Consider the following 72,089-nt stretch of genomic DNA (forward strand, 5'->3'; position numbering starts at 1 on the left):
TTCATCTAGAGTGAATTGGCGGGGTTCACTACTTTCTTCCGCTCTCATTTCGGAGCACAGATAGGTGTTCGCCTGATTTTCGTATTGGGCTTTATATATATTGCTTGTTCCTCGTACGCATTCATCTAGACTGAATTGGCGGGGTTCGCTACTTTCTTCCGCTCCCATTTCGGAGCACAGATAGGCGTTCGCCTGATTTTCGTATAGGGCGTTAAATATATTGCTTGTTCCTCATACTCATTCATCTAGACTGAATTGGCGGGGTTCGCTAATTTCTTGCGCTCCCATTTCAGAGCACAGATAGGTGTTCGCCTGATTTTCGTATTGGGCTTTATATATATTGCTTGTTCCTCGTACGCATTCATCTAGACTGAATTGGCGGGGTTCACTACTTTCTTCCGCTCTCATTTCGGAGCACAAATAGGTGTTCGCCTGATTTTCGTATTGGGCTTTATATATATTGCTTCTTCCTCGTACGCATTCATCTAGACTGAATTGGCGGGGTTCACTACTTTCTTCCGCTCTCATTTCGGAGCACAGATAGGCGTTCGCCTGATTTTCGTATCGGGGGTTAAATATATTGCTTGTTCCTCATACTCATTCATCTAGACTGAATTGGCGGGGTTCGCTAATTTCTTGCGCTCCCATTTCGGAGCACAGATAGGTGTTCGCCTGATTTTCGTATTGGGCTTTATATATATTGCTTGTTCCTCGTACGCATTCATCTAGACTGAATTGGCGGGGTTCGCTAGTTTCTTCCGGTCCCATTTCGGAGCACAGATAGGCGTTCGCCTGATTTTCGTATTGGGCGTTAAATATATTGCTTGTTCCTTATACTCATTCATCTAGACTGAATTGGCGGGGTTCGCTAATTTCTTGCGCTCCCATTTCGGAGCACAGATAGGTGTTCGCCTGATTTTCGTATTGGACTTTATATATATTGCTTGTTCCTCGTACGCATTCATCTAGACTGAATTGGCGGTGTTCGCTACTTTCTTCCGCTCTCATTTCGGAGCACAGATAGGTGTTCGCCTGATTTTCGTATCGGACTTTATATATATTGCTTGTTCCTCGTACGCATTCATCTAGACTGAATTGGCGGGGTTCACTACTTTTTTCCGCTCTCATTTCGGAGCACAGATAGGTGTTCGCCTGATTTTCGTATTGGACTTTATATATATTGCTTGTTCCTCGTACGCATTCATCTAGACTGAATTGGCGGGGTTCGCTACTTTCTTCCGCTCCCATTTCGGAGCACAGATACGCGTTCGCCTGATTTTCGTATTGGGCGTTAAATATATTGCTTGTTCCTCGTACGCATTCATCTAGACTGAATTGGCGCGGTTCACTACTTTTTTCCGCTCTCATTTCGGAGCACAGATAGGTGTTCGCCCGATTTTCGTATTGGGCTTTATATATATTGCTTGTTCCTCGTACGCATTCATCTAGACTGAATTGGCGGGGTTCGCTACTTTCTTCCGCTCTCATTTCGGAGCACAGATAGGTGTTCGCCTGATTTTCGTATCGGACTTTATATATTGTTCCTCGTACGCATTCATCTAGACTGAATTGGTGGGGTTCACTACTTTTTTCCGCTCTCATTTCGGAGCACAGATAGGTGTTCGCCTGATTTTCGTATTGGGCTTTATATATATTGCTTGTTCCTCGTACGCATTCATCTAGACTGAATTGGCGGGGTTCGCTACTTTCTTCAGCTCTCATTTCGGAGCACAGATAGGTGTTCGCCTGATTTTCGTATTGGACTTTATATATATTGCTTGTTCCTCGTACGCATTCATCTAGACTGAATTGGCGGGGTTCACTACTTTTTTCCGCTCTCATTTCGGAGCACAGATAGGTGTTCGCCTGATTTTCGTATTGAGCTTTATATAGATTGCTTGTTCCTCGTACGCATTCACCTAGACTGAATTGGCGGGGTTCGCTACTTTCTTCCGCTCCCATTTCGGAGCACAGATAGGCGTTCGCCTGATTTTCGTATTGGGCGTTAAATATATTGCTTGTTCCTCATACTCATTCATCTAGACTGAATTGGTGGGGTTCGCTACTTTCTTCCGCTCTCATTTCGGAGCACAGATAGGTGTTCGCCTGATTTTCGTATTGGGCTTTATATATCTTGCTAGTTCCTCATACTCATTCATCTACACTGAATTGGCGGGGTTCGCTACTTTATTGCGCTCCCATTTCGGAGCACAAATGGGTCTTCGCCTGATTTTCGTATTGGGCTTTAAATATATTGCTGGTTCTTCATACTCATTCATCTACACTGAATTGGCCGGGTTCGCTCCTTTATTGCGCTCCCATTTCGGAGTACAGATAGGTGTTCGCTTGATTTTCGAATTGGGCTTTAAATATAGTGCTAGTTCTTCATAATTATTCATCTACACTGAATCGGCGGGGTTCGCTACTTTCTTGCGCTCCCATTTCGGAGCACAAATGGGTGTTCGCCTGATTTTCGTATTGGGCTTTAAATATATTGCTAGTTCTTCATACTCATTCATCTATACTCAATTGGCGGGGTTCGCTACTTTCTTCCGCTCTCATTTCGGAGCACAGATAGGTGTTCGCCTGATTTTCGTATTGGACTTTATATATATTACTTGTTCCTCGTACGCATTCATCTAGACTGAATTGGCGGGGTTCACTACTTTTTTCCGCTCTCATTTCGGAGCACAGATAGGTGTTCGCCTGATTTTCGTATTGGGCTTTATATATATTGCTTGTTCCTCGTACGCATTCATCTAGAGTGAATTGGCGGGGTTCGCTACTTTCTTCCGCTCCCATTTCGGAGCACAGATAGGCGTTCGCCTGATTTTCGTATTGGGCGTTGAATATATTGCTTGTTCCTCATACTCATTCATATAGACTGAATTGGCGGGGTTCGCTACTTTCTTCCGCTCTCATTTCGGAGCACAGAGAGGTGTTCGCCTGATTTTCGTATTGGGCTTTATATATATTGCTTGTTCCTCGTACGCATTCATCTAGACTGAATTGGCGGGGTTCGCTACTTTCTTCAGCTCTCATTTCGGAGCACAGTAGGTTTTCGCCTGATTTTCGTATTGGACTTTATATATATTGCTTGTTCCTCGTACGCATTCATCTAGACTGAATTGGCGGGGTTCGCTACTTTCTTCCGCTCCCATTTCGGAGCACAGATAGGCGTTCGCCTGATTTTCGTATTGGGCGGTAAATATATTGCTTGTTCCTCATACTCATTCATCTAGACTGAATTGGCGGGGTTCGCTAATTTCTTGCGCTCCCATTTCGGAGCACAGATAGGTGTTCGCCTGATTTTCGTATTGTGCTTTATATATATTGCTTGTTCCTCGTACGCATTCATCTAGACTGAATTGGCGGGGTTCACTACTTTTTTCCGCTCTCATTTCGGAGCACAGATAGGTGTTCGCCTGATTTTCGTATCGGACTTTATATATATTGCTTGTTCCTCGTACGCATTCATCTAGACTGAATTGGCGGGGTTCACTACTTTTTTCCGCTCTCATTTCGGAGCACAGATAGGTAATCGCCTGATTTTCGTATTGGACTTTATATATATTGCATGTTCCTCGTACGCATTCATCTAGACTGAATTGGCGGGGTTCGCTACTTTCTTCCGCTCCCATTTCGGAGCACAGATAGGCGTTCGCCTGATTTTCGTATTGGGCGTTAAATATATTGCTTGTTCCTCGTACGCATTCATCTAGACTGAATTGGCGCGGTTCACTACTTTTTTCCGCTCTCATTTCGGAGCACAGATAGGTGTTCGCCCGATTTTCATATTGGGCTTTATATATATTGCTTGTTCCTCGTACGCATTCATCTAGACTGAATTGGCGGGGTTCGCTACTTTCTTCCGCTCTCATTTCGGAGCACAGATAGGTGTTCGCCTGATTTTCGTATCGGACTTTATATATTGTTCCTCGTACGCATTCATCTAGACTGAATTGGCGGGGTTCACTACTTTTTTCCGCTCTCATTTCGGAGCACAGATAGGTGTTCGCCTGATTTTTGTATTGGACTTTATATATATTGCTTGTTCCTCGTACGCATTCATCTAGACTGAATTGGCGGGGTTCACTACTTTTTTCCGCTCTCATTTTGGAGCACAGATAGGTGTTCGCCTGATTTTCGTATTGAGCTTTATATATATTGCTTGTTCCTCGTACGCATTCATCTAGACTGAATTGGCGGGGTTCGCTACTTTCTTCCGCTCCCATTTCGGAGCACAGATAGGCGTTCGCCTGATTTTCGTATTGGGCGTTAAATATATTGCTTGTTCCTCATACTCATTCATCTAGACTGAATTGGTGGGGTTCGCTACTTTCTTCCGCTCTCATTTCGGAGCACAGATAGGTGTTCGCCTGATTTTCGTATTGGGCTTTATATATATTGCTTGTGCCTCGTACGCATTCATCTAGACTGAATTGGCGGGGTTCGCTACTTTCTTCCGCTCTCATTTCGGAGCACAGATAGGTGTTCGCCTGATTTTCGTATTGGGCTTTATATATATTGCTAGTTCCTCATACTCATTCATCTACACTGAATTGGCGGGGTTCGCTACTTTATTGCGCTCCCATTTCGGAGCACAGATAGGTGTTCGCCTGATTTTCGTATTGGGCTTTAAATATAGTGCTAGTTCTTCATACTTATTCATCCATACTGAATTGGCGGGGTTCGCTACTTTCTTGCGCTCCCATTTCGGAGCACAAATGGGTCTTCGCCTGATTTTCGTATTGGGCTTTAAATATATTGCTGGTTCTTCATACTCATTCATCTACACTGAATTGGCCGGGTTCGCTCCTTTATTGCGCTCCCATTTCGGAGTACAGATAGGTGTTCGCTTGATTTTCGAATTGGGCTTTAAATACAGTGCTAGTTCTTCATAATTATTCATCTACACTGAATCGGCGGGGTTCTCTACTTTCTTGCGCTCCCATTTCGGAGCACAAATGGGTGTTCGCCTGATTTTCGTATTGGGCTTTAAATATATTGCTAGTTCTTCATACTCATTCATCTACACTGAATTGGCGGGGTTGGCTACTTTCTTGCGCTCCCATTTCGGAGCACAGATAGGTGTTCGCCTGATTTTCGTATTGGGCTTTAAATATATTGCTAGTTCTTCATACTCATTCATCTATACTCAATTGGCGGGGTTCGCTACTTTCTTGCGCTCCCATTTCGGTGCACAGATAGGTGTTCGCCTGATTTTCGTATTGGGCTTTAAATATATTGCTACTTCTTCATACTCATTTCTCTACACTGAATTGGCGGGGTTCGCTACTTTCTTACGCTCCCATTTCGGAGCACAGATAGGTGTTCGCCTGATTTTCGTATTAGGCTCTAAATATATTGCTAGTTCCTCATACTCATTCATCTACACTGAATTGGTGGGGTTCGCTACTTTCTTCCGCTCTCGTTTCGGAGCACAGATAGGTGTTCGCCTGATTTTCGTATTGGGCTTTATATATATTGCTTGTGCCTCGTACGCATTCATCTAGACTGAATTGGCGGGGTTCGCTACATTCTTCCGCTCTCATTTCGGAGCACAGATAGGTGTTCGCCTGATTTTCGTATTGGGCTTTATATATATTGCTAGTTCCTCATACTCATTCATCTACACTGAATTGGCGGGGTTCGCTACTTTATTGCGCTCCCATTTCGGAGCACAGATAGGTGTTCGCCTGATTTTCGTATTGGGCTTTAAATATAGTGCTAGTTCTTCATACTTATTCATCCATACTGAATTGGCGGGGTTCGCTACTTTCTTGCGCTCCCATTTCGGAGCACAAATGGGTCTTCGCCTGATTTTCGTATTGGGCTTTAAATATATTGCTGGTTCTTCATACTCATTCATCTACACTGAATTGGCCGGGTTCGCTCCTTTATTGCGCTCCCATTTCGGAGTACAGACAGGTGTTCGCTTGATTTTCGAATTCGGCTTTAAATATAGTGCTAGTTCTTCATAATTATTCATCTACACTGAATCGGCGGGGTTCGCTACTTTCTTGCGCTCCCATTTCGGAGCACAAATGGGTGTTCGCCTGATTTTCGTATTGGGCTTTAAATATATTGCTAGTTCCTCATACTTATTCATCTATACTGAATTGGCGGGGTTCGCTACTTTCTTGCGCTCCCATTTCTGAGCACAAATGGGTGTTCGCCTGATTTTCGAATTGTGCTTTAAATATATTGCTAGTTCCTCATACTTATTCATCTATACTGAATTGGCGGGGTTCGCTACTTTCTTGCGCTCCCATTTCGGAGCACAAATGGGTCTTCGCCTGATTTTCGTATTGGGCTTTATATATATTGCTAGTTCCTCATACTCATTCATCTAGACAGAATTGGCGGATCCGCTAATTTCTTGCACTCCCATTTCGGAGCACAGATAGGTGTTCGCCTGATTTTCGTATTGGGCTTTATATATATTGCTAGTTCCTCATACTCATTCATCTAGACAGAATTGGCGGGGTTCGCTAATTTCTTGCGCTCCCATTTCGGAGCACAAATGGGTGTTCGCCTGATTTTCGTATTCGGCTTTATATATATTGCTAGTTCCTCATACTCATTCATCAAGACTGAATTGGCGGGGTTCGCTAATTTTTTGCGCTCCCATTTCGGAGCACACATGGTTGTTCGCCTGATTTTCGTATTGGGCGGTAAATATATTGTTAGTTCCTCGTACGCATTGATCTACACTGAATTGGCGGGGTTCGCTACTTTCTTGCGCTCCCGATTCGGAGCACAAATGGGTGTTCGCCTGATTTTCGTATTGGGCGGTAAATATATTGCTAGTTGCTCATACTCATTCATCTAGACTGAATTGGCGGGGTTCGCTACTTTCTTGCGCTCCCGATTCGGAGCACAAATGGGTGTTCGCCTGATTTTCGTATTGGGCTTAAAATATATTGGTAGTTCCTCGTACGCATTCATCTATACTGAATTGGCGGGGTTCGCAAATTTCTTGCGCTCCCATTTCAGAGCACAAATGGGTGTTCGCCAGATTTTCGTATTGGGCTTTATATATATTGCTAGTTTCTCATACTCATTCATCTATACTGAATTGACGGGGTTCGCTAATTTCTTGCACTCCCATTTCGGAGCACAGACAGGTGTTTGCCTGATTTTCGTATTCGGCTTTATATATATTGCTAGTTCCTCATACTCATTCATCAAGACTGAATTGGCGGGGTTCGCTAATTTCTTGCGCTCCCATTTCGGAGCACACATGGTTGTTCGCCTGATTTTCGTATTGGGCGGTAAATATATTGTTAGTTCCTCGTACGCATTGATCTACACTGAATTGGCGGGGTTCGCTACTTTCTTGCGCTCCCGATTCGGAGCACAAATGGGTGTTCGCCTGATTTTCGTATTGGGCGGTAAATATATTGCTAGTTGCTCATACTCATTCATCTAGACTGAATTGGCGGGGTTCGCTACTTTCTTGCGCTCCCGATTCGGAGCACAAATGGGTGTTCGCCTGATTTTCGTATTGGGCTTAAAATATATTGTTAGTTCCTCGTACGCGTTCATCTAGACTGAATTGGCGGGGTTCGCTATTTTCTTGCGCTCCCATTTCGGAGCACAAATGGGTGTTCGCCTGATTTTCGTATTGGGCTTTATATATATTGCTAGTTCCTCATACTCATTCATCTACACTGAATTGGCGGGGTTCGCTACTTTATTGCGCTCCCATTTCGGAGCACAGATAGGTGTTCGCCTGATTTTCGTATTGGGCTTTAAATATAGTGCTAGTTCTTCATACTTATTCATCCATACTGAATTGGCGGGGTTCGCTACTTTCTTGCGCTCCCATTTCGGAGCACAAATGGGTCTTCGCCTGATTTTCGTATTGGGCTTTAAATATATTGCTGGTTCTTCATACTCATTCATCTACACTGAATTGGCCGGGTTCGCTCCTTTATTGCGCTCCCATTTCGGAGTACAGATAGGTGTTCGCTTGATTTTCGAATTGGGCTTTAAATATAGTGCTAGTTCTTCATAATTATTCATCTACACTGAATCGGCGGGGTTCGCTACTTTCTTGCGCTCCTATTTCGGAGCACAAATGGGTGTTCGCCTGATTTTCGTATTGGGCTTTAAATATATTGCTAGTTCTTCATACTCATTCATCTATACTCAATTGGCGGGGTTCGCTACTTTCTTGCGCTCCCATTTCGGAGCACAGATAGGTGTTCGCCTGATTTTCGTATTGGGCTTTAAATGTATTGCTACTTCTTCATACTCATTCATCTACACTGAATTGGCGGGGTTCGCTACTTTCTTACGCTCCCATTTCGGAGCACAGATAGGTGTTCGCCTGATTTTCGTATTAGGCTCTAAATATATTGCTAGTTCCTCATACTCATTCATCTAAACTGAATTGGCGGGGTTAGCTAATTTCTTGCGCTCTCATTTCGGAACACAGATAGGTGTTTGCCTGATTTTCGTATTGGGCTTTTATATATTGCTAGTTCCTCATACTCATTCATCTATACTGAATTGGCGGGGTTCGCAAATTTCTTGCGCTCCCATTTCGGAGCACAGATAGGTGTTCGCGTGATTTTCGTATTAGGCTTTTAATATATTGGTAGTTCCTCGTACGCATTCATCTAGACTGAATTGGCGGGGTTCGGTACTTTCTTCCGCTCTCATTTCGGAGCACAAATGGGTGTTCGCCTGATTTCCGTATTGGGCTTTATATATATTGCTAGTTCCTCATACTCATTCATCTAGACTGAATTGGAGGGGTTCGCTAATTTCTAGCGCTCTCATTTCGGAGCACAGACAGGTGTTCGCCTGATTTTCGTATTGGGCGTTAAATATATTGTTAGTTCCTCGTACGCATTCATCTAGACTGAATTGGCGGGGTTCGCTAATTTCTTGCGCTCCCATTTCGGAGCACAGATACTCAGGCGGCACGTCAGGTTGGGCCAACGTTGGGAACATATTGGCACTTCTTGGCCCAATAACGGCCTAAGACTAACAGCGTGGTTCCAATATTGGCATTGCCATTCTGATTCTTGGCCCAATGATGGCCTAAGGTTAACAGCGTGACGCCAATATTTGCTGTGCCATTCTGATAGAGATCCAATCTTGGCCCAGTTTACACAGTCAGTAAACAATATTGGCTGTGCCATTCTGATAGAGATCCAATGTTGGCCCAGTTTACACAGTTAGTAAACAATATTGGCTGTGCCATTCTGATAGAGATCCAATGTTGGCCCAGTTTACACAGTCAGTAAACAATATTGGCACTGCCGCTCAACAAGGCGGGAATTATTGGACCGACTTTCGTATTGATTTGCCAATATGGGTTACTAGTTGGCTTTCTCTGGAGGACATTGGCCCGTAATATGCCATTTTTCGCCTTGTCGGCTTTTAGTGCTCTACGACTTGCTGAGATTGAACAACGTGTTTTGAAAACTAACGCACTGATCACAGGCACACTGCACAGGAACCAGAAATATGTTCTCCCATGTCAACTCCATGAATGGAACACCGCCATTATTGCACTTCTAATTTACCGAAATGCGTCCCTTAAAGAGAGAAGCCAGTGTACCACGTAGCAAGCAGGGGAAGTCGCATAAATTTAGCCGCTGCTTTATTGATCGTGAATAAGAACTTGAGCTTTCCATAAGAAGCAACGGTATTGAGAATTTGCCTGCGCATTGTATATTTCGCATGTACGCTCGTCGGCTTTAGTGGGTCAGGATTCTGAGGAGAATCGAGAATTACAGTGCCTCAGAGCTGATGGAACCATTTTATATTGCATCGAGATGGAGCGCATATGTATTAGTGAAACTATTGTTTGTTTGTTTAGCATGCATGGCATGTTGCGGCGACCTAATGATCATGCTCCTATTATAATATATTTGTTTGTTCGTGCATGTGTAGTAAGCTCCTTGTATGAATGCCCCTGACAGAAAAAAAAATTAATAGCATGTTTTGGCATTTACGTGTCAACAACCTCTTGTCTTTGCCTTTAGTAGGCACGACGCATTCCGAATTTCTTTTTTCGGCCTAGCTTTCCGTCCTTCAGCCCCCCCTTGCCTCTCCCCCACGCACCCGGGTGAGCCTGGTCAATGCTATGAGTCAAGCGTTCAGACAGCCATAAGCTGCTGTGTCGAATTGGGCGCTCTCTCTCGGAAGCATGGGGTAAAGCGGCGGGGTCACTATTGTCCTCCTTGTCGCCCTCCATCGCTGTCACCCCAAAATGCGGTCGGGCTAGGTCCAGCGGAGGAAAGTGGCGTTTACGCCGTATTCTTCGTTCACCCTTTCCTTTCACTCTTTCCTTCTATGCGTCGCTAGCACGCCGACTGGGTGCAACACCGCCTGAGTGCTTGCCGTCTTGTCCGTTCTTGCCAGCGCACTCCTCTCGTGAAAAATGCTCGCTTCCGGTCGTCATTCCTACTGAGAAGCCTACATCTTGAAATACGCAGCAATGTGGCAACGAATTTTTGTGAGTGTTAGAATTAATATAGGCGAAACAACAATTAGAAAAAAAGTCGGCGCCCGTGGCCACCGTCTTCGATGTGGGATGAACTCGGATACAAAGAAGCATGGATCTTACAATGGTGAGTGCATTTCTTTTGCGCATGTTATAAGTTTTATAAGGAGCAATATCGCCCAAGCTATATCACCCAAGCAATATCACGCGTTATATATATTACTGACACAGGCCTGGCTAATGTAGAGTGCCTGTAATTAAATAGCTCTTTTTATTTGCAGCCTTTGAATAGTGCCTGGAGTAGTACCACGTGTAAATCTCTGTGAATTTCACCCAAATTCCAGGACTATGATTTTATCAAGCCACGCGCGTGGCCTGATCCTGCTAGTGATACCGAGGAACCACGCTGCTTCTCACTGTTATAGGTCAAGCATCATTTCCAGCTGACAGTATTTCTTTCTTTTCGTATAATAAATGCCTCTTTTACTAGTGTTTCCTGACGGAACTTCTCGGTTTCCACAATAAAAATTTCGCACGAAGGCCGCATTGTTTCTACACAGTCTGAAACTAGGCTTTTTGTGCTGCAGCTGGTTTTGCTGCGATATTTAATTATAAAGTGCTACGCTGACTAGGTGTGGGCTGTAAACAAAGCGGACGGATACTGCGCATTTTATGTCTGTTCTAAATATTACGTTACACCTTGTACAAGCTATGCCATATATGCCGAAATATTAAGAAGTGTTACTTGACAAATCTCTTGCAAGAAAGTTTCTTGATTCACCCCTTCGAACTCTCTGCTCAGACTTATAATATTGTTGCAGTATGGCGATTTTTCAAATGAAAACGCTCCCACATACATTTGTCATACCAACATCTCTGATAATGTTTCTTTTTATTTTACAGTGCAAGCATTTCCTCCAACTAATGGTGAAGTCGCTATGGGATATGGCAGCAATATCAACGAAACCACCACGCTATCCTGGTCCTCGGGGGCCTGATAAGCCCGCTGTCATCCAAGCACTGACAAACCTGCCTACCGACCTCAGCTTCCTGACCTGAAACCCCTGGCCAGCCCACTGTCCTCGGCACCTTGCCCAATTTCTATCCTGAGGGCAGTGCCTGTAAATAAACTTTTTGAAGATAACCGAGCGTCACCCATCTAGGTCCACTGAAAATGCCTATTTGTGAAACTTTATTCGCAAATAAACTGTCATAAACGTCAATTTCAGTATTCTTTTATATTATTTGCAAGCATATATGACTTCTGCTTCTTGACATCTTTTTGTCGAGCTTTCCTAGCTACTATTGAGGAAGACGGTAAGGGGACAATTGCTACAAAAAATCCCGCTAGCAAAAGGTTTGCGGTAAGAATGTGTGCGTGCTCTAAAGTCAGCATAGCTAGAATATTCGTCATGCAAAGGCCATTGTCTAAGGGCTGGCATTAATAATGGCAAGGATATGGCTCAACACTGGTTCTACGCTGGCAGCACGATGGCTGCTGCATTGGCATAACATTGGTCCAATCTTGGCTTTAACGCTGGTCCTACGATGGCTGCTGCATTGGCATAACATTGGTCCAATCTTGGCTTTACCGCTGGTTCTACGCTGGCAGCACAATGGCTGCTGCATTGGCATAACATTGGTCCAATCTTGGCTTTAACGCTGGGCCAGCATTGGATTGGGTTCCACTTTGCCAATATGCCAACAATGGTCCAACATTGGTACCAATTTCTGCCAGCATTGGGCCATGGTTGGACCAATGCTGGTGTGCTGGCTGTGTAGGTGTTCGCCTGATTTTCGTATTGGGCTTTATATATATTGCTTGTTCCTCATACTCATTCATCTAGACTGAATTGGCGGGGTTCGCTACTTTCTTGCGCTCCCATTTCGGAGCACAGATAGGTGTTCGCCTGATTTTCGTATTGGGCTTAAAATATATTGGTAGTTCCTCGTACGCATTCATCTAGACTGAATTGGCGGGGTTCGCTACTTTCTTCCGCTCTCATTTCGGAGCACAGATAGGTGTTCGCCTGATTTTCGTATTGGACTTTATATATATTGCTTGTTCCTCGTACGCATTCATCTAGACTGAATTGGCGGGGTTCACTACTTTCTTCCGCTCTCATTTCGGAGCACAAATAGGTGTTCGCCTGATTTTCGTATTGGGCTTTATATATATTGCTTGTTCCTCGTACGCATTCATCTAGAGTGAATTGGCGGGGTTCACTACTTTCTTCCGCTCTCATTTCGGAGCACAGATAGGTGTTCGCCTGATTTTCGTATTGGGCTTTATATATATTGCTTTTTCCTCGTACGCATTCATCTAGACTGAATTGGCGGGGTTCGCTACTTTCTTCCGCTCTCATTTCGGAGCACAGATAGGTGTTCGCCTGATTTTCGTATTAGGCTCTAAATATATTTAGTTCTTCATACTCATTCATCTAGACTGAATTGGCGGGGTTCGCTACTTTCTTCCGCTCCCATTTCGGAGCACAGATGGGTGTTCGCCTGATTTTCGTATTGGGCTTTATATATATTGCTTGTTCCTCGTACGCATTCATCTAGAGTGAATTGGCGGGGTTCACTACTTTCTTCCGCTCTCATTTCGGAGCACAGATAGGTGTTCGCCTGATTTTCGTATTGGGCTTTATATATATTGCTTGTTCCTCGTACGCATTCATCTAGACTGAATTGGCGGGGTTCGCTACTTTCTTCCGCTCCCATTTCGGAGCACAGATAGGCGTTCGCCTGATTTTCGTATAGGGCGTTAAATATATTGCTTGTTCCTCATACTCATTCATCTAGACTGAATTGGCGGGGTTCGCTAATTTCTTGCGCTCCCATTTCAGAGCACAGATAGGTGTTCGCCTGATTTTCGTATTGGGCTTTATATATATTGCTTGTTCCTCGTACGCATTCATCTAGACTGAATTGGCGGGGTTCACTACTTTCTTCCGCTCTCATTTCGGAGCACAAATAGGTGTTCGCCTGATTTTCGTATTGGGCTTTATATATATTGCTTCTTCCTCGTACGCATTCATCTAGACTGAATTGGCGGGGTTCACTACTTTCTTCCGCTCTCATTTCGGAGCACAGATAGGCGTTCGCCTGATTTTCGTATCGGGGGTTAAATATATTGCTTGTTCCTCATACTCATTCATCTAGACTGAATTGGCGGGGTTCACTACTTTCTTCCGCTCTCATTTCGGAGCACAGATAGGTGTTCGCCTGATTTTCGTATTGGGCTTTATATATATTGCTTTTTCCTCGTACGCATTCATCTAGACTGAATTGGCGGGGTTCGCTACTTTCTTCCGCTCTCATTTCGGAGCACAGATAGGTGTTCGCCTGATTTTCGTATTAGGCTCTAAATATATTTAGTTCTTCATACTCATTCATCTAGACTGAATTGGCGGGGTTCGCTACTTTCTTCCGCTCCCATTTCGGAGCACAGATGGGTGTTCGCCTGATTTTCGTATTGGGCTTTATATATATTGCTTGTTCCTCGTACGCATTCATCTAGAGTGAATTGGCGGGGTTCACTACTTTCTTCCGCTCTCATTTCGGAGCACAGATAGGTGTTCGCCTGATTTTCGTATTGGGCTTTATATATATTGCTTGTTCCTCGTACGCATTCATCTAGACTGAATTGGCGGGGTTCGCTACTTTCTTCCGCTCCCATTTCGGAGCACAGATAGGCGTTCGCCTGATTTTCGTATAGGGCGTTAAATATATTGCTTGTTCCTCATACTCATTCATCTAGACTGAATTGGCGGGGTTCGCTAATTTCTTGCGCTCCCATTTCAGAGCACAGATAGGTGTTCGCCTGATTTTCGTATTGGGCTTTATATATATTGCTTGTTCCTCGTACGCATTCATCTAGACTGAATTGGCGGGGTTCACTACTTTCTTCCGGTCCCATTTCGGAGCACAGATAGGCGTTCGCCTGATTTTCGTATTGGGCGTTAAATATATTGCTTGTTCCTCATACTCATTCATCTAGACTGAATTGGCGGGGTTCGCTAATTTCTTGCGCTCCCATTTCGGAGCACAGATAGGTGTTCGCCTGATTTTCGTATTGGACTTTATATATATTGCTTGTTCCTCGTACGCATTCATCTAGACTGAATTGGCGGTGTTCGCTACTTTCTTCCGCTCTCATTTCGGAGCACAGATAGGTGTTCGCCTGATTTTCGTATCGGACTTTATATATATTGCTTGTTCCTCGTACGCATTCATCTAGACTGAATTGGCGGGGTTCACTACTTTTTTCCGCTCTCATTTCGGAGCACAGATAGGTGTTCGCCTGATTTTCGTATTGGACTTTATATATATTGCTTGTTCCTCGTACGCATTCATCTAGACTGAATTGGCGGGGTTCGCTACTTTCTTCCGCTCCCATTTCGGAGCACAGATACGCGTTCGCCTGATTTTCGTATTGGGCGTTAAATATATTGCTTGTTCCTCGTACGCATTCATCTAGACTGAATTGGCGCGGTTCACTACTTTTTTCCGCTCTCATTTCGGAGCACAGATAGGTGTTCGCCCGATTTTCGTATTGGGCTTTATATATATTGCTTGTTCCTCGTACGCATTCATCTAGACTGAATTGGCGGGGTTCGCTACTTTCTTCCGCTCTCATTTCGGAGCACAGATAGGTGTTCGCCTGATTTTCGTATCGGACTTTATATATTGTTCCTCGTACGCATTCATCTAGACTGAATTGGTGGGGTTCACTACTTTTTTCCGCTCTCATTTCGGAGCACAGATAGGTGTTCGCCTGATTTTCGTATTGGGCTTTATATATATTGCTTGTTCCTCGTACGCATTCATCTAGACTGAATTGGCGGGGTTCGCTACTTTCTTCAGCTCTCATTTCGGAGCACAGATAGGTGTTCGCCTGATTTTCGTATTGGACTTTATATATATTGCTTGTTCCTCGTACGCATTCATCTAGACTGAATTGGCGGGGTTCACTACTTTTTTCCGCTCTCATTTCGGAGCACAGATAGGTGTTCGCCTGATTTTCGTATTGAGCTTTATATAGATTGCTTGTTCCTCGTACGCATTCACCTAGACTGAATTGGCGGGGTTCGCTACTTTCTTCCGCTCCCATTTCGGAGCACAGATAGGCGTTCGCCTGATTTTCGTATTGGGCGTTAAATATATTGCTTGTTCCTCATACTCATTCATCTAGACTGAATTGGTGGGGTTCGCTACTTTCTTCCGCTCTCATTTCGGAGCACAGATAGGTGTTCGCATGATTTTCGTATTGGGCTTTATATATCTTGCTAGTTCCTCATACTCATTCATCTACACTGAATTGGCGGGGTTCGCTACTTTATTGCGCTCCCATTTCGGAGCACAAATGGGTCTTCGCCTGATTTTCGTATTGGGCTTTAAATATATTGCTGGTTCTTCATACTCATTCATCTACACTGAATTGGCCGGGTTCGCTCCTTTATTGCGCTCCCATTTCGGAGTACAGATAGGTGTTCGCTTGATTTTCGAATTGGGCTTTAAATATAGTGCTAGTTCTTCATAATTATTCATCTACACTGAATCGGCGGGGTTCGCTACTTTCTTGCGCTCCCATTTCGGAGCACAAATGGGTGTTCGCCTGATTTTCGTATTGGGCTTTAAATATATTGCTAGTTCTTCATACTCATTCATCTATACTCAATTGGCGGGGTTCGCTACTTTCTTGCGCTCCCATTTCGGAGCACAGATAGGTGTTCGCCTGATTTTCGTATTGGGCTTTAAGTATATTGCTACTTCTTCATACTCATTTATCTACACTGAATTGGCGGGGTTCGCTACTTTCTTACGCTCCCATTTCGGAGCACAGATAGGTGTTCGCCTGATTTTCGTATTAGGCTCTAAATATATTGCTAGTTCCTCATACTCATTCATCTACACTGAATTGGTGGGGTTCGCTACTTTCTTCCGCTCTCATTTCGGAGCACAGATAGGTGTTCGCCTGATTTTCGTATTGGGCTTTATATATATTGATTGTGCCTCGTACGCATTCATCTAGACTGAATTGGCGGGGTTCGCTACTTTCTTCCGCTCTCATTTCGGAGCACAGATAGGTGTTCGCCTGATTTTCGTATTGGGCTTTATATATATTGCTAGTTCCTCATACTCATTCATCTACACTGAATTGGCGGGGTTCGCTACTTTATTGCGCTCCCATTTCGGAGCACAGATAGGTGTTCGCCTGATTTTCGTATTGGGCTTTAAACATAGTGCTACTTCGTCATACTTATTCATCCATACTGAATTGGCGGGGTTCGCTACTTTCTTGCGCTCCCATTTCGGAGCACAAATGGGTCTTCGCCTGATTTTCGTATTGGGCTTTAAATATATTGCTGGTTCTTCATACTCATTCATCTACACTGAATTGGCCGGGTTCGCTCCTTTATTGCGCTCCCATTTCGGAGTACAGATAGGTGTTCGCTTGATTTTCGAATTGGGCTTTAAATATAGTGCTAGTTCTTCATAATTATTCATCTACACTGAATCGGCGGGGTTCGCTACTTTCTTGCGCTCCCATTTCGGAGCACAAATGGGTGTTCGCCTGATTTTCGTATTAGGCTCTAAATATATTGCTAGTTCCTCATACTCATTCATCTAGACTCAATTGGCGGGGTTCGCTACTTTCTTCCGCTCCCATTTCGGAGCACAGATAGGCGTTCGCCTGATTTTCGTATTGGGCGTTAAATATATTGCTTGTTCCTCATACTCATTCATCTAGACTGAATTGGTGGGGTTCGCTACTTTCTTCCGCTCTCATTTCGGAGCACAGATAGGTGTTCGCCTGATTTTCGTATTGGGCTTTATATATATTGCTTGTGCCTCGTACGCATTCATCTAGACTGAATTGGCGGGGTTCGCTACTTTCTTCCGCTCTCATTTCGGAGCACAGATAGGTGTTCGCCTGATTTTCGTATTGGGCTTTATATATATTGCTAGTTCCTCATACTCATTCATGTACACTGAATTGGCGGGGTTCGCTACTTTATTGCGCTCCCATTTCGGAGCACAGATAGGTGTTCGCTTGATTTTCGTATTGGGCTTTAAATATAGTGCTAGTTCTTCATACTTATTCATCCATACTGAATTGGCGGGGTTCGCTACTTTCTTGCGCTCCCATTTCGGAGCACAAATGGGTCTCCGCCTGATTTTCGTATTGGGCTTTAAATATATTGCTGGTTCTTCATACTCATTCATCTACACTGAATTGGCCGGGTTCGCTCCTTTATTGCGCTCCCATTTCGGAGTACAGATAGGTGTTCGCTTGATTTTCGAATTGGGCTTTAAATATAGTGCTAGTTCTTCATAATTATTCATCTACACTGAATCGGCGGGGTTCGCTACTTTCTTGCGCTCCCATTTCGGAGCACAAATGGGTGTTCGCCTGATTTTCGTATTGGGCTTTAAATATATTGCTAGTTCTTCATACTCATTCATCTACACTGAATTGGCGGGGTTGGCTACGTTCTTGCGCTCCCATTTCGGAGCACAGATAGGTGTTCGCCTGATTTTCGTATTGGGCTTTAAATATATTGCTAGTTCTTCATACTCATTCATCTATACTCAATTGGCGGGGTTCGCTACTTTCTTGCGCTCCCATTTCGGAGCACAGATAGGTGTTCGCCTGATTTTCGTATTGGGCTTTAAATATATTGCTACTTCTTCATACTCATTTATCTACACTGAATTGGCGGGGTTCGCTACTTTCTTACGCTCCCATTTCGGAGCACAGATAGGTGTTCGCCTGATTTTCGTATTAGGCTCTAAATATATTGCTAGTTCCTCATACTCATTCATCTACACTGAATTGGCGGGGTTAGCTAATTTCTTGCGCTCTCATTTCGGAACACAGATAGGTGTTTGCCTGATTTTCGTATTGGGCTTTTATATATTGCTAGTTCCTCATACTCATTCATCTATACTGAATTGGCGGGGTTCGCAAATTTCTTGCGCTCCCATTTCGGAGCACAGATACTCAGGCGGCACGTCAGGTTGGGCCAACGTTGGGAACATATTGGCACTTCTTGGCCCAATAACGGCCTAAGACTAACAGCGTGGTTCCAATATTGGCAGTGCCATTCTGATTCTTGGCCCAATGATGGCCTAAGGTTAACAGCGTGGCGCCAATATTTGCTGTGCCATTCTGATAGAGATCCAATCTTGGCCCAGTTTACACAGTCAGTAAACAATATTGGCTGTGCCATTCTGATAGAGATCCAATGTTGGCCCAGTTTACACAGTTAGTAAGCAATATTGGCTGTGCCATTCTGATAGAGATCCAATGTTGGCCCAGTTTACACAGTCAGTAAACAATATTGGCACTGCCGCTCAAGAAGGCGGGAATTATTGGACCGACTTTCGTATTGATTTGCCAATATGGGTTACTAGTTGGCTTTCTCTGGAGGACATTGGCCCGTAATATGCCATTTTTCGCCTTGTCGGCTTTTAGTGCTCTACGACTTGCTGAGATTGAGCAACGTGTTTTGAAAACTAACGCACTGATCACAGGCACACTGCACAGGAACCAGAAATATGTTCTCCCATGTCAACTCCATGAATGGAACACCGCCATTATTGCACTTCTAATTTACCGAAATGCGTCCGTTAAAGAGAGAAGCCAGTGTACCACGTAGCAAGCAGGGGAAGTCGCATAAATTTAGCCGCTGCTTTATTGATCGTGAATAAGAACTTGAGCTTTCCATAAGAAGCAACGGTATTGAGAATTTGCCTGCGCATTGTATACTTCGCATGTACGCTCGTCGGCTTTAGTGGGTCAGGATTCTGAGGAGAATCGAGAATTACAGTGCCTCAGAGCTGATGGAACCATTTTATATTGCATCGAGATGGAGCGCATATGTATTAGTGAAACTATTGTTTGTTTGTTTAGCATGCATGGCATGTTGCGGCGACCTAATGATCATGCTCCTATTATAATATATTTGTTTGTTCGTGCATGTGTAGTAAGCTCCTTGTATGAATGCCCCTGACAGAAAAAAAAATTAATAGCATGTTTTGGCATTTACGTGTCAACAACCTCTTGTCTTTGCCTTTAGTAGGCACGACGCATTCCGAATTTCTTTTTTCGGCCTAGCTTTCCGTCCTTCAGCCCCCCCTTGCCTCTCCCCCACGCACCCGGGTGAGCCTGGTCAATGCTATGAGTCAAGCGTTCAGACAGCCATAAGCTGCTGTGTCAAATTGGGTGCTCTCTCTCGGAGGCATGGGGTAAAGCGGCGGGGTCACTATTGTCCTCCTTGTCGCCCTCCATCGCTGTCACCCCAAAATGCGGTCGGGCTAGGTCCAGCGGGGGAAAGTGGCGTTTACGCCGTATTCTTCGTTCACCCTTTCCTTTCACTCTTTCCTTCTATGCGTCGCTAGCACGCCGACTGGGTGCAACACCGCCTGAGTGCTTGCCGTCTTGTCCGTTCTTGCCAGCGCACTCCTCTCGTGAAAAATGCTCGCTTCCGGTCGTCATTCCTACTGAGAAGCCTACATCTTGAAATACGCAGCAATGTGGCAACGAATTTTTGTGAGTGTTAGAATTAATATAGGCGAAACAACAATTAGAAAAAAAGTCGGCGCCCGTGGCCACCGTCTTCGATGTGGGATGAACTCGGATACAAAGAAGCATGGATCTTACAATGGTGAGTGCATTTGTTTTGCGCATGTTATAAGTTTTATAAGGAGCAATATCGCCCAAGCTATATCACCCAAGCAATATCACGCGTTATATATATTACTGAAACAGGCCTGGCTAATGTAGAGTGCCTGTAATTAAATAGCTCTTTTTATTTGCAGCCTTTGAATAGTGCCTGGAGTAGTACCACGTGTAAATCTCTGTGAATTTCACCCAAATTCCAGGACTATGATTTTATCAAGCCACGCGCGTGGCCTGATCCTGCTAGTGATACCGAGGAACCACGCTGCTTCTCACTGTTATAGGTCAAGCATCATTTCCAGCTGACAGTATTTCTTTCTTTTCGTATAATAAATGCCTCTTTTACTAGTGTTTCCTGACGGAACTTCTCGGTTTCCACAATAAAAATTTCGCACGAAGGCCGCATTGTTTCTACACAGTCTGAAACTAGGCTTTTTGTGCTGCAGCTGGTTTTGCTGCGATTTTTAATTATAAAGTGCTACGCTGACTAGGTGTGGGCTGTAAACAAAGCGGACGGATACTGCGCATTTTATGTCTGTTCTAAATATTACGTTACACCTTGTACAAGCTATGCCATATATGCCGAAATATTAAGAAGTGTTACTTGACAAATCTCTTGCAAGAAAGTTTCATGATTCACCCCTTCGAACTCTCTGCTCCGACTTATAATATTGTTGCAGTATAGCGATTTTTCAAATGAAAACGCTCCCACATACATTTGTCATACCAACATCTCTGATAATGTTTCTTTTTATTTTACAGTGCAAGCATTTCCTCCAACTAATGGTGAAGTCGCTATGGGATATGGCAGCAATATCAACGAAACCACCACGCTATCCTGGTCCTCGGGGGCCTGATAAGCCCGCTGTCATCCAAGCACTGACAAACCTGCCTACCGACCTCAGCTTCCTGACCTGAAACCCCTGGCCAGCCCACTGTCCTCGGCACCTTGCCCAATTTCTATCCTGAGGGCAGTGCCTGTAAATAAACTTTTTGAAGATAACCGAGCGTCACCCATCTAGGTCCACTGAAAATGCCTATTTGTGAAACTTTATTCGCAAATAAACTGTCTTAAACGTCAATTTCAGTATTCTTTTATATTATTTGCAAGCATATATGACTTCTGCTTCTTGACATCTTTTTGTCGAGCTTTCCTAGCTACTATTGAGGAAGACGGTAAGGGGACAATTGCTACAAAAAATCCCGCTAGCAAAAGGTTTGCGGTAAGAATGTGTGCGTGCTCTAAAGTCAGCATAGCTAGAATATTCGTCATGCAAAGGGCATTGTCTAAGGGCTGGCATTAATAATGGCAAGGATATGGCTCAACACTGGTTCTACGCTGGCAGCACGATGGCTGCTGCATTGGCATAACATTGGTCCAATCTTGGCTTTAACGCTGGTCCTACGATGGCTGCTGCATTGGCATAACATTGGTCCAATCTTGGCTTTACCGCTGGTTCTACGCTGGCAGCACAATGGCTGCTGCATTGGCATAACATTGGTCCAATCTTGGCTTTAACGCTGGGCCAGCATTGGATTGGGTTCCACTTTGCCAATATGCCAACAATGGTCCAACATTGGTACCAATTTCTGCCAGCATTGGGCCATGGTTGGACCAATGCTGGTGTGCTGGCTGGGTAGGTGTTCGCCTGATTTTCGTATTGGGCTTTATATATATTGCTTGTTCCTCATACTCATTCATCTAGACTGAATTGGCGGGGTTCGCTACTTTCTTGCGCTCCCATTTCGGAGCACAGATAGGTGTTCGCCTGATTTTCGTATTGGGCTTAAAATATATTGGTAGTTCCTCGTACGCATTCATCTAGACTGAATTGGCGGGGTTCGCTACTTTCTTCCGCTCTCATTTCGGAGCACAGATAGGTGTTCGCCTGATTTTCGTATTGGACTTTATATATATTGCTTGTTCCTCGTACGCATTCATCTAGACTGAATTGGCGGGGTTCACTACTTTCTTCCGCTCTCATTTCGGAGCACAAATAGGTGTTCGCCTGATTTTCGTATTGGGCTTTATATATATTGCTTGTTCCTCGTACGCATTCATCTAGAGTGAATTGGCGGGGTTCACTACTTTCTTCCGCTCTCATTTCGGAGCACAGATAGGTGTTCGCCTGATTTTCGTATTGGGCTTTATATATATTGCTTGTTCCTCGTACGCATTCATCTAGACTGAATTGGCGGGGTTCGCTACTTTCTTCCGCTCTCATTTCGGAGCACAGATAGGTGTTCGCCTGATTTTCGTATTAGGCTCTAAATATATTTAGTTCTTCATACTCATTCATCTAGACTGAATTGGCGGGGTTCGCTACTTTCTTCCGCTCCCATTTCGGAGCAGAGATGGGTGTTCGCCTGATTTTCGTATTGGGCTTTATATATATTGCTTGTTCCTCGTACGCATTCATCTAGAGTGAATTGGCGGGGTTCACTACTTTCTTCCGCTCTCATTTCGGAGCACAGATAGGTGTTCGCCTGATTTTCGTATTGGGCTTTATATATATTGCTTGTTCCTCGTACGCATTCATCTAGACTGAATTGGCGGGGTTCGCTACTTTCTTCCGCTCCCATTTCGGAGCACAGATAGGCGTTCGCCTGATTTTCGTATAGGGCGTTAAATATATTGCTTGTTCCTCATACTCATTCATCTAGACTGAATTGGCAGGGTTCGCTAATTTCTTGCGCTCCCATTTCAGAGCAGAGATAGGTGTTCGCCTGATTTTCGTATTGGGCTTTATATATAATGCTTGTTCCTCGTACGCATTCATCTAGACTGAATTGGCGGGGTTCACTACTTTCTTCCGCTCTCATTTCGGAGCACAAATAGGTGTTCGCCTGATTTTCGTATTGGGCTTTATATATATTGCTTCTTCCTCGTACGCATTCATCTAGACTGAATTGGCGGGGTTCACTACTTTCTTCCGCTCTCATTTCGGAGCACAGATAGGCGTTCGCCTGATTTTCGTATCGGGGGTTAAATATATTGCTTGTTCCTCATACTCATTCATCTAGACTGAATTGGCGGGGTTCGCTAATTTCTTGCGCTCCCATTTCGGAGCACAGATAGGTGTTCGCCTGATTTTCGTATTGGGCTTTATATATATTGCTTGTTCCTCGTACGCATTCATCTAGACTGAATTGGCGGGGTTCGCTACTTTCTTCCGCTCCCATTTCGGAGCACAGATAGGCGTTCGCCTGATTTTCGTATTGGGCGTTAAATATATTGCTTGTTCCTCATACTCATTCATCTAGACTGAATTGGCGGGGTTCGCTAATTTCTTGCGCTCCCATTTCGGAGCACAGATAGGTGTTCGCCTGATTTTCGTATTGGACTTTATATATATTGCTTGTTCCTCGTACGCATTCATCTAGACTGAATTGGCGGGGTTCGCTACTTTCTTCCGCTCTCATTTCGGAGCACAGATAGGTGTTCGCCTGATTTTCGTATTGGACTTTATATATATTACTTGTTCCTCGTACGCATTCATCTAGACTGAATTGGCGGGGTTCACTACTTTTTTCCGCTCTCATTTCGGAGCACAGATAGATGTTCGCCTGATTTTCGTATTGGGCTTTATATATATTGCTTGTTCCTCGTACGCATTCATCTAGACTGAATTGGCGGGGTTCGCTACTTTCTTCCGCTCTCATTTCGGAGCACAGATAGGTGTTCGCCTGATTTTCGTATCGGACTTTATATATATTGCTTGTTCCTCGTACGCATTCATCTAGACTGAATTGGCGGGGTTCACTACTTTTTTCCGCTCTCATTTCGGAGCACAGATAGGTGTTCGCCTGATTTTCGTATTGGGCTTTATATATATTGCTTGTTCCTCGTACGCATTCATCTAGACTGAATTGGCGGGGTTCGCTACTTTCTTCCGCTCCCATTTCGGAGCACAGATAGGCGTTCGCCTGATTTTCGTATTGGGCGTTAAATATATTGCTTGTTCCTCGTACGCATTCATCTAGACTGAATTGGCGCGGTTCACTACTTTTTTCCGCTCTCATTTCGGAGCACAGATAGGTGTTCGCCTGATTTTCGTATTGGGCTTTATATATATTGCTTGTTCCTCGTACGCATTCATCTAGACTGAATTGGCGGGGTTCGCTACTTCCTTCGGCTCTCATTTCGGAGCACAGATAGGTGTTCGCCTGATTTTCGTATTGGACTTTATATATATTGCTTGTTCCTCGTACGCATTCATCTAGACTGAATTGGCGGGGTTCACTACTTTTTTCCGCTCTCATTTCGGAGCACAGATAGGTGTTCGCCTGATTTTCGTATTGAGCTTTATATATATTGCTTGTTCCTCGTACGCATTCATCTAGACTGAATTGGCGGGGTTCGCTACTTTCTTCCGCTCCCATTTCGGAGCACAGATAGGCGTTCGCCTGATTTTCGTATTGGGCGTTAAATATATTGCTTGTTCCTCATACTCATTCATCTAGACTGAATTGGTGGGGTTCGCTACTTTCTTCCGCTCTCATTTCGGAGCACAGATAGGTGTTCGCCTGATTTTCGTATTGGGCTTTATATATATTGCTTGTGCCTCGTACGCATTCATCTAGACTGAATTGGCGGGGTTCACTAATTTCTTCCGCTCTCATTTAGGAGCACAGATAGGTGTTCGCCTTATTTTCGTATTGGGCTTTATATATATTGCTTGTTCCTCGTACGCATTCATCTAGACTGAATTGGCGGGGTTCGCTACTTTCTTCCGCTCCCATTTCGGAGCACAGATAGGCGTTCGCCTGATTTTCGTATAGGGCGTTAAATATATTGCTTGTTCCTCATACTCATTCATCTAGACTGAATTGGCAGGGTTCGCTAATTTCTTGCGCTCCCATTTCAGAGCACAGATAGGTGTTCGCCTGATTTTCGTATTGGGCTTTATATATATTGCTTGTTCCTCGTACGCATTCATCTAGACTGAATTGGCGGGGTTCACTACTTTCTTCCGCTCTCATTTCGGAGCACAAATAGGTGTTCGCCTTATTTTCGTATTGGCCTTTATATATATTGCTTCTTCCTCGTACGCATTCATCTAGACTGAATTGGCGTGGTTCACTACTTTCTTCCGCTCTCATTTCGGAGCACAGATAGGCGTTCGCCTGATTTTCGTATCGGGGGTTAAATATATTGCTTGTTCCTCATACTCATTCATCTAGACTGAATTGGCGGGGTTCGCTAATTTCTTGCGCTCCCATTTCGGAGCACAGATAGGTGTTCGCCTGATTTTCGTATTGGGCTTTATATATATTGCTTGTTCCTCGTACGCATTCATCTAGACTGAATTGGCGGGGTTCGCTACTTTCTTCCGCTCCCATTTCGGAGCACAGATAGGCGTTCGCCTGATTTTCGTATTGGGCGTTAAATATATTGCTTGTTCCTCATACTCATTCATCTAGACTGAATTGGTGGGGTTCGCTAATTTCTTGCGCTCCCATTTCGGAGCACAGATAGGTGTTCGCCTGATTTTCGTATTGGACTTTATATATATTGCTTGTTCCTCGTACGCATTCATCTAGACTGAATTGGCGGGGTTCGCTACTTTCTTCCGCTCTCATTTCGGAGCACAGATAGGTGTTCGCCTGATTTTCGTATTGGACTTTATATATATTACTTGTTCCTCGTACGCATTCATCTAGACTGAATTGGCGGGGTTCGCTACTTTCTTCCGCTCCCATTTCGGAGCACAGATAGGCGTTCGCCTGATTTTCGTATTGGGCGTTAAATATATTGCTTGTTCCTCATACTCATTCATCTAGACTGAATTGGTGGGGTTCGCTACTTTCTTCCGCTCTCATTTCGGAGCACAGATAGGTGTTCGCCTGATTTTCGTATTGGGCTTTATATATATTGCTTGTTCCTCGTACGCATTCGTCTAGACTGAATTGGCGGGGTTCGCTACTTTCTTCCGCTCTCATTTCGGAGCACAGATAGGTGTTCGCCTGATTTTCGTATTAGGCTCTAAATATATTTAGTTCTTCATACTCATTCATCTAGACTGAATTGGCGGGGTTCGCTACTTTCTTCCGCTCCCATTTCGGAGCACAGATGGGTGTTCGCCTGATTTTCGTATTGGGCTTTATATATATTGCTTGTTCCTCGTACGCATTCATCTAGAGTGAATTGGCGGGGTTCACTACTTTCTTCCGCTCCCATTTCGGAGCACAGATAGGCGTTCGCCTGATTTTCGTATAGGGCGTTAAATATATTGCTTGTTCCTCATACTCATTCATCTAGACTGAATTGGCAGGGTTCGCTGATTTCTTGCGCTCCCATTTCAGAGCAAGATAGGTGTTCGCCTGATTTTCGTATTGGGCTTTATATATATTGCTTGTTCCTCGTACGCATTCATCTAGAGTGAATTGGCGGGGTTCACTACTTTCTTCCGCTCTCATTTCGGAGCACAGATAGGTGTTCGCCTGATTTTCGTATTGGGCTTTATATATATTGCTTGTTCCTCGTACGCATTCATCTAGACTGAATTGGCGGGGTTCGCTACTTTCTTCCGCTCTCATTTCGGAGCACAGATAGGTGTTCGCCTGATTTTCGTATTAGGCTCTAAATATATTTAGTTCTTCATACTCATTCATCTAGACTGAATTGGCGGGGTTCGCTACTTTCTTCCGCTCCCATTTCGGAGCACAGATGGGTGTTCGCCTGATTTTCGTATTGGGCTTTATATATATTGCTTGTTCCTCGTACGCATTCATCTAGAGTGAATTGGCGGGGTTCACTACTTTCTTCCGCTCTCATTTCGGAGCACAGATAGGTGTTCGCCTGATTTTCGTATTGGGCTTTATATATATTGCTTGTTCCTCGTACGCATTCATCTAGACTGAATTGGCGGGGTTCGCTACTTTCTTCCGCTCCCATTTCGGAGCACAGATAGGCGTTCGCCTGATTTTCGTATAGGGCGTTAAATATATTGCTTGTTCCTCATACTCATTCATCTAGACTGAATTGGCAGGGTTCGCTAATTTCTTGCGCTCCCATTTCAGAGCACAGATAGGTGTTCGCCTGATTTTCGTATTGGGCTTTATATATAATGCTTGTTCCTCGTACGCATTCATCTAGACTGAATTGGCGGGGTTCACTACTTTCTTCCGCTCTCATTTCGGAGCACAAATAGGTGTTCGCCTGATTTTCGTATTGGGCTTTATATATATTGCTTCTTCCTCGTACGCATTCATCTAGACTGAATTGGCGGGGTTCACTACTTTCTTCCGCTCTCATTTCGGAGCACAGATAGGCGTTCGCCTGATTTTCGTATCGGGGGTTAAATATATTGCTTGTTCCTCATACTCATTCATCTAGACTGAATTGGCGGGGTTCGCTAATTTCTTGCGCTCCCATTTCGGAGCACAGATAGGTGTTCGCCTGATTTTCGTATTGGGCTTTATATATATTGCTTGTTCCTCGTACGCATTCATCTAGACTGAATTGGCGGGGTTCGCTACTTTCTTCCGCTCCCATTTCGGAGCACAGATAGGCGTTCGCCTGATTTTCGTATTGGGCGTTAAATATATTGCTTGTTCCTCATACTCATTCATCTAGACTGAATTGGCGGGGTTCGCTAATTTCTTGCGCTCCCATTTCGGAGCACAGATAGGTGTTCGCCTGATTTTCGTATTGGACTTTATATATATTGCTTGTTCCTCGTACGCATTCATCTAGACTGAATTGGCGGGGTTCGCTACTTTCTTCCGCTCTCATTTCGGAGCACAGATAGGTGTTCGCCTGATTTTCGTATTGGACTTTATATATATTACTTGTTCCTCGTACGCATTCATCTAGACTGAATTGGCGGGGTTCACTACTTTTTTCCGCTCTCATTTCGGAGCACAGATAGATGTTCGCCTGATTTTCGTATTGGGCTTTATATATATTGCTTGTTCCTCGTACGCATTCATCTAGACTGAATTGGCGGGGTTCGCTACTTTCTTCCGCTCTCATTTCGGAGCACAGATAGGTGTTCGCCTGATTTTCGTATCGGACTTTATATATATTGCTTGTTCCTCGTACGCATTCATCTAGACTGAATTGGCGGGGTTCACTACTTTTTTCCGCTCTCATTTCGGAGCACAGATAGGTGTTCGCCTGATTTTCGTATTGGGCTTTATATATATTGCTTGTTCCTCGTACGCATTCATCTAGACTGAATTGGCGGGGTTCGCTACTTTCTTCCGCTCCCATTTCGGAGCACAGATAGGCGTTCGCCTGATTTTCGTATTGGGCGTTAAATATATTGCTTGTTCCTCGTACGCATTCATCTAGACTGAATTGGCGCGGTTCACTACTTTTTTCCGCTCTCATTTCGGAGCACAGATAGGTGTTCGCCTGATTTTCGTATTGGGCTTTATATATATTGCTTGTTCCTCGTACGCATTCATCTAGACTGAATTGGCGGGGTTCGCTACTTCCTTCGGCTCTCATTTCGGAGCACAGATAGGTGTTCGCCTGATTTTCGTATTGGACTTTATATATATTGCTTGTTCCTCGTACGCATTCATCTAGACTGAATTGGCGGGGTTCACTACTTTTTTCCGCTCTCATTTCGGAGCACAGATAGGTGTTCGCCTGATTTTCGTATTGAGCTTTATATATATTGCTTGTTCCTCGTACGCATTCATCTAGACTGAATTGGCGGGGTTCGCTACTTTCTTCCGCTCCCATTTCGGAGCACAGATAGGCGTTCGCCTGATTTTCGTATTGGGCGTTAAATATATTGCTTGTTCCTCATACTCATTCATCTAGACTGAATTGGTGGGGTTCGCTACTTTCTTCCGCTCTCATTTCGGAGCACAGATAGGTGTTCGCCTGATTTTCGTATTGGGCTTTATATATATTGCTTGTGCCTCGTACGCATTCATCTAGACTGAATTGGCGGGGTTCGCTAATTTCTTCCGCTCTCATTTAGGAGCACAGATAGGTGTTCGCCTTATTTTCGTATTGGGCTTTATATATATTGCTTGTTCCTCGTACGCATTCATCTAGACTGAATTGGCGGGGTTCGCTACATTCTTCCGCTCCCATTTCGGAGCACAGATAGGCGTTCGCCTGATTTTCGTATAGGGCGTTAAATATATTGCTTGTTCCTCATACTCATTCATCTAGACTGAATTGGCAGGGTTCGCTAATTTCTTGCGCTCCCATTTCAGAGCACAGATAGGTGTTCGCCTGATTTTCGTATTGGGCTTTATATATATTGCTTGTTCCTCGTACGCATTCATCTAGACTGAATTGGCGGGGTTCACTACTTTCTTCCGCTCTCATTTCGGAGCACAAATAGGTGTTCGCCTTATTTTCGTATTGGCCTTTATATATATTGCTTCTTCCTCGTACGCATTCATCTAGACTGAATTGGCGTGGTTCACTACTTTCTTCCGCTCTCATTTCGGAGCACAGATAGGCGTTCGCCTGATTTTCGTATCGGGGGTTAAATATATTGCTTGTTCCTCATACTCATTCATCTAGACTGAATTGGCGGGGTTCGCTAATTTCTTGCGCTCCCATTTCGGAGCACAGATAGGTGTTCGCCTGATTTTCGTATTGGGCTTTATATATATTGCTTGTTCCTCGTACGCATTCATCTAGACTGAATTGGCGGGGTTCGCTACTTTCTTCCGCTCCCATTTCGGAGCACAGATAGGCGTTCGCCTGATTTTCGTATTGGGCGTTAAATATATTGCTTGTTCCTCATACTCATTCATCTAGACTGAATTGGCGGGGTTCGCTAATTTCTTGCGCTCCCATTTCGGAGCACAGATAGGTGTTCGCCTGATTTTCGTATTGGACTTTATATATATTGCTTGTTCCTCGTACGCATTCATCTAGACTGAATTGGCGGGGTTCGCTACTTTCTTCCGCTCTCATTTCGGAGCACAGATAGGTGTTCGCCTGATTTTCGTATTGGACTTTATATATATTACTTGTTCCTCGTACGCATTCATCTAGACTGAATTGGCGGGGTTCGCTACTTTCTTCCGCTCCCATTTCGGAGCACAGATGGGCGTTCGCCTGATTTTCGTATTGGGCGTTAAATATATTGCTTGTTCCTCATACTCATTCATCTAGACTGAATTGGTGGGGTTCGCTACTTTCTTCCGCTCTCATTTCGGAGCACAGATAGGTGTTCGCCTGATTTTCGTATTGGGCTTTATATATATTGCTTGTGCCTCGTACGCATTCATCTAGACTGAATTGGCGGGGTTCATTACTTTCTTCCGCTCTCATTTCGGAGCACAGATAGGTGTTCGCCTGATTTTCGTATTGGGCTTTATATATATTGCTTGTTCCTCGTACGCATTCATCTAGACTGAATTGGCGGGGTTCGCTACTTTCTTCCGCTCCCATTTCGGAGCACAGATAGGCGTTCGCCTGATTTTCGTATAGGGCGTTAAATATATTGCTTGTTCCTCATACTCATTCATCTAGACTGAATTGGCAGGGTTCGCTAATTTCTTGCGCTCCCATTTCAGAGCACAGATAGGTGTTCGCCTGATTTTCGTATTGGGCTTTATATATATTGCTTGTTCCTCGTACGCATTCATCTAGACTGAATTGGCGGGGTTCACTACTTTCTTCCGCTCTCATTTCGGAGCACAAATAGGTGTTCGCCTGATTTTCGTATTGGGCTTTATATATATTGCTTCTTCCTCGTACGCATTCATCTAGACTGAATTGGCGGGGTTCACTACTTTCTTCCGCTCTCATTTCGGAGCACAGATAGGCGTTCGCATGATTTTCGTATCGGGGGTTAAATATATTGCTTGTTCCTCATACTCATTCATCTAGACTGAATTGGCGGGGTTCGCTAATTTGTTGCGCTCCCATTTCGGAGCACAGATAGGTGTTCGCCTGATTTTCGTATTGGGCGTTAAATATATTGCTTGTTCCTCGTACGCATTCATCTAGACTGAATTGGCGCGGTTCACTACTTTTTTCCGCTCTCATTTCGGAGCACAGATAGGTGTTCGCCTGATTTTCGTATTGGGCTTTATATATATTGCTTGTTCCTCGTACGCATTCATCTAGACTGAATTGGCGGGGTTCGCTACTTCCTTCGGCTCTCATTTCGGAGCACAGATAGGTGTTCGCCTGATTTTCGTATTGGACTTTATATATATTGCTTGTTCCTCGTACGCATTCATCTAGACTGAATTGGCGGGGTTCACTACTTTTTTCCGCTCTCATTTCGGAGCACAGATAGGTGTTCGCCTGATTTTCGTATTGAGCTTTATATATATTGCTTGTTCCTCGTACGCATTCATCTAGACTGAATTGGCGGGGTTCGCTACTTTCTTCCGCTCCCATTTCGGAGCACAGATAGGCGTTCGCCTGATTTTCGTATTGGGCGTTAAATATATTGCTTGTTCCTCATACTCATTCATCTAGACTGAATTGGTGGGGTTCGCTACTTTCTTCCGCTCTCATTTCGGAGCACAGATAGGTGTTCGCCTGATTTTCGTATTGGGCTTTATATATATTGCTTGTGCCTCGTACGCATTCATCTAGACTGAATTGGCGGGGTTCACTAATTTCTTCCGCTCTCATTTAGGAGCACAGATAGGTGTTCGCCTTATTTTCGTATTGGGCTTTATATATATTGCTTGTTCCTCGTACGCATTCATCTAGACTGAATTGGCGGGGTTCGCTACTTTCTTCCGCTCCCATTTCGGAGCACAGATAGGCGTTCGCCTGATTTTCGTATAGGGCGTTAAATATATTGCTTGTTCCTCATACTCATTCATCTAGACTGAATTGGCAGGGTTCGCTAATTTCTTGCGCTCCCATTTCAGAGCACAGATAGGTGTTCGCCTGATTTTCGTATTGGGCTTTATATATATTGCTTGTTCCTCGTACGCATTCATCTAGACTGAATTGGCGGGGTTCACTACTTTCTTCCGCTCTCATTTCGGAGCACAAATAGGTGTTCGCCTTATTTTCGTATTGGCCTTTATATATATTGCTTCTTCCTCGTACGCATTCATCTAGACTGAATTGGCGTGGTTCACTACTTTCTTCCGCTCTCATTTCGGAGCACAGATAGGCGTTCGCCTGATTTTCGTATCGGGGGTTAAATATATTGCTTGTTCCTCATACTCATTCATCTAGACTGAATTGGCGGGGTTCGCTAATTTCTTGCGCTCCCATTTCGGAGCACAGATAGGTGTTCGCCTGATTTTCGTATTGGGCTTTATATATATTGCTTGTTCCTCGTACGCATTCATCTAGACTGAATTGGCGGGGTTCGCTACTTTCTTCCGCTCCCATTTCGGAGCACAGATAGGCGTTCGCCTGATTTTCGTATTGGGCGTTAAATATATTGCTTGTTCCTCATACTCATTCATCTAGACTGAATTGGCGGGGTTCGCTAATTTCTTGCGCTCCCATTTCGGAGCACAGATAGGTGTTCGCCTGATTTTCGTATTGGACTTTATATATATTGCTTGTTCCTCGTACGCATTCATCTAGACTGAATTGGCGGGGTTCGCTACTTTCTTCCGCTCTCATTTCGGAGCACAGATAGGTGTTCGCCTGATTTTCGTATTGGACTTTATATATATTACTTGTTCCTCGTACGCATTCATCTAGACTGAATTGGCGGGGTTCGCTACTTTCTTCCGCTCCCATTTCGGAGCACAGATAGGCGTTCGCCTGATTTTCGTATTGGGCGTTAAATATATTGCTTGTTCCTCATACTCATTCATCTAGACTGAATTGGTGGGGTTCGCTACTTTCTTCCGCTCTCATTTCGGAGCACAGATAGGTGTTCGCCTGATTTTCGTATTGGGCTTTATATATATTGCTTGTGCCTCGTACGCATTCATCTAGACTGAATTGGCGGGGTTCATTACTTTCTTCCGCTCTCATTTCGGAGCACAGATAGGTGTTCGCCTGATTTTCGTATTGGGCTTTATATATATTGCTTGTTCCTCGTACGCATTCATCTAGACTGAATTGGCGGGGTTCGCTACTTTCTTCCGCTCCCATTTCGGAGCACAGATAGGCGTTCGCCTGATTTTCGTATAGGGCGTTAAATATATTGCTTGTTCCTCATACTCATTCATCTAGACTGAATTGGCAGGGTTCGCTAATTTCTTGCGCTCCCATTTCAGAGCACAGATAGGTGTTCGCCCGATTTTCGTATTGGGCTTTATATATATTGCTTGTTCCTCGTACGCATTCATCTAGACTGAATTGGCGGGGTTCGCTACTTTCTTCGGCTCTCATTTCGGAGCACAGATAGGTGTTCGCCTGATTCTCGTATTGGACTTTATATATATTGCTTGTTCCTCGTACGCATTCATCTAGACTGAATTGGCGGGGTTCACTACTTTTTTCCGCTCTCATTTCGGAGCACAGATAGGTGTTCGCCTGATTTTCGTATTGAGCTTTATATATATTGCTTGTTCCTCGTACGCATTCATCTAGACTGAATTGGCGGGGTTCGCTACTTTCTTCCGCTCCCATTTCGGAGCACAGATAGGCGTTCGCCTGATTTTCGTATCGGGGGTTAAATATATTGCTTGTTCCTCATACTCATTCATCTAGACTGAATTGGCGGGGTTCGCTAATTTCTTGCGCTCCCATTTCGGAGCACAGATAGGTGTTCGCCTGATTTTCGTATTGGGCTTTATATATATTGCTTGTTCCTCGTACGCATTCATCTAGACTGAATTGGCGGGGTTCGCTACTTTCTTCCGCTCCCATTTCGGAGCACAGATAGGCGTTCGCCTGATTTTCGTATTGGGCGTTAAATATATTGCTTGTTCCTCATACTCATTCATCTAGACTGAATTGGCGGGGTTCGCTAATTTCTTGCGCTCCCATTTCGGAGCACAGATAGGAGTTCGCCTGATTTTCGTATTTGACTTTATATATATTGCTTGTTCCTCGTACGCATTCATCTAGACTGAATTGGCGGGGTTCGCTACTTTCTTCCGCTCTCATTTCGGAGCACAGATAGGTGTTCGCCTGATTTTCGTATTGGACTTTATATATATTACTTGTTCCTCGTACGCATTCATCTAGACTGAATTTGCGGGGTTCACTACTTTTTTCCGCTCTCATTTCGGAGCACAGATAGGCGTTCGCCTGATTTTCGTATTGGGCTTTATATATATTGCTTGTTCCTCGTACGCATTCATCTAGACTGAATTGGCGGGGTTCGCTACTTTCTTCCGCTCTCATTTTGGAGCACAGATAGGTGTTCGCCCGATTTTCGTATTGGGCTTTATATATATTGCTTGTTCCTCGTACGCATTCATCTAGACTGAAATGGCGGGGTTCGCTACTTTCTTCCGCTCCCATTTCGGAGCACAGATAGGCGTTCGCCTGATTTTCGTATTGGGCGTTAAATATATTGCTTGTTCCTCGTACGCATTCATCTAGACTGAATTGGCGCGGTTCACTACTTTTTTCCGCTCTCATTTCGGAGCACAGATAGGTGTTCGCCCGATTTTCGTATTGGGCTTTATATATATTGCTTGTTCCTCGTACGCATTCATCTAGACTGAATTGGCGGGGTTCGCTACTTTCTTCGGCTCTCATTTCGGAGCACAGATAGGTGTTCGCCTGATTCTCGTATTGGACTTTATATATATTGCTTGTTCCTCGTACTCATTCATCTAGACTGAATTGGTGGGGTTCGCTACTTTCTTCCGCTCTCATTTCGGAGCACAGATAGGTGTTCGCCTGATTTTCATATTGGGCTTTATATATATTGCTTGTGCCTCGTACGCATTCATCTAGACTGAATTGGCGGGGTTCACTAATTTCTTCCGCTCTCATTTCGGAGCACAGATAGGTGTTCGCCTTATTTTCGTATTGGGCTTTATATATATTGCTTGTTCCTCGTACGCATTCATCTAGACTGAATTGGCGGGGTTCGCTACTTTCTTCCGCTCTCATTTCGGAGCACAGAGAGGTGTTCGCCTGATTTTCGTATTGGGCTTTATATATATTGCTTGTTCCTCGTACGCATTCATCTAGAGTGAATTGGCGGGGTTCACTACTTTCTTCCGCTCTCATTTCGGAGCACAGATAGGTGTTCGCCTGATTTTCGTATTGGGCTTTATATATATTGCTTTTTCCTCGTACGCATTCATCTAGACTGAATTGGCGGGGTTCGCTACTTTCTTCCGCTCTCATTTCGGAGCACAGATAGGTGTTCGCCTGATTTTCGTATTAGGCTCTAAATATATTTAGTTCTTCATACTCATTCATCTAGACTGAATTGGCGGGGTTCGCTACTTTCTTCCGCTCCCATTTCGGAGCACAGATGGGTGTTCGCCTGATTTTCGTATTGGGCTTTATATATATTGCTTGTTCCTCGTACGCATTCATCTAGAGTGAATTGGCGGGGTTCACTACTTTCTTCCGCTCTCATTTCGGAGCACAGATAGGTGTTCGCCTGATTTTCGTATTGGGCTTTATATATATTGCTTGTTCCTCGTACGCATTCATCTAGACTGAATTGGCGGGGTTCGCTACTTTCTTCCGCTCCCATTTCGGAGCACAGATAGGCGTTCGCCTGATTTTCGTATAGGGCGTTAAATATATTGCTTGTTCCTCATACTCATTCATCTAGACTGAATTGGCGGGGTTCGCTAATTTCTTGCGCTCCCATTTCAGAGCACAGATAGGTGTTCGCCTGATTTTCGAATTGGGCTTTATATATATTGCTTGTTCCTCGTACGCATTCATCTAGACTGAATTGGCGGGGTTCACTACTTTCTTCCGCTCTCATTTCGGAGCACAAATAGGTGTTCGCCTGATTTTCGTATTGGGCTTTATATATATTGCTTCTTCCTCGTACGCATTCATCTAGACTGAATTGGCGGGGTTCACTACTTTCTTCCGCTCTCATTTCGGAGCACAGATAGGCGTTCGCCTGATTTTCGTATCGGGGGTTAAATATATTGCTTGTTCCTCATACTCATTCATCTAGACTGAATTGGCGGGGTTCGCTAATTTCTTGCGCTCCCATTTCGGAGCACAGATAGGTGTTCGCCTGATTTTCGTATTGGGCTTTATATATATTGCTTGTTCCTCGTACGCATTCATCTAGACTGAATTGGCGGGGTTCGCTAGTTTCTTCCGGTCCCATTTCGGAGCACAGATAGGCGTTCGCCTGATTTTCGTATTGGGCGTTAAATATATTGCTTGTTCCTCATACTCATTCATCTAGACTGAATTGGCGGGGTTCGCTAATTTCTTGCGCTCCCATTTCGGAGCACAGATAGGTGTTCGCCTGATTTTCGTATTGGACTTTATATATATTGCTTGTTCCTCGTACGCATTCATCTAGACTGAATTGGCGGGGTTCGCTACTTTCTTCCGCTCTCATTTCGGAGCACAGATAGGTGTTCGCCTGATTTTCGTATTGGACTTTATATATATTACTTGTTCCTCGTACGCATTCATCTAGACTGAATTGGCGGGGTTCGCTACTTTCTTCCGCTCTCATTTCGGAGCACAGATAGGTGTTCGCCTGATTTTCGTATTGGGCTTTATATATATTGCTTGTTCCTCGTACGCATTCATCTAGACTGAATTGGCGGGGTTCGCTACTTTCTTCCGCTCCCATTTCGGAGCACAGATAGGCGTTCGCCTGATTTTCGTATAGGGCGTTAAATATATTGCTTGTTCCTCATACTCATTCATCTAGACTGAATTGGCGGGGTTCGCTAATTTCTTGCGCTCCCATTTCAGAGCACAGATAGGTGTTCGCCTGATTTTCGAATTGGGCTTTATATATATTGCTTGTTCCTCGTACGCATTCATCTAGACTGAATTGGCGGGGTTCGCTACTTTCTTCAGCTCTCATTTCGGAGCACAGATAGGTTTTCGCCTGATTTTCGTATTGGACTTTATATATATTGCTTGTTCCTCGTACGCATTCATCTAGACTGAATTGGCGGGGTTCGCTACTTTCTTCCGCTCCCATTTCGGAGCACAGATAGGCGTTCGCCTGATTTTCGTATTGGGCGTTAAATATATTGCTTGTTCCTCATACTCATTCATCTAGACTGAATTGGCGGGGTTCGCTAATTTCTTGCGCTCCCATTTCGGATCACAGATAGGTGTTCGCCTGATTTTCGTATTGGGCTTTATATATATTGCTTGTTCCTCGTACGCATTCATCTAGACTGAATTGGCGGGGTTCGCTACTTTCTTCCGCTCTCATTTCGGAGCACAGATAGGTGTTCGCCTGATTTTCGTATCGGGGGTTAAATATATTGCTTGTTCCTCATACTCATTCATCTAGACTGAATTGGCGGGGTTCGCTAATTTCTTGCGCTCCCATTTCGGAGCACAGATAGGTGTTCGCCTGATTTTCGTATTGGGCTTTATATATATTGCTTGTTCCTCGTACGCATTCATCTAGACTGAATTGGCGGGGTTCGCTACTTTCTTCCGCTCCCATTTCGGAGCACAGATAGGCGTTCGCCTGATTTTCGTATTGGGCGTTAAATATATTGCTTGTTCCTCATACTCATTCATCTAGACTGAATTGGCGGGGTTCGCTAATTTCTTGCGCTCCCATTTCGGAGCACAGATAGGTGTTCGCCTGATTTTCGTATTGGACTTTATATATATTGCTTGTTCCTCGTACGCATTCATCTAGACTGAATTGGCGGGGTTCGCTACTTTCTTCCGCTCTCATTTCGGAGCACAGATAGGTGTTCGCCTGATTTTCGTATTGGACTTTATATATATTACTTGTTCCTCGTACGCATTCATCTAGACTGAATTGGCGGGGTTCACTACTTTTTTCCGCTCTCATTTCGGAGCACAGATAGATGTTCGCCTGATTTTCGTATTGGGCTTTATATATATTGCTTGTTCCTCGTACGCATTCATCTAGACTGAATTGGCGGGGTTCGCTACTTTCTTCCGCTCTCATTTCGGAGCACAGATAGGTGTTCGCCTGATTTTCGTATCGGACTTTATATATATTGCTTGTTCCTCGTACGCATTCATCTAGACTGAATTGGCGGGGTTCACTACTTATTTCCGCTCTCATTTCGGAGCACAGATAGGTGTTCGCCTGATTTTCGTATTGGGCTTTATATATATTGCTTGTTCCTCGTACGCATTCATCTAGACTGAATTGGCGGGGTTCGCTACTTTCTTCCGCTCCCATTTCGGAGCACAGATAGGCGTTCGCCTGATTTTCGTATTGGGCGTTAAATATATTGCTTGTTCCTCGTACGCATTCATCTAGACTGAATTGGCGCGGTTCACTACTTTTTTCCGCTCTCATTTCGGAGCACAGATAGGTGTTCGCCCGATTTTCGTATTGGGCTTTATATATATTGCTTGTTCCTCGTACGCATTCATCTAGACTGAATTGGCGGGGTTCGCTACTTTCTTCCGCTCTCATTTCGGAGCACAGATAGGTGTTCGCCTGATTTTCGTATCGGACTTTATATATATTGCTTGTTCCTCGTACGCATTCATCTAGACTGAATTGGCGGGGTTCACTACTTTTTTCCGCTCTCATTTCGGAGCACAGATAGGTGTTCGCCTGATTTTCGTATTGGGCTTTATATATATTGCTTGTTCCTCGTACGCATTCATCTAGACTGAATTGGCGGGGTTCGCTACTTTCTTCGGCTCTCATTTCGGAGCACAGATAGGTGTTCGCCTGATTTTCGTATTGGACTTTATATATATTGCTTGTTCCTCGTACGCATTCATCTAGACTGAATTGGCGGGGTTCACTACTTTTTTCCGCTCTCATTTCGGAGCACAGATAGGTGTTCGCCTGATTTTCGTATTGAGCTTTATATATATTGCTTGTTCCTCGTACGCATTCATCTAGACTGAATTGGCGGGGTTCGCTACTTTCTTCCGCTCCCATTTCGGAGCACAGATAGGCGTTCGCCTGATTTTCGTATTGGGCGTTAAATATATTGCTTGTTCCTCATACTCATTCATCTAGACTGAATTGGTGGGGTTCGCTACTTTCTTCCGCTCTCATTTCGGAGCACAGATAGGTGTTCGCCTGATTTTCGTATTGGGCTTTATATATATTGCTTGTGCCTCGTACGCATTCATCTAGACTGAATTGGCGGGGTTCACTAATTTCTTCCGCTCTCATTTAGGAGCACAGATAGGTGTTCGCCTTATTTTCGTATTGGGCTTTATATATATTGCTTGTTCCTCGTACGCATTCATCTAGACTGAATTGGCGGGGTTCGCTACTTTCTTCCGCTCCCATTTCGGAGCACAGATAGGCGTTCGCCTGATTTTCGTATAGGGCGTTAAATATATTGCTTGTTCCTCATACTCATTCATCTAGACTGAATTGGCAGGGTTCGCTAATTTCTTGCGCTCCCATTTCAGAGCACAGATAGGTGTTCGCCTGATTTTCGTATTGGGCTTTATATATATTGCTTGTTCCTCGTACGCATTCATCTAGACTGAATTGGCGGGGTTCACTACTTTCTTCCGCTCTCATTTCGGAGCACAAATAGGTGTTCGCCTTATTTTCGTATTGGCCTTTATATATATTGCTTCTTCCTCGTACGCATTCATCTAGACTGAATTGGCGTGGTTCACTACTTTCTTCCGCTCTCATTTCGGAGCACAGATAGGCGTTCGCCTGATTTTCGTATCGGGGGTTAAATATATTGCTTGTTCCTCATACTCATTCATCTAGACTGAATTGGCGGGGTTCGCTAATTTCTTGCGCTCCCATTTCGGAGCACAGATAGGTGTTCGCCTGATTTTCGTATTGGGCTTTATATATATTGCTTGTTCCTCGTACGCATTCATCTAGACTGAATTGGCGGGGTTCGCTACTTTCTTCCGCTCCCATTTCGGAGCACAGATAGGCGTTCGCCTGATTTTCGTATTGGGCGTTAAATATATTGCTTGTTCCTCATACTCATTCATCTAGACTGAATTGGCGGGGTTCGCTAATTTCTTGCGCTCCCATTTCGGAGCACAGATAGGTGTTCGCCTGATTTTCGTATTGGACTTTATATATATTGCTTGTTCCTCGTACGCATTCATCTAGACTGAATTGGCGGGGTTCGCTACTTTCTTCCGCTCTCATTTCGGAGCACAGATAGGTGTTCGCCTGATTTTCGTATTGGACTTTATATATATTACTTGTTCCTCGTACGCATTCATCTAGACTGAATTTGCGGGGTTCACTACTTTTTTCCGCTCTCATTTTGGAGCACAGATAGGTGTTCGCCTGATTTTCGTATTGGGCTTTATATATGTTGCTTGTTCCTCGTACGCATTCATCTAGACTGAATTGGCGGGGTTCACTACTTTTTTCCGCTCTCATTTCGGAGCACAGATAGGTGTTCGCCTGATTTTCGTATTGAGCTTTATATATATTGCTTGTTCCTCGTACGCATTCATCTAGACTGAATTGGCGGGGTTCGCTACTTTCTTCCGCTCCCATTTCGGAGCACAGATAGGCGTTCGCCTGATTTTCGTATTGGGCGTTAAATATATTGCTTGTTCCTCATACTCATTCATCTAGACTGAATTGGTGGGGTTCGCTACTTTCTTCCGCTCTCATTTCGGAGCACAGATAGGTGTTCGCCTGATTTTCGTATTGGGCTTTATATATATTGCTTGTGCCTCGTACGCATTCATCTAGACTGAATTGGCGGGGTTCGCTACTTTCTTCCGCTCCCATTTCGGAGCACAGATAGGCGTTCGCCTGATTTTCGTATAGGGCGTTAAATATATTGCTTGTTCCTCATACTAATTCATCTAGACTGAATTGGCAGGGTTCGCTAATTTCTTGCGCTCCCATTTCAGAGCACAGATAGGTGTTCGCCTGATTTTCGTATTGGGCTTTATATATATTGCTTCTTCCTCGTACGCATTCATCTAGACTGAATTGGCGGGGTTCAATACTTTCTTCCGCTCTCATTTCGGAGCACAGATAGGCGTTCGCCTGATTTTCGTATCGGGGGTTAAATATATTGCTTGTTCCTCATACTCATTCATGTAGACTGAATTGGCGGGGTTCGCTAATTTCTTGCGCTCCCATTTCGGAGCACAGATAGGTGTTCGCCTGATTTTCGTATTGGGCTTTATATATATTGCTTGTTCCTCGTACGCATTCATCTAGACTGAATTGGCGGGGTTCGCTACTTTCTTCCGCTCCCATTTCGGAGCACAGATAGGCGTTCGCCTGATTTTCGTATTGGGCGTTAAATATATTGCTTGTTCCTCATACTCATTCATCTAGACTGAATTGGCGGGGTTCGCTAATTTCTTGCGCTCCCATTTCGGAGCACAGATAGGAGTTCGCCTGATTTTCGTATTTGACTTTATATATATTGCTTGTTCCTCGTACGCATTCATCTAGACTGAATTGGCGGGGTTCGCTACTTTCTTCCGCTCTCATTTCGGAGCACAGATAGGTGTTCGCCTGATTTTCGTATTGGACTTTATATATATTACTTGTTCCTCGTACGCATTCATCTAGACTGAATTTGCGGGGTTCACTACTTTTTTCCGCTCTCATTTCGGAGCACAGATAGGCGTTCGCCTGATTTTCGTATTGGGCTTTATATTTGTTTGTTTGTTTGTTTGTTTGTTTGTTTGTTTATTGGTTTCTTTCCAATACAAGGAAAAAGCGAAGGGAGAGCTAAAGGCTACTAGCCTGACGAGGCCCTCCCTCCGCATACAGTTTCGACAATATTACAAAAGAGATTTGAGAAAAACAGCACACACATTTGTAGTTACACTCTACACAGTTCTATGTCATAGAGGATCTAGTTCATATCACTGCACACAAATATATAAAACAGATTTCTTGTCATAGAAAAAAACATATGAACGCAAATGCAAAATGTCAATCATCGTAGCGAACATATGAAAAAAGAGAAAAAAGGCGACATCCAACACACAGTAAAAGAGCACTGTTTTACAGACAAACGCTACATATGGTTTTAAATGAGATGTCACTGGTAGCGAATTTCTTTCTCGATAACCATTGTTTTGAATGTTTTTTTCTTAATCGATTTGTTGAGGTCGACATCATCTGGAAGTTTATTTAGAAGCACCGGAATTTGGTAATTTAAATGTTGTTTTCCATAATTCGTGCGTGTTCGAGGCTTTCTGCGCTCTTGCCTTCGAAGGGCGAGCGTGTGTGTTTCAGCGGGATTGCTAAATGCGTGTAGTTTATGTTTTTGTACATACTGCAATAACTTTGCTATATATTGCTTGTTCCTCGTACGCATTCATCTAGACTGAATTGGCGGGGTTCGCTACTTTCTTCCGCTCTCATTTCGGAGCACAGATAGGTGTTCGCCCGATTTTCGTATTGGGCTTTATATATATTGCTTGTTCCTCGTACGCATTCATCTAGACTGAATTGGCGGGGTTCGCTACTTTCTTCCGCTCCCATTTCGGAGCACAGATAGGCGTTCGCCTGATTTTCGTATTGGGCGTTAAATATATTGCTTGTTCCTCGTACGCATTCATCTAGACTGAATTGGCGCGGTTCACTACTTTTTTCCGCTCTCATTTCGGAGCACAGATAGGTGTTCGCCCGATTTTCGTATTGGGCTTTATATATATTGCTTGTTCCTCGTACGCATTCATCTAGACTGAATTGGCGGGGTTCGCTACTTTCTTCGGCTCTCATTTCGGAGCACAGATAGGTGTTCGCCTGATTTTCGTATTGGACTTTATATATATTGCTTGTTCCTCGTACGCATTCATCTAGACTGAATTGGCGGGGTTCACTACTTTTTTCCGCTCTCATTTCGGAGCACAGATAGGTGTTCGCCTGATTTTCGTATTGAGCTTTATATATATTGCTTGTTCCTCGTACGCATTCATCTAGACTGAATTGGCGGGGTTCGCTACTTTCTTCCGCTCCCATTTCGGAGCACAGATAGGCGTTCGCCTGATTTTCGTATTGGGCGTTAAATATATTGCTTGTTCCTCATACTCATTCATCTAGACTGAATTGGTGGGGTTCGCTACTTTCTTCCGCTCTCATTTCGGAGCACAGATAGGTGTTCGCCTGATTTTCATATTGGGCTTTATATATATTGCTTGTGCCTCGTACGCATTCATCTAGACTGAATTGGCGGGGTTCACTAATTTCTTCCGCTCTCATTTCGGAGCACAGATAGGTGTTCGCCTTATTTTCGTATTGGGCTTTATATATATTGCTTGTTCCTCGTACGCATTCATCTAGACTGAATTGGCGGGGTTCGCTACTTTCTTCCGCTCTCATTTCGGAGCACAAATAGGTGTTCGCCTTATTTTCGTATTGGCCTTTATATATATTGCTTCTTCCTCGTACGCATTCATCTAGACTGAATTGGCGTGGTTCACTACTTTCTTCCGCTCTCATTTCGGAGCACAGATAGGCGTTCGCCTGATTTTCGTATCGGGGGTTAAATATATTGCTTGTTCCTCATACTCATTCATCTAGACTGAATTGGCGGGGTTCGCTAATTTCTTGCGCTCCCATTTCGGAGCACAGATAGGTGTTCGCCTGATTTTCGTATTGGGCTTTATATATATTCCTTGTTCCTCGTACGCATTCATCTAGACTGAATTGGCGGGGTTCGCTACTTTCTTCCGCTCCCATTTCGGAGCACAGATAGGCGTTCGCCTGATTTTCGTATTGGGCGTTAAATATATTGCTTGTTCCTCATACTCATTCATCTAGACTGAATTGGCGGGGTTCGCTAATTTCTTGCGCTCCCATTTCGGAGCACAGATAGGTGTTCGCCTGATTTTCGTATTGGACTTTATATATATTGCTTGTTCCTCGTACGCATTCATCTAGACTGAATTGGCGGGGTTCGCTACTTTCTTCCGCTCTCATTTCGGAGCACAGATAGGTGTTCGCCTGATTTTCGTATTGGACTTTATATATATTACTTGTTCCTCGTACGCATTCATCTAGACTGAATTTGCGGGGTTCACTACTTTTTTCCGCTCTCATTTTGGAGCACAGATAGGTGTTCGCCTGATTTTCGTATTGGGCTTTATATATATTGCTTGTTCCTCGTACGCATTCATCTAGACTGAATTGGCGGGGTTCACTACTTTTTTCCGCTCTCATTTCGGAGCACAGATAGGTGTTCGCCTGATTTTCGTATTGAGCTTTATATATATTGCTTGTTCCTCGTACGCATTCATCTAGACTGAATTGGCGGGGTTCGCTACTTTCTTCCGCTCCCATTTCGGAGCACAGATAGGCGTTCGCCTGATTTTCGTATTGGGCGTTAAATATATTGCTTGTTCCTCATACTCATTCATCTAGACTGAATTGGTGGGGTTCGCTACTTTCTTCCGCTCTCATTTCGGAGCACAGATAGGTGTTCGCCTGATTTTCGTATTGGGCTTTATATATATTGCTTGTGCCTCGTACGCATTCATCTAGACTGAATTGGCGGGGTTCACTACTTTCTTCCGCTCTCATTTCGGAGCACAGATAGGTGTTCGCCTGATTTTCGTATTGGGCTTTATATATATTGCTTGTTCCTCGTACGCATTCATCTAGACTGAATTGGCGGGGTTCGCTACTTTCTTCCGCTCCCATTTCGGAGCACAGATAGGCGTTCGCCTGATTTTCGTATAGGGCGTTAAATATATTGCTTGTTCCTCATACTCATTCATCTAGACTGAATTGGCAGGGTTCGCTAATTTCTTGCGCTCCCATTTCAGAGCACAGATAGGTGTTCGCCTGATTTTCGTATTGGGCTTTATATATATTGCTTGTTCCTCGTACGCATTCATCTAGACTGAATTGGCGGGGTTCACTACTTTCTTCCGCTCTCATTTCGGAGCACAAATAGGTGTTCGCCTGATTTTCGTATTGGGCTTTATATATATTGCTTCTTCCTCGTACGCATTCATCTAGACTGAATTGGCGGGGTTCACTACTTTCTTCCGCTCTCATTTCGGAGCACAGATAGGCGTTCGCCTGATTTTCGTATCGGGGGTTAAATATATTGCTTGTTCCTCATACTCATTCATCTAGACTGAATTGGCGGGGTTCGCTAATTTCTTGCGCTCCCATTTCGGAGCACAGATAGGTGTTCGCCTGATTTTCGTATTGGGCTTTATATATATTGCTTGTTCCTCGTACGCATTCATCTAGACTGAATTGGCGGGGTTCGCTACTTTCTTCCGCTCCCATTTCGGAGCACAGATAGGCGTTCGCCTGATTTTCGTATTGGGCGTTAAATATATTGCTTGTTCCTCATACTCATTCATCTAGACTGAATTGGCGGGGTTCGCTAATTTCTTGCGCTCCCATTTCGGAGCACAGATAGGAGTTCGCCTGATTTTCGTATTTGACTTTATATATATTGCTTGTTCCTCGTACGCATTCATCTAGACTGAATTGGCGGGGTTCGCTACTTTCTTCCGCTCTCATTTCGGAGCACAGATAGGTGTTCGCCTGATTTTCGTATTGGACTTTATATATATTACTTGTTCCTCGTACGCAATCATCTAGACTGAATTTGCGGGGTTCACTACTTTTTTCCGCTCTCATTTCGGAGCACAGATAGGTGTTCGCCTGATTTTCGTATTGGGCTTTATATATATTGCTTGTTCCTCGTACGCATTCATCTAGACTGAATTGGCGGGGTTCGCTACTTTCTTCCGCTCTCATTTCGGAGCACAGATAGGTGTTCGCCTGATTTTCGTATTGGGCTTTATATATATTGCTTGTTCCTCGTACGCATTCATCTAGACTGAATTGGCGGGGTTCGCTACTTTCTTCCGCTCCCATTTCGGAGCACAGATAGGCGTTCGCCTGATTTTCGTATTGGGCGTTAAATATATTGCTTGTTCCTCGTACGCATTCATCTAGACTGAATTGGCGCGGTTCACTACTTTTTTCCGCTCTCATTTCGGGGCACAGATAGGTGTTCGCCCGATTTTCGTATTGGGCTTTATATATATTGCTTGTTCCTCGTACGCATTCATCTAGACTGAATTGGCGGGGTTCGCTACTTTCTTCCGCTCTCATTTCGGAGCACAGATAGGCGTTCGCCTGATTTTCGTATCGGGGGTTAAATATATTGCTTGTTCCTCATACTCATTCATCTAGACTGAATTGGCGGGGTTCGCTAATTTCTTGCGCTCCCATTTCGGAGCACAGATAGGTGTTCGCCTGATTTTCGTATTGGGCTTTATATATATTCCTTGTTCCTCGTACGCATTCATCTAGACTGAATTGGCGGGGTTCGCTACTTTCTTCCGCTCCCATTTCGGAGCACAGATAGGCGTTCGCCTGATTTTCGTATTGGGCGTTAAATATATTGCTTGTTCCTCATACTCATTCATCTAGACTGAATTGGCGGGGTTCGCTAATTTCTTGCGCTCCCATTTCGGAGCACAGATAGGTGTTCGCCTGATTTTCGTATTGGACTTTATATATATTGCTTGTTCCTCGTACGCATTCATCTAGACTGAATTGGCGGGGTTCGCTACTTTCTTCCGCTCTCATTTCGGAGCACAGATAGGTGTTCGCCTGATTTTCGTATTGGACTTTATATATATTACTTGTTCCTCGTACGCATTCATCTAGACTGAATTTGCGGGGTTCACTACTTTTTTCCGCTCTCATTTTGGAGCACAGATAGGTGTTCGCCTGATTTTCGTATTGGGCGTTAAATATATTGCTTGTTCCTCATACTCATTCATCTAGACTGAATTGGCGGGGTTCGCTAATTTCTTGCGCTCCCATTTCGGAGCACAGATAGGTGTTCGCCTGATTTTCGTATTGGACTTTATATATATTGCTTGTTCCTCGTACGCATTCATCTAGACTGAATTGGCGGGGTTCGCTACTTTCTTCCGCTCTCATTTCGGAGCACAGATAGGTGTTCGCCTGATTTTCGTATTGGACTTTATATATATTACTTGTTCCTCGTACGCATTCATCTAGACTGAATTTGCGGGGTTCACTACTTTTTTCCGCTCTCATTTTGGAGCACAGATAGGTGTTCGCCTGATTTTCGTATTGAGCTTTATATATATTGCTTGTTCCTCGTACGCATTCATCTAGACTGAATTGGCGGGGTTCGCTACTTTCTTCCGCTCCCATTTCGGAGCACAGATAGGCGTTCGCCTGATTTTCGTATTGGGCGTTAAATATATTGCTTGTTCCTCATACTCATTCATCTAGACTGAATTGGTGGGGTTCGCTACTTTCTTCCGCTCTCATTTCGGAGCACAGATAGGTGTTCGCCTGATTTTCGTATTGGGCTTTATATATATTGCTTGTGCCTCGTACGCATTCATCTAGACTGAATTGGCGGGGTTCACTACTTTCTTCCGCTCTCATTTCGGAGCACAGATAGGTGTTCGCCTGATTTTCGTATTGGGCTTTATATATATTGCTTGTTCCTCGTACGCATTCATCTAGACTGAATTGGCGGGGTTCGCTACTTTCTTCCGCTCCCATTTCGGAGCACAGATAGGCGTTCGCCTGATTTTCGTATAGGGCGTTAAATATATTGCTTGTTCCTCATACTCATTCATCTAGACTGAATTGGCAGGGTTCGCTAATTTCTTGCGCTCCCATTTCAGAGCACAGATAGGTGTTCGCCTGATTTTCGTATTGGGCTTTATATATTGCTTGTTCCTCGTACGCATTCATCTAGACTGAATTGGCGGGGTTCACTACTTTCTTCCGCTCTCATTTCGGAGCACAAATAGGTGTTCGCCTGATTTTCGTATTGGGCTTTATATATATTGCTTCTTCCTCGTACGCATTCATCTAGACTGAATTGGCGGGGTTCACTACTTTCTTCCGCTCTCATTTCGGAGCACAGATAGGCGTTCGCCTGATTTTCGTATCGGGGGTTAAATATATTGCTTGTTCCTCATACTCATTCATCTAGACTGAATTGGCGGGGTTCGCTAATTTCTTGCGCTCCCATTTCGGAGCACAGATAGGTGTTCGCCTGATTTTCGTATTGGGCTTTATATATATTGCTTGTTCCTCGTACGCATTCATCTAGACTGAATTGGCGGGGTTCGCTACTTTCTTCCGCTCCCATTTCGGAGCACAGATAGGCGTTCGCCTGATTTTCGTATTGGGCGTTAAATATATTGCTTGTTCCTCATACTCATTCATCTAGACTGAATTGGCGGGGTTCGCTAATTTCTTGCGCTCCCATTTCGGAGCACAGATAGGAGTTCGCCTGATTTTCGTATTTGACTTTATATATATTGCTTGTTCCTCGTACGCATTCATCTAGACTGAATTGGCGGGGTTCGCTACTTTCTTCCGCTCTCATTTCGGAGCACAGATAGGTGTTCGCCTGATTTTCGTATTGGACTTTATATATATTACTTGTTCCTCGTACGCAATCATCTAGACTGAATTCGCGGGGTTCACTACTTTTTTCCGCTCTCATTTCGGAGCACAGATAGGTGTTCGCCTGATTTTCGTATTGGGCTTTATATATATTGCTTGTTCCTCGTACGCATTCATCTAGACTGAATTGGCGGGGTTCGCTACTTTCTTCCGCTCTCATTTCGGAGCACAGATAGGTGTTCGCCTGATTTTCGTATTGGGCTTTATATATATTGCTTGTTCCTCGTACGCATTCATCTAGACTGAATTGGCGGGGTTCGCTACTTTCTTCCGCTCCCATTTCGGAGCACAGATAGGCGTTCGCCTGATTTTCGTATTGGGCGTTAAATATATTGCTTGTTCCTCGTACGCATTCATCTAGACTGAATTGGCGCGGTTCACTACTTTTTTCCGCTCTCATTTCGGGGCACAGATAGGTGTTCGCCCGATTTTCGTATTGGGCTTTATATATATTGCTTGTTCCTCGTACGCATTCATCTAGACTGAATTGGCGGGGTTCGCTACTTTCTTCCGCTCTCATTTCGGAGCACAGATAGGTGTTCGCCTGATTTTCGTATCGGACTTTATATATATTGCTTGTTCCTCGTACGCATTCATCCAGACTGAATTGGCGGGGTTCACTACTTTTTTCCGCTCTCATTTCGGAGCACAGATAGGTGTTCGCCTGATTTTCGTATTGGGCTTTATATATATTGCTTGTGCCTCGTACGCATTCATCTAGACTGAATTGGCGGGGTTCGCTACTTTCTTCCGCTCTCATTTCGGAGCACAGATAGGTGTTCGCCTGATTTTCGTATTGGACTTTATATATATTGCTTGTTCCTCGTACGCATTCATCTAGACTGAATTGGCGGGGTTCGCTACTTTCTTCCGCTCCCATTTCGGAGCACAGATAGGCGTTCGCCTGATTTTCGTATTGGGCGTTAAATATATTGCTTGTTCCTCATACTCATTCGTCTAGACTGAATTGGCGGGGTTCGCTAATTTCTTGCGCTCCCATTTCGGAGCACAGATAGGTGTTCGCCTGATTTTCGTATTGGGTTTTATATATATTGCTTGTTCCTCGTACGCATTCATCTAGACTGAATTGGCGGGGTTCGCTACTTTCTTCCGCTCTCATTTCGGAGCACAGATAGGTGTTCGCCTGATTTTCGTATCGGACTTTATATATATTGCTTGTTCCTTGTACGCATTCATCTAGACTGAATTGGCGGGGTTCACTACTTTTTTCCGCTCTCATTTCGGAGCACAGATAGGTGTTCGCCTGATTTTCGTATTGGGCTTTATATATATTGCTTGTTCCTCGTACGCATTCGTCTAGACTGAATTGGCGTGGTTCGCTACTTTCTTCCGCTCCCATTTCGGAGCACAGATAGGCGGTCGCCTGATTTTCGTATTGGGCGTTAAATATATTGCTTGTTCCTCATACTCATTCATCTAGACTGAATTGGCGGGGTTCGCTACTTTCTTCCGCTCTCATTTCGGAGCACAGATAGGTGTTCGCCTGATTTTCGTATTGGGCTTTATATATATTGCTTGTTCCTCGTACACATTCATCTAGACTGAATTGGCGGGGTTCGCTACTTTCTTCCGCTCTCATTTCGGAGCACAGATAGGTGTTTGCCTGATTTTCGTATTGGACTTTATATATATTGCTTGTTCCTCGTACGCATTCATCTAGACTGAATTGGCGGGGTTCGCTGCTTTCTTCCGCTCCCATTTCGGAGCACAGATAGGCGTTCGCCTGATTTTCGTATTGGGCGTTAAATATATTGCTTGTTCCTCATACTCATTCATCTAGACTGAATTGGCGGGGTTCGCTAATTTCTTGCGCTCCCATTTCGGAGCACAGATAGGTGTTCGCCTGATTTTCGTATTGGGCTTTATATATATTGCTTGTTCCTCGTACGCATTCATCTAGACTGAATTGGCGGGGTTCACTACTTTCTTCCGCTCTCATTTCGGAGCACAGATAGGTGTTCGCCTGATTTTCGTATTGGGCTTAATATATATTGCTTGTTCCTCATACTCATTCATCTAGACTGAATTGGCGGGGTTCGCTACTTTCTTCCGCTCCCATTTCGGAGCACAGAGAGGTGTTCGCCTGATTTTCGTATTGGACTTTATATATATTGCTTGTTCCTCGTACGCATTCATCTAGACTGAATTGGCGGGGTTCGCTACTTTCTTCCGCTCTCATTTCGGAGCACAGATAGGTGTTCGCCTGATTTTCGTATTGGGCTTTATATATATTGCTTGTTCCTCGTACACATTCATCTAGACTGAATTGGCGGGGTTCGCTACTTTCTTCCGCTCTCATTTCGGAGCACAGATAGGTGTTTGCCTGATTTTCGTATTGGACTTTATATATATTGCTTGTTCCTCGTACGCATTCATCTAGACTGAATTGGCGGGGTTCGCTGCTTTCTTCCGCTCCCATTTCGGAGCACAGATAGGCGTTCGCCTGATTTTCGTATTGGGCGTTAAATATATTGCTTGTTCCTCATACTCATTCATCTAGACTGAATTGGCGGGGTTCGCTAATTTCTTGCGCTCCCATTTCGGAGCACAGATAGGTGTTCGCCTGATTTTCGTATTGGGCTTTATATATATTGCTTGTTCCTCGTACGCATTCATCTAGACTGAATTGGCGGGGTTCACTACTTTCTTCCGCTCTCATTTCGGAGCACAGATAGGTGTTCGCCTGATTTTCGTATTGGGCTTAATATATATTGCTTGTTCCTCATACTCATTCATCTAGACTGAATTGGCGGGGTTCGCTACTTTCTTCCGCTCCCATTTCGGAGCACAGAGAAGTGTTCGCCTGATTTTCGTATTGGACTTTATATATATTGCTTGTTCCTCGTACGCATTCATCTAGACTGAATTGGCGGGGTTCGCTACTTTCTTCCGCTCTCATTTCGGAGCACAGATAGGTGTTCGCCTGATTTTCGTATTGGGCTTTATATATATTGCTTGTTCCTCGTACGCATTCATCTAGACTGAATTGGCGGGGTTCGCTACTTTCTTCCGCTCTCATTTCGGAGCACAGATAGGTGTTCGCCAGATTTTCGTATTGGACTTTATATATATTGCTTGTTCCTCGTACGCATTCATCTAGACTGAATTGGCGGGGTTCGCTACTTTCTTCCGCTCCCATTTCGGAGCACAGATAGGCGTTCGCCTGATTTTCGTATTCGGCGTTAAATATATTGCTTGTTCCTCATACTCATTCATCTAGACTGAATTGGCGGGGTTCGCTATATTTGTTGCGCTCCCATTTCGGAGCACAGATAGGTGTTCGCCTGATTTTCGTATTGGGCTTTATATATATTGCTTGTTCCTCGTACGCATTCATCTAGACTGAATTGGCGGGGTTCACTACTTTCTTCCGCTCTCACTTCGGAGCACAGATAGGTGTTCGCCTGATTTTCGTATTGGGCTTTATATATATTGCTTGTTCCTCATACTCATTCATCTAGACTGAATTGGCGGGGTTCGCTACTTTCTTCCGCTCCCATTTCGGAGCACAGATAGGTGTTCACCTGATTTTCGTATAGGGCTTAAAATATATTGCTTGTTCCTCGTACGCATTCATCTAGACTGAATTGGCGGGGTTCGCTACTTTCTTCCGCTCCCATTTCGGAGCACAGATAGGTGTTCGCCTGATTTTCGTATTGGGCTTAAAATATATTGGTAGTTCCTCGTACGCATTCATCTAGACTGAATTGGCGGGGTTCGCTAATTTCTTGCGCTCCCATTTCGGAGCACAGATAGGTGTTCGCCTGATTTTCGTATTGGGCTTTATATATATTGCTTGTTCCTCATACTCATTCATCTAGACTGAATTGGCGGGGTTCGCTACTTTCTTCCGGTCTCATTTCGGAGCACAGATAGGTGTTCGCCTGATTTTCGTATTGGACTTTAAATATAGTGCTAGTTCTTCATACTTATTCATCCATACTGAATTGGCGGGGTTCGCTACTTTCTTGCGCTCCCATTTCGGAGCACAAATGGGTCTTCGCCTGATTTTCGTATTGGGCTTTAAATATATTGCTGGTTCTTCATACTCATTCATCTACACTGAATTGGCCGGGTTCGCTCCTTTATTGCGCTCCCATTTCGGAGTACAGATAGGTGTTCGCTTGATTTTCGAATTGGGCTTTAAATATAGTGCTAGTTCTTCATAATTATTCATCTACACTGAATCGGCGGGGTTCGCTACTTTCTTGCGCTCCCATTTCGGAGCACAAATGGGTGTTCGCCTGATTTTCGTATTGGGCTTTAAATATATTGCTAGTTCTTCATACTCATTCATCTACACTGAATTGGCGGGGTTGGCTACTTTCTTGCGCTCCCATTTCGGAGCACAGAAAGGTGTTCGCCTTATTTTCGTATTGGGCTTTAAATATATTGCTAGTTCTTCATACTCATTCATCTATACTCAATTGGCGGGGTTCGCTACTTTCTTGCGCTCCCATTTCGGAGCACAGATAGGTGTTCGCCTGATTTTCGTATTAGGCTCTAAATATATTGCTAGTTCCTCATACTCATTCATCTACACTGAATTGGCGGGGTTAGCTAATTTCTTGCGCTCTCATTTCGGAACACAGATAGGTGTTTGCCTGATTTTCGTATTGGGCTTTTATATATTGCTAGTTCCTCATACTCATTCATCTATACTGAATTGGCGGGGTTCGCAAATTTCTTGCGCTCCCATTTCGGAGCACAGATAGGTGTTCGCCTGATTTTCGTATTAGGCTTTTAATATATTGGTAGTTCCTCGTACGCATTCATCTAGACTGAATTGGCGGGGTTCGGTAATTTCTTCCGCTCTCATTTCGGAGCACAAATGGGTGTTCGCCTGATTTCCGTATTGGGCTTTATATATATTGCTAGTTCCTCATACTCATTCATCTAGACTGAATTGGAGGGGTTCGCTAATTTCTAGCGCTCTCATTTCGGAGCACAGACAGGTGTTCGCCTGATTTTCGTATTGGGCGTTAAATATATTGTTAGTTCCTCGTACGCATTCATCTAGACTGAATTGGCGGGGTTCGCTAATTTCTTGCGCTCCCATTTCGGAGCACAGATACTCAGGCGGCACGTCAGGTTGGGCCAACGTTGGGAACATATTGGCACTTCTTGGCCCAATAACGGCCTAAGACTAACAGCGTGGTTCCAATATTGGCAGTGCCATTCTGATTCTTGGCCCAATGATGGCCTAAGGTTAACAGCGTGGCGCCAATATTTGCTGTGCCATTCTGATAGAGATCCAATCTTGGCCCAGTTTACACAGTCAGTAAACAATATTGGCTGTGCCATTCTGATAGAGATCCAATGTTGGCCCAGTTTACACAGTTAGTAAACAATATTGGCTGTGCCATTCTGATAGAGATCCAATGTTGGCCCAGTTTACACAGTCAGTAAACAATATTGGCACTGCCGCTCAACAAGGCGGGAATTATTGGACCGACTTTCGTATTGATTTGCCAATATGGGTTACTAGTTGGCTTTCTCTGGAGGACATTGGCCCGTAATATGCCATTTTTCGCCTTGTCGGCTTTTAGTGCTCTACGACTTGCTGAGATTGAACAACGTGTTTTGAAAACTAACGCACTGATCACAGGCACACTGCACAGGAACCAGAAATATATTCTCCCATGTCAACTCCATGAATGGAACACCGCCATTATTGCACTTCTAATTTACCGAAATGCGTCCCTTAAAGAGAGAAGCCAGTGTACCACGTAGCAAGCAGGGGAAGTCGCATAAATTTAGCCGCTGCTTTATTGATCGTGAATAAGAACTTGAGCTTTCCATAAGAAGCAACGGTATTGAGAATTTGCCTGCGCATTGTATATTTCGCATGTACGCTCGTCGGCTTTAGTGGGTCAGGATTCTGAGGAGAATCGAGAATTACAGTGCCTCAGAGCTGATGGAACCATTTTATATTGCATCGAGATGGAGCGCATATGTATTAGTGAAACTATTGTTTGTTTGTTTAGCATGCATGGCATGTTGCGGCGACCTAATGATTATGCTCCTATTATAATATATTTGTTTGTTCGTGCATGTGTAGTAAGCTCCTTGTATGAATGCCCCTGACAGAAAAAAAAATTAATAGCATGTTTTGGCATTTACGTGTCAACAACCTCTTGTCTTTGCCTTTAGTAGGCACGACGCATTCCGAATTTCTTTTTTCGGCCTAGCTTTCCGTCCTTCAGCCCCCCCTTGCCTCTCCCCCACGCACCCGGGTGAGCCTGGTCAATGCTATGAGTCAAGCGTTCAGACAGCCATAAGCTGCTGTGTCAAATTGGGTGCTCTCTCTCGGAGGCATGGGGTAAAGCGGCGGGGTCACTATTGTCCTCCTTGTCGCCCTCCATCGCTGTCACCCCAAAATGCGGTCGGGCTAGGTCCAGCGGGGGAAAGTGGCGTTTACGCCGTATTCTTCGTTCACCCTTTCCTTTCACTCTTTCCTTCTATGCGTCGCTAGCACGCCGACTGGGTGCAACACCGCCTGAGTGCTTGCCGTCTTTCCGTTCTTGCCAGCGCACTCCTCTCGTGAAAAATGCTCGCTTCCGGTCGTCATTCCTACTGAGAAGCCTACATCTTGAAATACGCAGCAATGTGGCAACGAATTTTTGTGAGTGTTAGAATTAATATAGGCGAAACAACAATTAGAAAAAAAGTCGGCGCCCGTGGCCACCGTCTTCGATGTGGGATGAACTCGGATACAAAGAAGCATGGATCTTACAATGGTGAGTGCATTTGTTTTGCGCATGTTATAAGTTTTATTAGGAGCAATATCGCCCAAGCTATATCACCCAAGCAATATCACGCGTTATATATATTACTGAAACAGGCCTGGCTAATGTAGAGTGCCTGTAATTAAATAGCTCTTTTTATTTGCAGCCTTTGAATAGTGCCTGGAGTAGTACCACGTGTAAATCTCTGTGAATTTCACCCAAATTCCAGGACTATGATTTTATCAAGCCACGCGCGTGGCCTGATCCTGCTAGTGATACCGAGGAACCACGCTGCTTCTCACTGTTATAGGTCAAGCATCATTTCCAGCTGACAGTATTTCTTTCTTTTCGTATAATAAATGCCTCTTTTACTAGTGTTTCCTGACGGAACTTCTCGGTTTCCACAATAAAAATTTCGCACGAAGGCCGCATTGTTTCTACACAGTCTTAAACTAGGCTTTTTGTGCTGCAGCTGGTTTTGCTGCGATTTTTAATTATAAAGTGCTACGCTGACTAGGTGTGGGCTGTAAACAAAGCGGACGGATACTGCGCATTTTATGTCTGTTCTAAATATTACGTTACACCTTGTACAAGCTATGCCATATATGTCGAAATATTAAGAAGTGTTACTTGACAAATCTCTTGCAAGAAAGTTTCTTGATTCACCCCTTCGAACTCTCTGCTCAGACTTATAATATTGTTGCAGTATGGCGATTTTTCAAATGAAAACGCTCCCACATACATTTGTCATACCAACATCTCTGATAATGTTTCTTTTTATTTTACAGTGCAAGCATTTCCTCCAACTAATGGTGAAGTCGCTATGGGATATGGCAGCAATATCAACGAAACCACCACGCTATCCTGGTCCTCGGGGGCCTGATAAGCCCGCTGTCATCCAAGCACTGACAAACCTGCCTACCGACCTCAGATTCCTGACCTGAAACCCCTGGCCAGCCCACTGTCCTCGGCACCTTGCCCAATTTCTATCCTGAGGGCAGTGCCTGTAAATAAACTTTTTGAAGATAACCGAGCGTCACCCATCTAGGTCCACTGAAAATGCCTATTTGTGAAACTTTATTCGCAAATAAACTGTCATAAACGTCAATTTCAGTATTCTTTTATATTATTTGCAAGCATATATGACTTCTGCTTCTTGACCTTTTTGTCGAGCTTTCCTAGCTACTATTGAGGAAGACGGTAAGGGGACAATTGCTACAAAAAATCCCGCTAGCAAAAGGTTTGCGGTAAGAATGTGTGCGTGCTCTAAAGTCAGCATAGCTAGAATATTCGTCATGCAAAGGGCATTGTCTAAGGGCTGGCATTAATAATGGCAAGGATATGGCTCAACACTGGTTCTACGCTGGCAGCACGATGGCTGCTGCATTGGCATAACATTGGTCCAATCTTGGCTTTAACGCTGGTCCTACGATGGCTGCTGCATTGGCATAACATTGGTCCAATCTTGGCTTTACCGCTGGTTCTACGCTGGCAGCACAATGGCTGCTGCATTGGCATAACATTGGTCCACTCTTGGCTTTAACGCTGGTCCTACGATGGCTGCTGCATTGGCATAATATTGGTCCAATCTTGGCTTTACCGCTGGTTCTACGCTGGCAGCACAATGGCTGCTGCATTGGCATAACATTGGTCCAATCTTGGCTTTAACGCTGGGCCAGCATTGGATTGGGTTCCACTTTGCCAATATGCCAACAATGGTCCAACATTGGTACCAATTTCTGCCAGCATTGGGCCATGGTTGGACCAATGCTGGTGTGCTGGCTGGGTAGGTGTTCGCCTGATTTTCGTATTGGGCTTTATATATATTGCTTGTTCCTCATACTCATTCATCTAGACTGAATTGGCGGGGTTCGCTACTTTCTTGTGCTCCCATTTCGGAGCACAGATAGGTGTTCGCCTGATTTTCGTATTGGGCGTTAAATATATTGCTTGTTCCTCATACTCATTCATCTAGACTGAATTGGCGGGGTTCGCTAATTTCTTGCGCTCCCATTTCGGAGCACAGATAGGTGTTCGCCTGATTTTCGTATTGGACTTTATATATATTGCTTGTTCCTCGTACGCATTCATCTAGACTGAATTGGCGGGGTTCGCTACTTTCTTCCGCTCTCATTTCGGAGCACAGATAGGTGTTCGCCTGATTTTCGTATTGGACTTTATATATATTACTTGTTCCTCGTACGCATTCATCTAGACTGAATTTGCGGGGTTCACTACTTTTTTCCGCTCTCATTTTGGAGCAAAGATAGGTGTTCGCCTGATTTTCGTATTGGGCTTTATATATATTGCTTGTTCCTCGTACGCATTCATCTAGACTGAATTGGCGGGGTTCACTACTTTTTTCCGCTCTCATTTCGGAGCACAGATAGGTGTTCGCCTGATTTTCGTATTGAGCTTTATATATATTGCTTGTTCCTCGTACGCATTCATCTAGACTGAATTGGCGGGGTTCGCTACTTTCTTCCGCTCCCATTTCGGAGCACAGATAGGCGTTCGCCTGATTTTCGTATTGGGCGTTAAATATATTGCTTGTTCCTCATACTCATTCATCTAGACTGAATTGGTGGGGTTCGCTACTTTCTTCCGCTCTCATTTCGGAGCACAGATAGGTGTTCGCCTGATTTTCGTATTGGGCTTTATATATATTGCTTGTGCCTCGAACGCATTCATCTAGAGTGAATTGGCGGGGTTCACTACTTTCTTCCGCTTTCATTTTGGAGCACAGATAGGTGTTCGCCTGATTTTCGTATTGGGCTTTATATATATTGCTTGTTCCTCGTACGCATTTATCTAAACTGAATTGGCGGGGTTCGCTACTTTCTTCCGCTCCCATTTCGGAGCACAGATAGGCGTTCGCCTGATTTTCGTATAGGGCGTTAAATATATTGCTTGTTCCTCATACTCATTCATCTAGACTAAATTGGCAGGGTTCGCTAATTTCTTGCGCTCCCATTTCAGAGCACAGATAGGTGTTCGCCTGATTTTCGTATTGGGCTTTATATATATTGCTTGTTCCTCGTACGCATTCATCTAGACTGAATTGGCGGGGTTCACTACTTTCTTCCGCTCTCATTTCGGAGCACAAATAGGTGTTCGCCTGATTTTCGTATTGGGCTTTATATATATTGCTTCTTCCTCGTACGCATTCATCTAGACTGAATTGGCGGGGTTCACTACTTTCTTCCGCTCTCATTTCGGAGCACAGATAGGCGTTCGCCTGATTTTCGTATCGGGGGTTAAATATATTGCTTGTTCCTCATACTCATTCATCTAGACTGAATTGGCGGGGTTCGCTAATTTCTTGCGCTCCCATTTCGGAGCACAGATAGGTGTTCGCCTGATTTTCGTATTGGGCTTTATATATATTGCTTGTTCCTCGTACGCATTCATCCAGACTGAATTGGCGGGGTTCGCTACTTTCTTCCGCTCCCATTTCGGAGCACAGATAGGCGTTCGCCTGATTTTCGTATTGGGCGTTAAATATATTGCTTGTTCCTCATACTCATTCATCTAGACTGAATTGGCGGGGTTCGCTAATTTCTTGCGCTCCCATTTCGGAGCACAGATAGGAGTTCGCCTGATTTTCGTATTGGACTTTATATATATTGCTTGTTCCTCGTACGCATTCATCTAGACTGAATTGGCGGGGTTCGCTACTTTCTTCCGCTCTCATTTCGGAGCACAGATAGGTGTTCGCCTGATTTTCGTATTGGACTTTATATATATTACTTGTTCCTCGTACGCATTCATCTAGACTGAATTTGCGGGGTTCACTACTTTTTTCCGCTCTCATTTCGGAGCACAGATAGGTGTTCGCCTGATTTTCGTATTGGGCTTTATATATATTGCTTGTTCCTCGTACGCATTCATCTAGACTGAATTTGCGGGGTTCGCTACTTTCTTCCGCTCTCATTTCGGAGCACAGATAGGTGTTCGCCTGATTTTCGTATTGGGCTTTATATATATTGCTTGTTCCTCGTACGCATTCATCTAGACTGAATTGGCGGGGTTCGCTACTTTCTTCCGCTCCCATTTCGGAGCACAGATTGGAGTTCGCCTGATTTTCGTATTGGGCGTTAAATATATTGCTTGTTCCTCGTACGCATTCATCTAGACTGAATTGGCGCGGTTCACTACTTTTTTCCGCTCTCATTTCGGAGCACAGATAGGTGTTCGCCCGATTTTCGTATTGGGCTTTATATATATTGCTTGTTCCTCGTACGCATTCATCTAGACTGAATTGGCGGGGTTCGCTACTTTCTTCCGCTCTCATTTCGGAGCACAGATAGGTGTTCGCCTGATTTTCGTATCGGACTTTATATATATTGCTTGTTCCTCGTACGCATTCATGTAGACTGAATTGGCGGGGTTCACTACTTTTTTCCGCTCTCATTTCGGAGCACAGATAGGTGTTCGCCTGATTTTCGTATTGGGCTTTATATATATTGCTTGTGCCTCGTACGCATTCATCTAGACTGAATTGGCGGGGTTCGCTACTTTCTTCCGCTCTCATTTCGGAGCACAGATAGGTGTTCGCCTGATTTTCGTATTGGACTTTATATATATTGCTTGTTCCTCGTACGCATTCATCTAGACTGAATTGGCGGGGTTCGCTACTTTCTTCCGCTCCCATTTCGGAGCACAGATAGGCGTTCGCCTGATTTTCGTATTGGGCGTTAAATATATTGCTTGTTCCTCATACTCATTCGTCTAGACTGAATTGGCGGGGTTCGCTAATTTCTTGCGCTCCCATTTCGGAGCACAGATAGGTGTTCGCCTGATTTTCGTATTGGGTTTTATATATATTGCTTGTTCCTCGTACGCATTCATCTAGACTGAATTGGCGGGGTTCGCTACTTTCTTCCGTTCTCATTTCGGAGCACAGATAGGTGTTCGCCTGATTTTCGTATCGGACTTTATATATATTGCTTGTTCCTTGTACGCATTCATCTAGACTGAATTGGCGGGGTTCACTACTTTTTTCCGCTCTCATTTCGGAGCACAGATAGGTGTTCGCCTGATTTTCGTATTGGGCTTTATATATATTGCTTGTTCCTCGTACGCATTCGTCTAGACTGAATTGGCGGGGTTCGCTACTTTCTTCCGCTCCCATTTCGGAGCACAGATAGGCGGTCGCCTGATTTTCGTATTGGGCGTTAAATATATTGCTTGTTCCTCATACTCATTCATCTAGACTGAATTGGCGGGGTTCGCTACTTTCTTCCGCTCTCATTTCGGAGCACAGATAGGTGTTCGCCTGATTTTCGTATTGGGCTTTATATATATTGCTTGTTCCTCGTACACATTCATCTAGACTGAATTGGCGGGGTTCGCTACTTTCTTCCGCTCTCATTTCGGAGCACAGATAGGTGTTTGCCTGATTTTCGTATTGGACTTTATATATATTGCTTGTTCCTCGTACGCATTCATCTAGACTGAATTGGCGGGGTTCGCTGCTTTCTTCCGCTCCCATTTCGGAGCACAGATAGGCGTTCGCCTGATTTTCGTATTGGGCGTTAAATATATTGCTTGTTCCTCATACTCATTCATCTAGACTGAATTGGCGGGGTTCGCTAATTTCTTGCGCTCCCATTTCGGAGCACAGATAGGTGTTCGCCTGATTTTCGTATTGGGCTTTATATATATTGCTTGTTCCTCGTACGCATTCATCTAGACTGAATTGGCGGGGTTCACTACTTTCTTCCGCTCTCATTTCGGAGCACAGATAGGTGTTCGCCTGATTTTCGTATTGGGCTTTATATATATTGCTTGTTCCTCATACTCATTCATCTAGACTGAATTGGCGGGGTTCGCTACTTTCTTCCGCTCCCAATTCGGAGCACAGAGAGGTGTTCGCCTGATTTTCGTATTGGAATTTATATATATTGCTTGTTCCTCGTACGCATTCATCTAGACTGAATTGGCGGGGTTCGCTACTTTCTTCCGCTCTCATTTCGGAGCACAGATAGGTGTTCGCCTGATTTTCGTATTGGGCTTTATATATATTGCTTGTTCCTCGTACGCATTCATCTAGACTGAATTGGCGGGGTTCGCTACTTTCTTCCGCTCTCATTTCGGAGCACAGATAGGTGTTCGCCAGATTTTCGTATTGGACTTTATATATATTGCTTGTTCCTCGTACGCATTCATCTAGACTGAATTGGCGGGGTTCGCTACTTTCTTCCGCTCCCATTTCGGAGCACAGATAGGCGTTCGCCTGATTTTCGTATTCGGCGTTAAATATATTGCTTGTTCCTCATACTCATTCATCTAGACTGAATTGGCGGGGTTCGCTATATTTGTTGCGCTCCCATTTCGGAGCACAGATAGGTGTTCGCCTGATTTTCGTATTGGGCTTTATATATATTGCTTGTTCCTCGTACGCATTCATCTAGACTGAATTGGCGGGGTTCACTACTTTCTTCCGCTCTCACTTCGGAGCACAGATAGGTGTTCGCCTGATTTTCGTATTGGGCTTTATATATATTGCTTGTTCCTCATACTCATTCATCTAGACTGAATTGGCGGGGTTCGCTACTTTCTTCCGCTCCCATTTCGGAGCACAGATAGGTGTTCACCTGATTTTCGTATAGGGCTTAAAATATATTGCTTGTTCCTCGTACGCATTCATCTAGACTGAATTGGCGGGGTTCGCTACTTTCTTCCGCTCCCATTTCGGAGCACAAATAGGTGTTCGCCTGATTTTCGTATTGGGCTTAAAATATATTGGTAGTTCCTCGTACGCATTCATCTAGACTGAATTGGCGGGGTTCGCTAATTTCTTGCGCTCCCATTTCGGAGCACAGATAGGTGTTCGCCTGATTTTCGTATTGGGCTTTATATATATTGCTTGTTCCTCATACTCATTCATCTAGACTGAATTGGCGGGGTTCGCTACTTTCTTCCGGTCTCATTTCGGAGCACAGATAGGTGTTCGCCTGATTTTCGTATTGGGCTTTATATATATTGCTTGTTCCTCGTACGCATTCATCTAGACTGAATTGGCGGGGTTCGCTACTTTCTTCCGCTCTCATTTCGGAGCACAGATAGGTGTTCGCCTGATTTTCGTATTGGACTTTATATATATTGCTTGTTCCACGTACGCGTTCATCTAGACTGAATTGGCGGGGTTCGCTATTTTCTTGCGCTCCCATTTCGGAGCACAAATGGGTGTTCGCCTGATTTTCGTATTGGGCTTTATATATATTGCTAGTTCCTCATACTCATTCATCTACACTGAATTGGCGGGGTTCGCTACTTTTTTGCGCTCCCATTTCGGAGCACAGATAGGTGTGCGCTTGATTTTCGAATTGGGCTTTAAATATAGTGCTAGTTCTTCATAATTATTCATCTACACTGAATCGGCGGGGTTCGCTACTTTCTTGCGCTCCCATTTCGGAGCACAAATGGGTGTTCGCCTGATTTTCGTATTGGGCTTTAAATATATTGCTAGTTCTTCATACTCATTCATCTACACTGAATTGGCGGGGTTGGCTACTTTCTTGCGCTCCCATTTCGGAGCACAGAAAGGTGTTCGCCTTATTTTCGTATTGGGCTTTAAATATATTGCTAGTTCTTCATACTCATTCATCTATACTCAATTGGCGGGGTTCGCTACTTTCTTGCGCTCCCATTTCGGAGCACAGATAGGTGTTCGCCTGATTTTCGTATTAGGCTCTAAATATATTGCTAGTTCCTCATACTCATTCATCTACACTGAATTGGCGGGGTTAGCTAATTTCTTGCGCTCTCATTTCGGAACACAGATAGGTGTTTGCCTGATTTTCGTATTGGGCTTTTATACATTGCTAGTTCCTCATACTCATTCATCTATACTGAATTGGCGGGGTTCGCAAATTTCTTGCGCTCCCATTTCGGAGCACAGATAGGTGTTCGCCTGATTTTCGTATTAGGCTTTTAATATATTGGTAGTTCCTCGTACGCATTCATCTAGACTGAATTGGCGGGGTTCGGTAATTTCTTCCGCTCTCATTTCGGAGCACAAATGGGTGTTCGCCTGATTTCCGTATTGGGCTTTATATATATTGCTAGTTCCTCATACTCATTCATCTAGACTGAATTGGAGGGGTTCGCTAATTTCTAGCGCTCTCATTTCGGAGCACAGACAGGTGTTCGCCTGATTTTCGTATTGGGCGTTAAATATATTGTTAGTTCCTCGTACGCATTCATCTAGACTGAATTGGCGGGGTTCGCTAATTTCTTGCGCTCCCATTTCGGAGCACAGATACTCAGGCGGCACGTCAGGTTGGGCCAACGTTGGGAACATATTGGCACTTCTTGGCCCAATAACGGCCTAAGACTAACAGCGTGGTTCCAATATTGGCAGTGCCATTCTGATTCTTGGCCCAATGATGGCCTAAGGTTAACAGCGTGGCGCCAATATTTGCTGTGCCATTCTGATAGAGATCCAATCTTGGCCCAGTTTACACAGTCAGTAAACAATATTGGCTGTGCCATTCTGATAGAGATCCAATGTTGGCCCAGTTTACACAGTTAGTAAACAATATTGGCTGTGCCATTCTGATAGAGATCCAATGTTGGCCCAGTTTACACAGTCAGTAAACAATATTGGCACTGCCGCTCAACAAGGCGGGAATTATTGGACCGACTTTCGTATTGATTTGCCAATATGGGTTACTAGTTGGCTTTCTCTGGAGGACATTGGCCCGTAATATGCCATTTTTCGCCTTGTCGGCTTTTAGTGCTCTACGACTTGCTGAGATTGAACAACGTGTTTTGAAAACTAACGCACTGATCACAGGCACACTGCACAGGAACCAGAAATATATTCTCCCATGTCAACTCCATGAATGGAACACCGCCATTATTGCACTTCTAATTTACCGAAATGCGTCCCTTAAAGAGAGAAGCCAGTGTACCACGTAGCAAGCAGGGGAAGTCGCATAAATTTAGCCGCTGCTTTATTGATCGTGAATAAGAACTTGAGCTTTCCATAAGAAGCAACGGTATTGAGAATTTGCCTGCGCATTGTATATTTCGCATGTACGCTCGTCGGCTTTAGTGGGTCAGGATTCTGAGGAGAATCGAGAATTACAGTGCCTCAGAGCTGATGGAACCATTTTATATTGCATCGAGATGGAGCGCATATGTATTAGTGAAACTATTGTTTGTTTGTTTAGCATGCATGGCATGTTGCGGCGACCTAATGATCATGCTCCTATTATAATATATTTGTTTGTTCGTGCATGTGTAGTAAGCTCCTTGTATGAATGCCCCTGACAGAAAAAAAAAATTAATAGCATGTTTTGGCATTTACGTGTCAACAACCTCTTGTCTTTGCCTTTAGTAGGCACGACGCATTCCGAATTTCTTTTTTCGGCCTAGCTTTCCGTCCTTCAGCCCCCCCTTGCCTCTCCCCCACGCACCCGGGTGAGCCTGGTCAATGCTATGAGTCAAGCGTTCAGACAGCCATAAGCTGCTGTGTCAAATTGGGTGCTCTCTCTCGGAGGCATGGGGTAAAGCGGCGGGGTCACTATTGTCCTCCTTGTCGCCCTCCATCGCTGTCACCCCAAAATGCGGTCGGGCTAGGTCCAGCGGGGGAAAGTGGCGTTTACGCCGTATTCTTCGTTCACCCTTTCCTTTCACTCTTTCCTTCTATGCGTCGCTAGCACGCCGACTGGGTGCAACACCGCCTGAGTGCTTGCCGTCTTGTCCGTTCTTGCCAGCGCACTCCTCTCGTGAAAAATGCTCGCTTCCGGTCGTCATTCCTACTGAGAAGCCTACATCTTGAAATACGCAGCAATGTGGCAACGAATTTTTGTGAGTGTTAGAATTAATATAGGCGAAACAACAATTAGAAAAAAAGTCGGCGCCCGTGGCCACCGTCTTCGATGCGGGATGAACTCGGATACAAAGAAGCATGGATCTTACAATGGTGAGTGCATTTGTTTTGCGCATGTTATAAGTTTTATAAGGAGCAATATCGCCCAAGCTATATCACCCAAGCAATATCACGCGTTATATATATTACTGAAACAGGCCTGGCTAATGTAGAGTGCCTGTAATTAAATAGCTCTTTTTATTTGCAGCCTTTGAATAGTGCCTGGAGTAGTACCACGTGTAAATCTCTGTGAATTTCACCCAAATTCCAGGACTATGATTTTATCAAGCCACGCGCGTGGCCTGATCCTGCTAGTGATACCGAGGAACCACGCTGCTTCTCACTGTTATAGGTCAAGCATCATTTCCAGCTGACAGTATTTCTTTCTTTTCGTATAATAAATGCCTCTTTTACTAGTGTTTCCTGACGGAACTTCTCGGTTTCCACAATAAAAATTTCGCACGAAGGCCGCATTGTTTCTACACAGTCTGAAACTAGGCTTTTTGTGCTGCAGCTGGTTTTGCTGCGATTTTTAATTATAAAGTGCTACGCTGACTAGGTGTGGGCTGTAAACAAAGCGGACGGATACTGTGCATTTTATGTCTGTTCTAAATATTACGTTACACCTTGTACAAGCTATGCCATATATGCCGAAATATTAAGAAGTGTTACTTGACAAATCTCTTGCAAGAAAGTTTCTTGATTCACCCCTTCGAACTCTCTGCTCAGACTTATAATATTGTTGCAGTATGGCGATTTTTCAAATGAAAACGCTCCCACATACATTTGTCATACCAACATCTCTGATAATGTTTCTTTTTATTTTACAGTGCAAGCATTTCCTCCAACTAATGGTGAAGTCGCTATGGGATATGGCAGCAATATCAACGAAACCACCACGCTATCCTGGTCCTCGGGGGCCTGATAAGCCCGCTGTCATCCAAGCACTGACAAACCTGCCTACCGATCTCAGCTTCCTGACCTGAAACCCCTGGCCAGCCCACTGTCCTCGGCACCTTGCCCAATTTCTATCCTGAGGGCAGTGCCTGTAAATAAACTTTTTGAAGATAACCGAGCGTCACCCATCTAGGTCCACTGAAAATGCCTATTTGTGAAACTTTATTCGCAAATAAACTGTCATAAACGTCAATTTCAGTATTCTTTTATATTATTTGCAAGCATATATGACTTCTGCTTCTTGACATCTTTTTGTCGAGCTTTTCTAGCTACTATTGAGGAAGACGGTAAGGGGACAATTGCTACAAAAAATCTCGCTAGCAAAAGGTTTGCGGTAAGAATGTGTGCGTGCTCTAAAGTCAGCATAGCTAGAATATTCTTCATGCAAAGGGCATTGTCTAAGGGCTGGCATTAATAATGGCAAGGATATGGCTCAACACTGGTTCTACGCTGGCAGCACGATGGCTGCTGCATTGGCATAACATTGGTCCAATCTTGGCTTTAACGCTGGTCCTACGATGGCTGCTGCATTGGCATAACATTGGTCCAATCTTGGCTTTACCGCTGGTTCTACGCTGGCAGCACAATGGCTGCTGCATTGGCATAACATTGGTCCAATCTTGGCTTTAACGCTGGGCCAGCATTGGATTGGGTTCCACTTTGCCAATATGCCAACAATGGTCCAACATTGGTACCAATTTCTGCCAGCATTGGGCCATGGTTGGACCAATGCTGGTGTGCTGGCTGGGTAGGTGTTCGCCTGATTTTCGTATTGGGCTTTATATATATTGCTTGTTCCTCATACTCATTCATCTAGACTGAATTGGCGGGGTTCGCTACTTTCTTGTGCTCCCATTTCGGAGCACAGATAGGTGTTCGCCTGATTTTCGTATTGGGCTTTATATATATTGCTTGTTCCTCGTACGCATTCATCTAGACTGAATTGGCGGGGTTCGCTACTTTCTTCCGCTCTCATTTCGGAGCACAGATAGGTGTTCGCCTGATTTTCGTATTGGACTTTATATATATTGCTTGTTCCTCGTACGCATTCATCTAGACTGAATTGGCGGGGTTCACTACTTTCTTCCGCTCTCATTTCGGAGCACAAATAGGTGTTCGCCTGATTTTCGTATTGGGCTTTATATATATTGCTTGTTCTTCGTACGCATTCATCTAGAGTGAATTGGCGGGGTTCACTACTTTCTTCCGCTCTCATTTCGGAGCACAGATAGGTGTTCGCCTGATTTTCGTATTGGGCTTTATATATATTGCTTGTTCCTCGTACGCATTCATCTAGACTGAATTGGCGGGGTTCGCTACTTTCTTCCGCTCTCATTTCGGAGCACAGATAGGTGTTCGCCTGATTTTCGTATTAGGCTCTAAATATATTTAGTTCTTCATACTCATTCATCTAGACTGAATTGGCGGGGTTCGCTACTTTCTTCCGCTCCCATTTCGGAGCACAGATGGGTGTTCGCCTGATTTTCGTATTGGGCTTTATATATATTGCTTGTTCCTCGTACGCATTCATCTAGAGTGAATTGGCGGGGTTCACTACTTTCTTCCGCTCTCATTTCGGAGCACAGATAGGTGTTCGCCTGATTTTCGTATTGGGCTTTATATATATTGCTTGTTCCTCGTACGCATTCATCTAGACTGAATTGGCGGGGTTCGCTACTTTCTTCCGCTCCCATTTCGGAGCACAGAAAGGCGTTCGCCTGATTTTCGTATAGGGCGTTAAATATATTGCTTGTTCCTCATACTCATTCATCTAGACTGAATTGGCGGGGTTCGCTAATTTCTTGCGCTCCCATTTCAGAGCACAGATAGGTGTTCGCCTGATTTTCGTATTGGGCTTTATATATATTGCTTGTTCCTCGTACGAATTCATCTAGACTGAATTGGCGGGGTTCACTACTTTCTTCCGCTCTCATTTCGGAGCACAAATAGGTGTTCGCCTGATTTTCGTATTGGGCTTTATATATATTGCTTCTTCCTCGTACGCATTCATCTAGACTGAATTGGCGGGGTTCACTACTTTCTTCCGCTCTCATTTCGGAGTACAGATAGGCGTTCGCCTGATTTTCGTATCGGGGGTTAAATATATTGCTTGTTCCTCATACTCATTCATCTAGACTGAATTGGCGGGGTTCGCTAATTTCTTGCGCTCCCATTTCGGAGCACAGATAGGTGTTCGCCTGATTTTCGTATTGGGCTTTATATATATTGCTTGTTCCTCGTACGCATTCATCTAGACTGAATTGGCGGGGTTCGCTACTTTCTTCCGGTCCCATTTCGGAGCACAGATAGGCGTTCGCCTGATTTTCGTATTGGGCGTTAAATATATTGCTTGTTCCTCATACTCATTCATCTAGACTGAATTGGCGGGGTTCACTAATTTCTTGCGCTCCCATTTCGGAGCACAGATAGGTGTTCGCCTGATTTTCGTATTGGACTTTATATATATTGCTTGTTCCTCGTACGCATTCATCTAGACTGAATTGGCGGGGTTCGCTACTTTCTTCCGCTCTCATTTCGGAGCACAGATAGGTGTTCGCCTGATTTTCGTATTGGACTTTATATATATTACTTGTTCCTCGTACGCATTCATCTAGACTGAATTGGCGGGGTTCACTACTTTTTTCCGCTCTCATTTCGGAGCACAGATAGGTGTTCGCCTGATTTTCGTATTGGGCTTTATATATATTGCTTGTTCCTCGTACGCATTCATCTAGAGTGAATTGGCGGGGTTCGCTACTTTCTTCCGCTCCCATTTCGGAGCACAGATAGGCGTTCGCCTGATTTTCGTATTGGGCGTTAAATATATTGCTTGTTCCTCATACTCATTCATCTAGACTGAATTGGCTGGGTTCGCTACTTTCTTCCGCTCTCATTTCGGAGCACAGAGAGGTGTTCGCCTGATTTTCGTATTGGGCTTTATATATATTGCTTGTTCCTCGTACGCATTCAACTAGACTGAATTGGCGGGGTTCGCTACTTTCTTCCGCTCTCATTTCGGAGCACAGATAGGTGTTCGCCTGATTTTCGTATTGGACTTTATATATATTGCTTGTTTCTCGTACGCATTCATCTAGACTGAATTGGCGGGGTTCGCTACTTTCTTCCGCTCCCATTTCGGAGCACAGATAGGCGTTCGTCTGATTTTCGTATTGGGCGTTAAATATATTGCTTGTTCCTCATACTCATTCATCTAGACTGAATTGGCGGGGTTCGCTAATTTCTTGCGCTCCCATTTCGGAGCACAGATAGGTGTTCGCCTGATTTTCGTATTGGGCTTTATATATATTGCTTGTTCCTCGTACGCATTCATCTAGACTGAATTGGCGGGGTTCGCTACTTTCTTCCGCTCTCATTTCGGAGCACAGATAGGTGTTCGCCTGATTTTCGTATCGGACTTTATATATATTGCTTGTTCCTCGTACGCATTCATCTAGACTGAATTGGCAGGGTTCACTACTTTTTTCCGCTCTCATTTCGGAGCACAGATAGGTGTTCGCCTGATTTTCGTATTGGACTTTATATATATTGCTTGTTCCTCGTACGCATTCATCTAGACTGAATTGGCGGGGTTCGCTACTTTCTTCCGCTCCCATTTCGGAGCACAGATAGGCGTTCGCCTGATTTTCGTATTGGGCGTTAAATATATTGCTTGTTCCTCGTACGCATTCATCTAGACTGAATTGGCGCGGTTCACTACTTTTTTCCGCTCTCATTTCGGAGCACAGATAGGTGTTCGCCCGATTTTCGTATTGGGCTTTATATATATTGCTTGTTCCTCGTACGCATTCATCTAGACTGAATTGGCGGGGTTCGCTACTTTCTTCCGCTCTCATTTCGGAGCACAGATAGGTGTTCGCCTGATTTTCGTATCGGACTTTATATATATTGCTTGTTCCTCGTACGCATTCATCTAGACTGAATTGGCGGGGTTCACTACTTTTTTCCGCTCTCCTTTCGGAGCACAGATAGGTGTTCGCCTGATTTTCGTATTCGGCTTTATATATATTGCTTGTTCCTCGTACGCATTCATCTAGACTGAATTGGCGGGGTTCGCTACTTTCTTCAGCTCTCATTTCGGAGCACAGATAGGTGTTCGCCTGATTTTCGTATTGGACTTTATATATATTGCTTGTTCCTCGTACGCATTCATCTAGACTGAATTGGCGGGGTTCACTACTTTTTTCCGCTCTCATTTCGGAGCACAGATAGGTGTTCGCCTGATTTTCGTATTGAGCTTTATATATATTGCTTGTTCCTCGTACGCATTCATCTAGACTGAATTGGCGGGGTTCGCTACTTTCTTCCGCTCCCATTTCGGAGCACAGATAGGCGTTCGCCTGATTTTCGTATTGGGCGATAAATATATTGCTTGTTCCTCATACTCATTCATGTAGACTGAATTGGTGGGGTTCGCTACTTTCTTCCGCTCTCATTTCGGAGCACAGATAGGTGTTCGCCTGATTTTCGTATTGGGCTTTATATATATTGCTTGTGCCTCGTACGCATTCATCTAGACTGAATTGGCGGGGTTCGCTACTTTCTTCCGCTCTCATTTCGGAGCACAGATAGGTGTTCGCCTGATTTTCGTATTGGACTTTATATATATTGCTTGTTCCTCGTACGCATTCATCTAGACTGAATTGGCGGGGTTCGCAACTTTCTTCCGCTCCCATTTCGGAGCACAGATAGGCGTTCGCCTGATTTTCGTATTGGGCGTTAAATATATTGCTTGTTCCTCATACTCATTCATCTAGACTGAATTGGCGGGGTTCGCTAATTTCTTGCGCTAACATTTCGGAGCACAGATAGGTGTTCGCCTGATTTTCGTATTGGGTTTTATATATATTGCTTGTTCCTCGTACGCATTCATCTAGACTGAATTGGCGGGGTTCGCTACTTTCTTCCGCTCTCATTTCGGAGCACAGATAGGTGTTCGCCTGATTTTCGTATCGGACTTTATATATATTGCTTGTTCCTCGTACGCATTCATCTAGACTGAATTGGCGGGGTTCACTACTTTTTTCCGCTCTCATTTCGGAGCACAGATAGGTGTTCGCCTGATTTTCGTATTGGGCTTTATATATATTGCTTGTTCCTCGTACGCATTCATCTAGACTGAATTGGCGGGGTTCGCTACTTTCTTCCGCTCCCATTTCGGAGCACAGATAGGCGGTCGCCTGATTTTTGTATTGGGCGTTAAATATATTGCTTGTTCCTCATACTCATTCATCTAGACTGAATTGGCGGGGTTCGCTACTTTCTTCCGCTCTCATTTCGGAGCACAGATAGGTGTTCGCCTGATTTTCGTATTGGGCGTTAAATATATTGCTTGTTCCTCGTACACCTTCATCTAGACTGAATTGGCGGGGTTCGCTGCTTTCTTCCGCTCTCATTTCGGAGCACAGATAGGTGTTCGCCTGATTTTTGTATTGGGCGTTAAATATATTGCTTGTTCCTCGTACACCTTCATCTAGACTGAATTGGCGGGGTTCGCTGCTTTCTTCCGCTCCCATTTCGGAGCACAGATAGGCGTTCGCCTGATTTTCGTATTGGGCGTTAAATATATTGCTTGTTCCTCATACTCATTCATCTAGACTGAATTGGCGGGGTTCGCTAATTTCTTGCGCTCCCATTTCGGAGCACAGATAGGTGTTCGCCTGATTTTCGTATTGGGCTTTATATATATTGCTTGTTCCTCGTACGCATTCATCTAGACTGAATTGGCGGAGTTCGCTACTTTCTTCCGCTCCCATTTCGGAGCACAGATAGGCGTTCGCCTGATTTTCGTATTGGGCGTTAAATATATTGCTTGTTCCTCATACTCATTCATCTAGACTGAATTGATGGGGTTCGCTACTTTCTTCCGCTCTCATTTCGGAGCACAGATAGGTGTTCGCCTGATTTTCGTATTGGGCTTTATATATATTGCTTGTGCCTCGTA

Source organism: Dermacentor andersoni, unplaced genomic scaffold, assembly GCF_023375885.2.
Source record: "Dermacentor andersoni unplaced genomic scaffold, qqDerAnde1_hic_scaffold ctg00000039.1, whole genome shotgun sequence".
NCBI lineage: Eukaryota > Metazoa > Arthropoda > Arachnida > Ixodida > Ixodidae > Dermacentor > Dermacentor andersoni.